The sequence below is a fragment of the Triturus cristatus genome, chromosome 3_1 (assembly GCF_964204655.1).
Source record: "Triturus cristatus chromosome 3_1, aTriCri1.1, whole genome shotgun sequence".
NCBI classification, from domain to species: Eukaryota; Metazoa; Chordata; class Amphibia; order Caudata; family Salamandridae; genus Triturus; species Triturus cristatus.
Genome location: NC_140583.1, coordinates 313,116,529 through 313,188,617, shown reverse-complemented (window position 1 = coordinate 313,188,617; position 72,089 = coordinate 313,116,529).

Genomic DNA, 72,089 nt, shown 5'->3' with positions numbered 1-72,089 from the left:
GCAATATACTGGCTAAAAACATAACAACAACCCCTCTCCCATCCCTCCACCCACTTCAACCCCCAAATCAGGTTGTGAAAAACCCTCCCTCCAGAACATAAGATGAAGAAATTGACAGTATGTCCTATCTTGGCTAGACAACTGTCCGGTATTCCCTGTAAAGTCGAAAAACAACTGTTGGGAGCTCTCCCAGGGGGGCGTTGTAACGCCTGCATACTCCCCTACCATAAACAGGGTGGCCAGGAAAACTGCAGAGAGCCATGCTTATCCATAATAATTATGAGTGACACCAATACACAGTGGCAACAAGTCTGGGATCAAAATCTTAGCTGCATAGCCCAAAGCATTAAGATTCTTGCAGGCCCCGGTCCAACACACTGTAGGTTGGGCAAAGCAATTGGCATAGCAATACAGTAAAATCCATTAATCATTATCGCTCAGTCTGTCCGCAGATGGGTCCGCAGAGTTAGGGCCTTGCTTAGTCTTCTTCACCCCAACGTGCTTTGCAAACTTTAATGCAGACTTGGCATCCAAGAAAAAGTGAGCTGTACCATCATGTGTTACCTTGAGCTTTGTGGGGTACAGCAGAGTAGGGAATCTGTGCTTGAAGCAAGATGTGTTTTGCAGGAAGGAATTCCCATCTCACTGCCTGCACAGCTGGTGAACAGTCAGAGTAAAAGGAGATGTTATTACCTTTATGGGTGATGGACCCTTTTTCACAGGCCAGACGTAGGATCAGGTTGCGGTCCTGGTAATTCAGGATTCTAGCTAGGATGGGCGTGGGTGTAGCTCTGACTGGTGATTTAGGCCCCAGGGCACGATGAGCTCTCTCCATCGCAAACACAGCTGATAAATAGGGATCAAAGAGTTCATGGAGCAGGTCGCCAATATAGGTCTCCATCTTAGACTTAGGTCATTTCGACGGAACTTGGCTTCCAAGTCCTCGTTCTTTGCACGACTAATGCCCAATACTCTATCCATATGTAACAACTGTTGCTTAGTTTCAACCTGAAATGCATGGAAATCGGAGGTGCGATTCTCAAGTACGTCCAACTGGGTCTCGTGTGAACCCATCTGCTTTTTGACGGCGTCAAGTTGGGTAGTGAGCGCATCTAGCTTAGTATCAATGTTCCGAAGGCTAGACCTCATCTCCAGCATCAAGGATCATAGATCTTCCCCTCGGTCCTCCGTCTGTGACTCGGACGGTCACTCGGGGCTTGCATCCGGATCCAACTCCGTGAGCCTCGTGGTCCGCCTGCCGTCGAAGTTCAACTTCAGTTGTTTTGCATCCTGTTTGCCCATGTCTCTCAGCCCAGGTGCTTCGATCTAGCCACGCAGAAGGTCCGTTCCAAACTCTGACACAATTGCACCATTCAGAGGGCCCCAATCTCCAGCCCGATGTCCAAGTGCCGAATCCCCCTGTATACAGTGAGCAGTCGGGGATCGTATATTTAACTTGGGCTTCACCAGGCCCTTGTTAGTGCAAGCGGCCCCACAACTGAATTATCCCTTATAAATCCTCGCCAGCCTTCTCAGTGTTGGGACCGCTATGTCAGCAAGTGGTGTCACCGCTCCACTATTGCATTGCCATGGGACCAAGCAACGCCACTAAATCTGCACTCCGGCCCCCGATCACCGGGACACGATTTGCATGCTCCAAAGATGGCGGTCCGATCTTCTTCCTCACGGGCCTTCCTGAGTCCCACTCACGACCTCCAGCATCCAGCTAGACTCTGCGGGGATGCCCACTCAAGTACAGAGCCGCATCACCCTGGCAGCACCGTGGGGGCTCCCGTCAGTACTACCCCACTGCAGCAAGGAGCGCCAAAGTGCGTTCAGGGTGGGTGGCACAATCCGCTGTTGCGGGACTCCATGGTTTGTATTTCAGCCTGGTATGGGCTACACCAGGCAGACAGACCTCTCGGGCACCAAGGCAGACGTGCATGGAAGGAACAGAGGAGCCCCGGTAGCCCCACGGCACCTCATCGACTTCAGGATCAGGAGCCCACCTTAGCGGCAAGCGGCGTCGCAGCTCCACGCCAGTCTCGCAGCACTGCAGACCACTACCCCCTGCTTGGCTGCTTACTTAAATGACATTGAAATATTATGCCCTCACTACCACATTTATCTACTGGGACTTTTAATAAGACAACAATTTACTTATAAAGCAACTCACTCACACCAATCACCCACGCCAATCAGAGACCATGTGCTCAAAGGAGAAAATGTCGACATTCAAGTGGAGATCCCTGAAGTGAAGAAATTCGGAACTGTCATCCAAGACATTTCTCGCCATTTCACAGACTTTCAGGATGCTCGTAGTGTCTTTTACAAAGGCGCTGGATATTTCTAGATGTCCCTCTTGAGTCAGACACAAGTCCTCGATGTTCTAGGTCCATTTGCCTTTTACTAAAGTTCCCAGTGGCGTTCATAACTACCCCTAAAATCGCAGGATACCAAAAAAGCATAAACAAACTCGACTGTCTTCTTGGCTAGCAGTGGGGATAGAGCAAGCTCAGAAATCGGAGCAACCATTCAGCTTACAAACACATTACAGTATACACATTTTTCAGGCTACACTTAAGTTAATTTTGCACACTTAGGTCTCACTGGCCTCACACAACAGTACTGATGATAATATCACAGAATGCTAGATCAATGTTGTGTCAAAAGTGCTAAATATAGTTTAGGAGTACAGTCATTTTGTGTCCAAACTTCAGCTTGACGTTAAAAACTGATAAATATTTATTTCAAAATTACGTTTTTTTAATTAATTTCAGCTAAATAAATGTAATTCCCCAAAGAAAAACGTGCAGATTTTTAAGAATACATTTGCACCAAAATAGCGTTATAATTTTTGTAAATCCACCATTTTCATTACCAAATATTAGTTTGGAGCTTGCATCAAGTACACTACTCACAGGACCACGAGGACACAATTTGCCTCAGAATGCCCATGTATGCTATCTTATGACAGCAGAAGCCACCGAATGTCTCACATGCCTACCTTTTGCTTGGATGACTAACAGAAGCTATGGGTGTCCGCTTTGCTAGTTATGTCCACCATGCTATGTGGAATGTCCACTGTAATGCCTAGGATGCTCACATTAGTCCAATGATAGCCCCCTTATGCTATGGCCCTCTTTACGCCAGCAACCATGAGGTTTATGATGTTCACAATGAGGGTCACTTTAAACCATGGCCAGCCTATTGCTAAAATAGCCCAAAATAGGCTATGCTGGTTGCATTATGCTTGTGCCAATATATGCCCTAAGTGCTCAGAATATGCCAAGGAGGGCTACATTGTGTTACGGCTCTCTTAATGTTTATAATTATCACTATATGTCATGGAGTGGCACTTCACTCTACGGACACCGTAATGCCTGGAAAGGCCAGCATACTGGCTCAAATGCCCACCACAATCTCTGCATGTATCCATGTCCCCGCAATCTCCACCTCTCTCTCATTCAAACCTCTCCATTCCCCCGTCTCGTTCCCCTGAATTTATCAAGTGTGTCTCTTGCCTGAGTCTCTACCTCTATTTCTTACTTAACACCATCTTATTGCCTCCAAACTACTATCCCTGCTTCACTACTAACCCCGCTTCTTCATATGTTTATTATTAGACTCCTACCCTAGTATTTCTCATTTTCCTTTTTTCCGTATTTTCCTTCTCACCACTCTCCTCGTCTGTCCCCTCCCTATCTCACTCCCAGCCTCCCTTCTAACTTGTCACAGCCCACCATTCTGACATAGTGTGTCTCTTTATGTCCACCTTGATTGATTTTTCTGTTCCATCCACTCTCTTTCATGATTGTGCAACGCCATCTTTCTCTCTTTTATTCTCATGTTCTTTCCCTTCTCCTTATTTCCTTCATTTTTTCTTTCTTTCTTTTTTCCCTGTTTACTCATTCATCCTTTCATCTTTTTCTTCCTTCCTTTATTTTCTTTAGAACGTCCTCTCTTCCTTATTTCTTTTAGCCATTCTCCCTGACTTTCACCTTTTTACCTTTACTCTGTCTTCCTTTTTCACCCTCTCCTTCATACTTGCTTTTTATCCTTTCCTTACTTCTCTTCTTTTCTCATTACTCTTTAAATAATTTCTTTCATTATTATCTCTTTCCATCTTTCCACCTTTTCTCTTTTTATTTTGAATCATTTCATTAAATGTTGTCACGTCTTTCATCCCTTCAGTTTATCCTTTTATCACTTCTTTTGTTCTCTTGGACTTTTATCTCTCTTCTTTGTTTTCTTGTTCATTAATCATCATCATTCTCTCTCTCACTCTCTCTCTCTCGATTTGGCTTCTTCGGTATACTGTGCCCCTACTCTTCAGGTCTTCAAGTCTATTCTTTTGCGATCATTTTTTGCAGACATGTATGTCCTACAAAAGGCTTTATGTGACACATATTTGCAATAGCCAGGCCAGCAGAATCAGTGGTAACCCATGGTGTAGCAACTGGATCAGAGACTTCCTGACTCTGTGATTTGACAGTCCTGTGTGCCGGAAGTAAAACTGGTTATTTCTGGTTAATGTATTCCTTCCACTGCTTGTACTGTCCCCACATATTCGTTAACATCCTATGTTCTAATTAAACATTTTCTAGACTGCACACATCTGAACCTCAACTACTCCGTTCCTCTGTATCTCACTGGTCCCCTACTCCATAGCTCTGTATTTCCTACCTACTCCTTTATGCCACCTCTGTGTCAAAGATTCTACAGCATAACTGCCCTTCAAATCTTTCTACTGGTGTCTGTGCGATCTCACTCCCTGTTCTTGAGTACTTGTTCAGTGGAATCACAGACACTTGTTGGACTTTTCTCTGCAAAACATACAAATGGTGATGTCAGTAGGCCTGGGCAGTGAACTCTGCTCTGTTTGCGGAGTTTGCGGAGTTTTCTGCACTCCACGCAGCACGCAGAGTTCTGAAAAACTCCACCCTGCGGAGTGTAGTTTTTTCCTCAGTCGCACTCATCAGCGTCAGGTTGGCGAGATCAAGCGAGGAAAATCCACCTCCCGCCAAGATTTCTCAACATGGGCGGTCATATTTCTCAACACAGCCGGACGTGGATGGTCGTGACCACTTAAGTTTAGAAACCTTCCATTCACGGTGAGAAAGCTGCCGCTTGGGTAGAAGATCTATTCAAGTGGCAAAAAAAGAAGCAGCACCCTCTTACGCTGCTCATGGTTCCGTTCGCACTGATTTTACAGCGCGAGACAAACACCCGATGCTGAAAATCAATGCAAACAGCATGAACAAACTGACTCTGCCGCTTGCGGAACACCGCATAGCGCGGCAGAGTTTTTTTGTCACTTCTCAGAGTTCCGCATAGCGGACCTATACGAACTCCACTCAGGCCTAGATGTCAGATGTCCCTCTGGCAATATGCCTTTTCCCCATGGCAAGGCAAAGCACCAGCCTTCTCATCCCCTTGTTTGTCGCTCATGTGTCCAACTCCCTTTGCTTGGTGGCATCCAAGCATTTCCTCTCTCCCGACTTATTTATATGAGACAATCAAAGTCAGCCTCTAGTTTTCTTTCCTTTCTTGTTCTTGAGTTACAGTTACAGCATTCTCGTCCCTTCTTTGTCGCTTATGTGTCCAACTCTCTTTGCTTGCTGTTTTCTGGCTGGGTGGCATCCTCTCTCCCGACTTATTTATATGAGACAATCAAAGTCAGCCTCCAGTTTTCTTTCTTTTCTTGTTCTTCAGTTACAGTCTTCTCATCCCCTTCTTTGTGGCTCATGTGTCCAACTCCCTTTGCTTGCTGTTTGGCTGGTTTTCTGGCTGGGAAGCATTCAAGCATTTCCTCTCTTCCAACTTATTTATATGAGACAATCATAGTAAGCCCCCAGTGTTCTTTCCATTCCTGTTCTGGAGTTACAGTGAAGCTCTTTAGACAGTCTCCTCCCCCTGACGTAGGAGGCAGCGATCTACCAGGATTCCCATTACTCTATATTCCCAGGAGTCTGGGTCCCAGACAGGCTGCTTATCCACTTGTTGTCACTACGAGGAGCTGTGAATAGTTCCTCGCCCCTCTTCATGGAACACTAGCTTTCCTCATCTCCTAGTTCTGCTTGTGGCAGTCATGTGCCTATTTTCAGGTGTGTGTCAGGTTTTGTAGGAGGATGGTGGTTGTGTGTCTTCACCCTTTTCATTACTGAAGTTTGCCTCCCTGCCTTCTTTTTCTGTGCCCCTGTAGGTCTTAGCCTGCCCTACACTCATTTGTCTCCTCTTTGTTCCCGTAGTGATTAGAGGACAGCAAGCACAATTATTCAAAGAAGATATAATGGTAATATGGGTGTCTGTCCACCCTGGCTTCGCTTTTCAGCTCTGCCTTTACAGTATAAGGGCCATTCGCAGAACCCTCAAAGGGTGACACAGTAGCAGAACAGAGCCCTCAATGTAAGTTTGTAATAACATGCCGCGTAACTGGATTAAACCACCTAAAAGAACAATATTTGTAAATTAAGTGTATGAGACAATGCTACATCACTTCCTCAACCCTAGCTCTTGTAAGGCGTTTCATACACACATCCTGAGCCCCTCACACCCCAAGGGCCCACTGATAGATTCCCCTCACCTTTGGACCTTGCACAGATCCTTGTTGTGTGGGGTTCGTGTGCCTCTGGAAAGTCCAAGTTTTCCCAGCATGCCCTTCTCACTGACCCCTATGTTTGGAGCCCCTGACTTTTTCTTTCCTTCTTTCTAGAAGAGTGATGCACTACCCTTATATATTTTTAGTAATAGCACTACCCTGGAGAGTTGCAACAAGCATTAAGGGTTATTAATTGGATATTGACATCAGTGAGGCAGCAGCTGGCTTCGGTTACCCCACCCGTCCTCAGGGCCGGACTGGCCGCTTTTGTTACAGGGCCGTTTTTACAGCATAGCTGCAAAATCGGCCCTGTAACAAAATCGGCCGCCAACCAGGCCTGGCAGAGAGCTCAGGGCCGGTTTTGGATCCCAGTCTGGACGTGCCCGTCCTCTCGTGAATGTTCCATTGGTCATTGAACACTCGTAGACAAAGAGTAGTTGTGCGCCACAATAAAGGGAGAAACATACCCACAGTATTGCTTGGAGCCAAGCACTGTGCCTGATTTGGAGTTTGGCAGAGGGGTTACTCCGTCTGAAACGTGACGGATATTCTGTCCGCATAGTACAAGTGCATTATATCCTATGGCAGTGGAACAGACGCAAACTGTGACTTGGCCTGTTTTTTAGGAGGGGAGATTTAGTGTTTGCCCAAAATCGCAAGATGTTGAGCTGATGCTGGCGCTCACACCTGGCTGCCCAGTTCCAAAACTGACGGCTCTGGCTGTTAGGCCACATCTCCTCCCCTATGGTTTTCTAGCACACCTGGGGGAGGAGGAAGTGAGGGTCTTTCTTTTCAGAGCCCTACACTCATATCGAAGCATGAACCACTAAAGCACAGAGACACCTCCTAAAGGCATGCCTAACATCCTTAATACCTCTTCCTGAGAGTGGGGTGATGTGTTTTTCCTCCCTGCGCTGATATACTGCTAGAATTAGTTTTGTTTTTACTGATTCTGGGGCACTATGACCAAACACGGGCTGCAGCTTGGGTGTATCAATTTTCAGTATAACAGTTTGTTGTGTATTTGCTTCCGATTATTCACTTGTAAACACCCCAGGTGGACCTTAAATTATGAAAGGCACATGCTGTACATTTTGAGTGCTCCTGTCTTTTGATCTCACTAAGTAGGGGAGCAACCTAGGAGAAGGAGGGGAGGGGGAGGGAGGTCAAGAGTTAACGCTGCTCTTTTGCTTGGACTCCGGGTCAGAGAAAGTGGCACAGCAGCGCGAGCGGGAACCCGGGATCGGATAGGGGATTGATATAACCTGGCAGATACGGTTACCTAAAATAATCGTCTAGAGAGGAGGCTAAAGTCAGAGAGATTCCTTTGTGTGAGGAGAGATTTAGTTACTAAGATAACGAGATCGAGAAGGTGGTGGAGGTGGGGTCGGGACAGCCAGAGCGCGCATCTATGATGGAGATTTGATTACAGCAGGAAAGGGAGAGGGGTCTGGGAAGAGGCACGCTGATGTTGTAATGCAGCTTAGCATCGCAATAAAGTAAATGGGAGCAGAAGGTTAGTGTCCAGCACCTCTGTGATACGGATTGAGTTACAAAACAACAGGACTAACGCCGGTAAGCCCATTACAATGTGCAACACCTGCCAGAGCCCAGGTGCCACGGCACGCAACGACGCGTCCTTCTCTTCTGCGTGCCATTTCAATACACGTAAACACGTACAGTGCGTTAGCTTGATACCTTCGTTTTAAGACACAACAATTACAGAGTATATTGCACCAGTCCAGAGAACGGATCTGTTCTGTCCTGCCCATAGCTAAATAAAGATCGAGGGTAAATATACTAAAATGCCCTTTAAAACGTGTCTCCTAATCCGGTGATCACTGAGAACCGTGTTGATATTTTGCTGCAGCTCTGGCTATCGCGTGGCTTCAACTAATGCCAGCTTTGCACCTAGTTACCCCCACAATAAACATCCTTTCTTCCGTGGGTGGGCTACAGCTCTCGGGGACACAGTCGTTATGCAGGATACATATATGCTCATCAGAGAGAGGAAAAAACCTGGGCCTTATTACAAATAGTGTCCTGAGAGTGCAATGGGTATGTGCCCCCGTTTTCTGAACTCCCGGGCACTCTAAAATTACAAAAGAGGGTGCAGAAGCTTGCGCACTCTCGTCTGTAATACTGATAGCGCTGGTGCACATAGCGTCAAGGGCATATCTTCGTGGGAGGTCCCCTCATGTGCATGGACACGTGGCCCAATGCTGTAGAGAGAAACACTTTGCCTTTGCACACCTGCCCTAATATGGATGCAGGCGCAGAGGCTGTCAGGAGGTTCACTGACTGTGCGTCACAAAAAGGTGGCGAAAAGTCAGTGTGTGGCCTGATAACAACACCTGCAATGTGGGAAAACGGGTTCCATGGACCCCCCCTTCCAGACATCATCCTGCAGGTGGGCGCAGCCACTACACCTCCCTGCAGGGCGATCTCCGCACAGAGAAAGACGAACCGGTTGCGACAGTCAAACAGTCTGTCTTCACTAATGAGCTGCACCCCCAGTGCACCAGTTTAAAGGTGCGCTGTGGCACAAAGAGGAACAGTGCGGCTGTTACATAATACAGACCCTAGTGACATCACAACCACTGCCTACTCAAGCAGGGGTGTAGCTATCCATTGTGCAGCTTGTGTTGTCATGCCGGGGCCCACAGCTGCAGGGGCCCAGCGCTCTCTGCATCAACTGCAGTTTAGTGAAAAGGCCGAATGGTGTTTTGTGAGTGTCTCTATGGGCCTGGTGTGTGGAGTCTTCCTCAGAGAATTATGGGTAGAGTCCTCGCCACAATGAGTAGAGGCACTGGCAAACTCAGCCTTGATAAGCTACACACAGGAGGCTCATAGTGCAGACGATGACAGTAAAAGGTGGAGACAGAAAAGAAAAGGAGGAACACGAGAGACAGTTGAGGAGGAGAAGTAAAGGGAGAAAGAAGACAAGAGGAAGAGAAGCAAAGACAAGATATCAAGAGAAACTGAGCAAGAGGTAGGAATGTATTGGACCATAAGGCAACCTGGCAGTGTCCAAATGGCCAGTCAGAAAGGTCAGTGTGTGGGTCAATTTTGTGGCTGTGTGAGGACGGGTTTAGGGTTTTGCACATTGCTAGACGGTCCGGTTTTAGGTTTAAACCTAAAATAACTGATAAAACCCCACTGAAAGAGAACTAACCCTCACCAGTGAAAACATATAAACACTGAAATAACACCGGCACAACTCCAAACTAAATGCTATTCAAAGAAAGGAAAAAGAGAGTGAAAGAGTCATTATTTTCTTCCTAAAGGGGCCAATACAAAGTAACTTTGTTATATAAGCTAGCAGTAGGAAAGACTGGGCTAACATTATTCAGCTTGGGTTTTGCTGTTTAGGGATGGCACTAAAATATTGTTTCTTCTTCCTTTTGCTTTTTTTAGTTTTAAGGTGTTTGTTCTAAAGATGCAGGGTTTAGAAGCATGTTTTAGGTCTTGTTTAATTATTTTATAAACTGTAGAGAATCAGGAAGTATCAAAATCATATCTGATATTTTGGCTGCGTTTGATTCTTTCACTGATAGGTAAAAAGGCTGGTTTCATAAGAATCTTTCCTAATATGTGGTATCACATTTACCCACATAGAGTGGGTAAAAACCCTTAATACATCAGCCCCCAGCTTCTAGAGAGTCAGTATTGATAGTGGGTGAATTGCCAACACCTCATGCTTTAAACATTCAATGCAAGCTATAGTGACAAGTATATGTCATCTCGGATAGAGTTGAAAACATAACACCAGACTTTTGGAAAATATGGAACGCAGTGTCACTTGGAATGCTCTGCAAAAAAGGTTCTTTCCAAGTTCAACAAAGATTAGAGTGATATTGTTCGTATTTGCAGTGATTCAGCTATGCATATGAACATTTTGTGTGATGACCTGTGACAATTGATACCTGAGCTGAAGTGCTTTCCTTTAAGAGATCATTGCCACTTGTTCGATGGTATGCTGAAAGTTTCTTTACAATCTTCAGAGTTAATGAGGAATGCTATTGACTTTTTCGTCCATTCTGGTGCACTGTTTTCTTATGCACAGGAACTAAAACTCAAATATTCATCATTTCATGCTTTGTGTGGCATCAATGAAAGAGTCATCCCAACTGTGTACCTTAGCTGAGGAGTCTCAGTCCAAGGGGCTATGAATGCTATATTATCCATGTGGCAAGCATTTACAGAAGTTTTGCTGAGTGATGATGCCAAAGGCAAGAAATGTGAGGATCTTTAGTCGCATATTGATAGTGATGTGAAAAAAGAACACTCTACTGCATTCTTAGATTTTTACAGGAAAACATAACTTCTGTGGTGGACATATTAAAAAAAAAATACGTCTGAAAACACCCTTGTCTGCCAAGTGTTCAGCATAATTGGTGTAGATGTGAAACATCTCCTGGAAACTAGGCTGGGCAACACCTTTTGTGATTTTGGCACTGCAACAATGTTCCATGTTAGAGTGCTTGCCACTTGGTAAGCAAAGCAATGTTGAAGAGCAATTCAGGAACTTTTATTTTACAATGTATGAACAATGGCTTGCAATGATGCAAAGAAATGTCCCTTCACCACCAATGGCTTTTGAAGTAAATGAAACCTCACTGTGGTACTCTGTATAAGCTCTAGATCCCTTCCGTAAAGAGGAATTTCCTCTATAGTTTCAAAAGTGCTGCTTCATTTTTGACCCCTTCAATAACTCTGAGGGCATAAACGCCCAGCTCAATGAAATTGTTGCAGAACCTGCCTTGAGAACAGCAATCTTCAAGTGCACCAGTACTGGCATGGACAGCCATGTTAGTGGTCAGAGTTAACAAATTGTGTACTGGCTGTTTTGGCGTTTCCCTTCTCAAGTGCCAATGTTGAGAGGGTCTTTTCACAGAAGTTTACATGAGAAGGAAAGAGCAAGAGCATATGACTAAAGACTCACTGAATAAGTATTGTATTGTGTACTACAAAAAGTTTAATTTGTAAAAATCTATTTGGACCTCCTATATACTGTATATACACTCTCTATATACCATGCGCTATCAGTGCAGAAAGCAAACAATAATAAAAGCAAAACGTTCCATAAACACCGGAAAAGCACTGTTTATGTGGTTGTTAATGGCGAAAAAATGTGTAACCACTGATAAACACTGTATTTTTAACGTTTTGAAATCACTTGAAAACACTGAAAAAACCCCACCAGAATTGACCAAAAATAGAAACTGAAAACAGGAAAGCCTACAAAATTGCCCACAGTAAGCACAAATGGCCGCAGTTCACCACCCCTCCGATACCAACTAGACAGCATGTCTTCAAAGGTCCAGAGCTGCTCGATTTACAAATGTGGGCTACTTTTTTTCCTACACAGTTCCTAAATGTGGGATACTTTCATTTTAGTGCCCAGGCCTATTTTCTGCCCCAGTAGATTTACTACTGGTTGGAACTAAGCAAAAGTGTTAGCCCTGGAGTTCTTCCACAGGATTAGTTTGGTAGGGCCTGCATGATATGGCAGGAGTGCAACAAAATGCGTAGACACAGCGCAAACACATAGATTTCCGTGTGCTGGCTATTGACATGTCATAGTGAAAATGGAATGTTACTGAAGCAGCATGTCTGTTAGGGGATGTGCACGTTAAAACAGGTAAGTTCCGATAAAGGTACATTTTTTCAAAATACTGTTCATTGACCTATTGCATAAACATTTTATATAAATGTTTGGAAACAATCGTTTAGAGAATTGTGTTATGCTTGGGGATTTGAAAACTAACTAAGACTCAGAGTGCAGTTAAAACTATACACTGCTACCATCCACCAATTACTGTCAGAATCTAGGATTTAAATAACCAAAGGGAGTGTTGGTTCTCTTCAGGGTCATGGGATTTCAGAAGGAGGGGTTTAAGCATACAAGGGAGCATCTGAAAACTGAAGCAATGACACTACAGAAGCTGAAGACTGGAGCAGGTGGGTAAGGACTGGAATTTAAATACTGGACGGAGGCTGTTTAATGACTGCAGAACATGAAACTAGAAAGACAACACATGACAGGAAAACCAACAAGGAAGTATAACACAGAATAACTTACTATTATAAATGATAGTTTGTATGCTCTTTGAAGAATGATCGGACCCGGCAGGTTTCAGCAGTAGTCAATAACTTCATGACTCTTCCGTCATGTTCTAGAGAACCCCCGTCCTCTTCCGAACGTTGTAATATGCTCGCTACTCATTTTATCAATGAAATTAATAAAATCCTGACTCTCCTTCTGTCATTTATCACACCCAACACTAATGGCTGTCCAAGGCAACCATCAGGTCCCACCCTATCTGCTTACCCTGTTCTGAGCAGTGAAACCCTGGAATCCACTCTTGAATCTATCAAATCAGGCTCTCCTCAGGACACAGCCCCTCCTGCTATCTTGGGCCAAGGTGGCGTTTCATTATTAGCCACCCTCACGAATATCCTCAACCACTCACTCGAAACAGGGCATAGTCCTAACACTTGGAACCATGCAATAGTGAAGCCACTCCCTAAGAAACCGACGACTAACCCCAGTCTAGCAGACAACTACAGACCCATCTCCCTGCACCCGGTAGTGAGTTAAATTCTGGCAAAGCATGTCAATAAACATTTGTCCAGCTTTCTGGAAGCGCATGAAGTTTTCCACCCCACCCACTGGCTATAGTACAGAGACTGCACTACTGGTAGCCACCGAGGAACTTCGTTCTATTTTAGATCAATGAGGCTCAGTGGCAATGATCATGTTGGGCCTTAGTGCAGTTTCCATACTGTGTCGCATCTCATCCTCATTTAGAGGATGCCAGACGTCAGCATCACAGGGGCCGCCATCAAATGGTTGGAAGCCTTCTTACCTGATAGCAGTTTCTGAGTATGTGAAGACTCATTCTCTTCTTCCATCCACCCTTTGTTGTGTGGGGTTCCACAGGTCTCCTCACTCAGCCCCACACTTTTTAATTTGTATGTACGCCCTCTAGCAGAAATTGTATGTTCACATTGGCTTTCCTTAGTGTTGTACGCAGATGACGTTCAGATCATTCTGGCCCTTACACCATGTGCCAGCCAAACTATCACCCAACTAAACTCATGCCTCAGGAAGGTTACAGATTGGATCCTGGTAGTAGGCTGAAGCTTAACTGCCACAAAACTGAGGCATTGGTGATAGGGAGCAATAGTTCTAGGCCGCAGGAATTGTCATGGCCAGAATATCTCGGCGAACGACCAAAGCCATTCCAAGCAGTAAAAAGCCTAGGCGTTTGGATGGACGACAAGCTCACGATATAGACTCAGGCCAAGAAACTGGCAGGCTCATGATTTGGCATTCTAAGATCCCTCAGGAAATTCGTGCAGATGTTACCATTCCCCACGAGAAGGGTAGTGGTACACAGTCTAATAAACTCCTGCCTTGACTACGGCAACTCCCTCGATCTAGGGAGTCAGAAATATGCGATCAATAGACTCCAAGTGGTACAAAACGCAGCCACAAGACTCCTTCAAAAACACCAGTCTGCCAGACCAGCTCTTTCAGCCATTCACTGATTCTGACTTAAAAAAAGAGTCTACTTTAAGGCACTCTGTATCGCACACCAAGCCACCCATGGAAAGGCCCACTTATCATTCAGACCGTACTCACCTCCTATGTTCCAGTAGTCAGGGACTCCTGGTGGTGCCTAGGATCAGAAGAACGAGGAGCGGTGGCCGCTCCTTTGTGGTACTTACTTCCAAGCTCTGGAACACTCTACCTGCCTTCCTAAGAATCGAAGAATCAGAAGCCTTTTTTAGAAAATTGCTAAAAACTCGACTTTTCTAAAGTGGCCGTGAGGTATCTGTCTTATCACTATATTCTGGTGGTGTTATTTGCAGACTAGCGCTGGGAGGCCTGTTGGGTAGCCATGCGCTATATAAAAACAACTGAATTGAATTGAATTATGGAAAATGAGTGGTAAGTGAATTGCTGTGCAGAGGCGTCAATCCTCAGAACTTACTGAGAAGCCCTGCTTTTGGACACTGAGAGGTGTTTATTGAATCCCACCAAACCTCACCCCTTGGATAAATGTGACATGCTTTTTAAAATCTTTCCCTGTATTTGGGAACAGCTGGAGATTAAAAGATTTCTATAAAATAAGAATATGTTATAGTTTAGCAGTATTCATCATTCGCCCGCTAATTGTGTGCACAGGGCGTATATAAAAAAAAATACTTTTTACTCATTTATCAATCTTAGGCCTGGGTAACTGAGAGCTGCCTTGGCTCCCCGTAAGCTGCATAGTCATTCTTTTTTATTCATTTTGTTTAATGCAATATAGTGTGCTGATCTGGGTCTAAGGAAGGTAGATTTGGCATCCAATCCATTATCATCATGACAATGAACATATAGAGAGTAGTGACAGTCATTCATTATTTTAAATAACGTTATTGCCATGGAATATTCTTTAAATTTGCAAAGGGTATACTTGGTGTCTTAGATACAAGATGATAGACCTTTGACAAATGGTTGCTGTTGAAGGCCAATATGTTCTGAGACTTGGGCGTTGACTGAACTGATACCTATGATGATCGGGTGTCCTGGTGATGGTATGAAACATGGCATTGTGGGATCTGCTATAATCAAATAGTCTGCTCCTTCTATCAGTAGGCCTCTCTCTTTCCATGACTTAGGCTTGTTCTCTAAAATATGCCAGTGTCCAGGCTCGTAAACAGTGGGAGAGAGAGTGACAAGAGCTCAAAAGATAATCCTCCAATCCCTCTCTCTAAGGAGATCAGAAATCTAGGCGTTAGTAACTCTCGCCGCAGTCAACATAGCCTACCCCATAGAAAAATAGGGCATTAGGAGAAGGAGAGGGAGAGAAAGACACTGGATGCTCTTCTTGGCTAAGGGAGTCGCAGGTTTCTTGTCAGCTGAATTCAACTGTCTCACCATGGCCTTTTATTCAGAAAATAATAGGTTGTCTGATATGTGAAGTAACAGGAATATTATAAAATTCGTATACTGAGTGTGTGAAATAATGATAGAATTTACTTCCTGTTCAGAACTTGTTTACATGATACTCTAGTGGTCAAGACTGTTAATAACCCTAGGATTTACTGAGCAATCATCCTATCGTACTTAGATTTAAAGAGAATCCTTTTATTGCATTGGAAGCCAGTGAAGTTTGGATAAGATGCGCTTGGCCGATACGTATCGAGAAGTTTGAATAAATGCCCACACAGCTTGATTTCTTATAATTTGTAATGTGCGCAATTGGTATTTCGCAATGCCAAGATAGGGGGTTTACAGTAGTAGAGCCAAAGTCTGGTGATGGCTTTAACTAATGTTTTTCTGGTATTAAGAAATAATAAGGGAAGAATGTTTTTTAACGAATGCAGAAGTAAAGAGCAGGATGATACTAGAGAGGAAACATCTATCCATGTTCAGTTCAGAGTCAAAATGATAGCTGAGACACTTAACATGACGCGGTGGAACAAGACAAGGTTCTAAAGCAGAGGGCCAAAGAACAGCCAGCTATGGAAGAGGGTCTTTACAGACTCATAGGATCTCAGTGTTATCTACATTAATTTTCAACCAGTTTGCTTCCATCCTGTATTTGATGTAGTTCATGCATTAGTAACGTTCTTGCTGAACAATCTGGTCCAGTTAACCAAAACATTAGTTGAGTATCATCAGTATAAGAATACAACGAGGATCCATAGTTCTTAACAATTCTGGGAAGAGGTCTGATGTATATGTTAAACAAATAGGATGACAGAATAGATCCCTGAGGTACTACTGACTACATTCTAGTGGATAAAGAGGTCAAAGTATTTAGTAACAATTTTTAGTGTGATTGTTTAGAAAAGATTTAAAATTGAATAAAGCTGAGACTTCACGGGAGTGTTTGTTTGTTTGCCATGAGTGTCGAAGGACTACAGGCTCCAGGAGGCTTGGGGGCAGAGTGACCACCAGCGGCCCCTCCCTCCCGCACCGGATTTTAAATAACCTCACGCCTCCCACTTCGCGGGACGCGCAGCGCCAGCAGAGACTTCACAGGAGTGTTTGTTTGTTTGCCACGAGTGTCGAAGGACTACAGGCTCCAGGAGGCTTGGGGGCAGAGTGACCACCAGCGGCCCCTCCCTCCCTCCCGCACCGGACTTAAAATAACCTTGCACCTCCTGCTTCGCGGGACGCGCAGCGCCAGCAGAGACTTCACGGGAGTGTTTGTTTGTTTGCCACGAGTGTCGAAGGACTACAGGCTCCAGGAGGCTTGGGGGCAGAATGACCACCAGCGGCCCCTCCCTCCCGCACCGGACTTAAAATAAACTCGCGATTCCCGCGTCGTGGGATCGCGCGCGGGACGCGCCGGGCGAAGCCCGGGCCAAGGGCGGGCCCGTCTAAGCCCGTCAAAGACAGGAGGAGACTGGACTGGGCTCTCCCCTCCTTCGTTTTATTTTCAGTAAGATTTCAAGATCATGTCCATATATGTAATATTGCCATTGTAAATTTGAAACCCTTTCGTCTGCGATTGTATAGTTACTTATTGAATTTTGGTACCTGAGATTGGTCTCCTAAATATGGTATCGAAAACCAACCCGCATTGTGTAGGTGTTGGAACCGGTCTAGTGGGCACTATAGATGCCTTCTTTACAAAGGCAGTCACTGCTTTGGAGAAAGAGATAGCATTAACGGAACGACGACTATCTCTTGACCCCGTGTTTATGAGAAAGTCATCTTTGGGGAAAATGGCTACCGTACCATCTCCTGAATCATTACTGACCCAGAATGCCCAAACACCATGTCTACAACAAGAACTCTCAACTGTATTGGATATAAGTGGCTTTGATGCAAGCTTAGATTCTTTTATGGCCTAACCAACTGTGGAACGAGGCCGGCGGCAAAGCCTCCTACCATGTAATAGTGAGCTACCACCTGATTGTATCCACTCTGATTTAGTAGAGGGTAATGTTTCTAACTTAAAACGTAAACGTGGTGGAAAGCAGCACAAAGGTGCGCGTAATAAGAAGAGTAAATGTACTCTATCTATGCGCCAGGATAAGGGGGTTACATATAGGGATAAAAATTCTACACAGGCAGATAATGCTGATCTTATCCATACAAGCTCTATTGTCGATAAAACAAAAAGACCGCCTGCAACTGGTAGAAATACCGTATGCTCACTGGATAACATTGAGCATTTAGTTAGGTCTTTAATTTTCCCACTGTTAGAACGCACTAGACGGTTAGGTACACAGATAGAAACATTGGAGAAAATTACGAGAGAGAATTCAGCCTTGCTGAAAAAATTAGGGGATATAAAAATTATAACAAATAATTCATCTGCACCACCTAAAAATATACAAAAATCATCATTGAGTGCTAAATCTGGACAAGATATTAACAACCCGCTATTTCAGGAAGGTGGAATGATGGCAATTCATAACTCCAAGCAGAATGACAATGCCAGTAAAGAAACTAACACAGATAGCCTTAAAACATGTATAAATAAGGTTTCAGATAATATTGCATCCAATTTGGATAAAACATTGGATACTAAAATCAAAGTACATAAAAAGAGAATTGATCTTCCACCGGACTCCTACCCTTATGTAATTGTACTTGCAGGGGTCCCGGAGTGGAGACACAATAGGAATGAAACCACGTCTGAACTAAAAAATAAGGTTATGCATTGGTTAGGGAAAAATAGACCTCTTAGACCTGACTTGCGGGGAGAAATTATTAACGTCCGCCGAGTAAATTGGCTGGGGCCCACAGTTAAAGTAATTAGCGGAGACTGCATTATTGTAAACTTTAGAGACCCAAGAGTTGTGCAATTTATTAGTGGTTTTCCAAATTACGAAAACCCAGGTGGAATTTTGTCTTTCGACTTAAGTTATTTCTATCCCCTGGCCCCCTTTGTTGCTGTTGCTAGACAGAGACCACACAAAATACGTTATGAAGAAAGGCCCCCATACACCGGAAATCAACAAAATGTTCATAGGGTGTCTACGATGTATGGTGGCTTTATGCCGCACAACCCCCATTATTATCAACAGACAGGGGATCTATTTAATGTCCCAATTTACAACAGATTTGATTCTCTATCAGGTCTGGATGGGGTGGACTGACCAGCACGGGAACAAGTATTTGATACCCGTGTGGTAAATTTCAACCCCGTTCTAATAAAGGATAGTCAGGGAAAGGGGGTTTTGCAAGATGAAGAAGCACACAACCCGGTTGGTATCGAATCCGTATCCACTGAAAGGGTAGACGTTGTACAAATGGGGGCCCAAGATAAGAAAAAGGGACATTTAGATAATAACATAGTCAATAATATTAACCCAAGACACGTCACACATGATAGGATTAAGGGAAATTGGACTATCATTTTTTGGAATATTGCCGGACTCAGGGCCAAGCTGGATAATCCGCTATGGCTTAAATTAACTGAAGGCCACGATGTTATATGCTTACAAGAAACGTGGGCGAAGGATGTGTTTCATTTGAATGGTTTTAGAACAATTTTTACTCCGGCAATAGGCTCACCATATGGCAGAGCTAAGGGTGGGCTCTGCACATATGTTTCTAATTGTTTTATTTGTAAAACTATTGAGGTTTTTTACAATACCACGTATTATCATATTGTTGGCCTACACATGAACAAAAATTCCTGTATTCTGGTTATTAATCTATACAATAATGTTCCCCCGGCAGACTTAGCATTAGTATTTAAAAAGCTTAGTTCTGAAATTATCTCTATTCTTTGCAACAAAGGAAAGGAGTTTGTCGCCATATGGGGGGGTGATTTTAATTGTGCAATCTGTAATAGAGCCGGAAAAGGAAACTGCGGTTTAACTTTGGACAAGGAGTCCACATTAACACATTTTGAACACAATGGAAAGGGCGATGCCCTGAATGAGATCCTTTTTGTGAACGATTTAGGGTTTGCAACCACTTTATGTTAACCTGAGGTTTCGTTCTCTGCTACCTTTTGTGGCAGGGGACTTTCCTCGGTAATTGACTGTTTTGATATCCTCGTGCTTTAGGGGAAGTGTCGGAAAATATGAAGTATTAGAAATATCACTCAGTGATCATTTCCCTATTAGGGTGGAAATCATTAACCCCCGTGCCATTCCCGATAGCGTCCCTAGGTTGCAATCTAGAGACATCACTATCTCTAGACAGAATGGATATGCCCTGAAGTGGTCTAAAATTGTACCCGCCGACTTTCTTTTGAATTTAATCAAGACTTGCAATTCATGTTTTAGTACTTGTTTGGACATTGCGTCCAGGGATCTTGAAGTATTTAATAACTTTAGAACTATTATAACATGTATCAAGGAAAATCTGTGGGTCAGTTTGAAAAAGCATAATAATAGTAAAAGCGAAAAGAAGGGATGGTTTGACCAAGAGTGTACTAAGGCACACTCCAAACTTAAATTGGCACTGAATGGGCATGTTAGAGATAAGAAGCAGATCAAGGAACTTCGGAAATCTTATAAATTGGCAATTAAGAATAGGAGGGCTAGAATAAAGATGGAAGCATGGGAGGATTTATTAGGTGCTTCTGAGCGGAGAGATATGACAGCCTTCTGGAGGGCAGTTAATGCACCATATTTTAAGGACGACACCAAGGCGCGGATTGAGATTGCCATTGATGAGGATGAATGGGTGAGTTATTTTGAGTCCCTTTATAGTCCTGCTGACCCTTCGAGTGAACTGAACAAGCAGGATATGCCCAAGACAACCACAAACTTTAAGAGCTTGAATCTCTCTTTTACTCTGTGTGAGGTACTGAAGGGTATTAGTTCGAGTCAGGGGGGTAAGGCACCGGGTCCAGACGGTTTACCGGTTGATGTTTTTAAAAATAACTTAACATTATGGGCTCCCCTACTAACTAGATTCTTGAATGCTGCCTGCAAGTTTGGCATTCCTAATAGCTGGTACGAATCAATAATAGTACCTATTTATAAAAAGGGTGATAGGGCAAGTTGTAAATGTTATCGCCCTATATTCCTACTCGATTCAACTGTTAAAATCGTGGGTAGGGTTATTTTAGATAGGTTGCAGTCATGAGCATAAGATTATTAGCGACCTGCAATATGGTTTTAGAGAAGGGGTAGGGACTGTAGATCAAGGACTCAACTTATCCATTTTATTGGAAAAGTATACCAAGGCTAAGGGTGGGAGATTGTTTTTAACCTTTGTGGACTTAACTTCCGCATTCGACTGTGTAAATCACAGTAAACTATGGTTAATTTTAACACGATTGGGAGTTGAGGACAATATTATTAGTTTTTTAAGGGAGTTGTATAATGGGGCTAGGGCTACAATCAGATATGGCTTAAAAGGTGAATGCACTAGAATGTTTAATATTGCGAGGGGAGTAAGACAAGGCTGTGTCCTTGCCCCGTTTTTATTTCTAATCTATATTAATGAGCTCGAGGATATCCTGTTGAGGGATTGCATAGATATGCCTACGGCATCACAACGCCATATTCCGACACTAATCTATGCCGATGATGCCGTTTTGATGGCAAGGACCCCTGTTGCTATGCAAACCATAATTACTTCCTTTTGCACCTTCATGACCAGTTTGGATCTGAAGGTGAATTGCTCTAAAACCTTTTCCATGAATTGCGGCACAAAAACAAAACAGAGAAAAAAAGTTATGTTCATAGATTACAAGCCATTAGATTATATTTCTACCTTCCCTTATTTAGGAATTCAGTTTGATTGCTCAGGTCAGTGGAATCCTGCAGTTAAGGGGAGGAATATGTTATTTACTAAGTCCATAATGGCCCTTAAACTTTTTAGCAAAAGGATGGGCAAGAAACCAGTCAATGAGCTACTGCGTATTTATAAATCTAGCTGTGTGGCTGTGGCAACTTATGGTGCGGGAATTTGGGGCCTCTCAAATGTAACTAGTTTACAGATGACAGAGAATAGTTTCCTGAAATCTCTCTTAACTACGCCAGAGAGCACTTCCACTTATAACATCCATGCTGAGCTTGGTATGTTATATATTGAGGACAATATTAGAATTCAGCCTGTCCTTTTGTGGTACAGGGTATGGACTATAAATGAGTGCCATTTGAATCGTCTTATATTGAGGGACGCTTTAAAATTGGAGGGTGTGTATCGAGTGAAATGGCTGAGGTACATTAAAAGTTTCTGTGGCCTTATTAATCATCCAGAATGTTATGATGACCCTGAGTCTATGGTGAAGATCACAAAAAAAGATTTGAAAAGGTTATGCATTATGTACCTTGTGAAATTAAGAGAATATACTGAACTGTCAAAAAACACAGTGATGTCCCATCAACTGACTTTAACCTCGCAGGCTATTCAACCATTTATTTGAGAAAGAGACTTGTGCTTTCTCAATCGGCGAGATCTCTGCGGTCTAATAATCTTCGCCTTTTGACGGTTCCTCGTTTCCGTCGCTCCAGAATGGGCGGTAGATCTTTTACCGTCATGACGGCTAAACTGTGGAACAACCTACCACTTGAGCTTAGGTTTCTCCCTTCAGAATCCCTCTTTCGCAGCAACTTGAAAACCTGGTTGTTCACCTTTCAGTAAGCTGTCTTTCTTCTAAGCATTTAGGTCTACAGCGCCGGGACACCCCCTTGGGGGTAGCTGCGCGCTTTATAAGCTTCTTAAATAAATAAATAAATAAATAAACCATATTTAACCCTGCGGTTGACGGAGCATGAAAAGTTTCTACTGATACGTTTTAGACTTGGGTTTCTTTTTAGGTCTTTGAGTTTTCCTGTTAATAATGATTGGTCAGCTGGAATAAGCAAATGCCCCTGCGACAACATATCCACCCAATCGGATATTCATATCTTACTTTTCTGCAAATATTACTCTATACCTAGGGAAAGGTGGATTAAGCCAATTTTAAAGTATTTGAAACTCAGACAATGCCGACCTGCCTTTCTGATTATTAGGAAACTTGAAGTTTTTTTACGGTGGCACCTGTCTCTGTATTTCTTAGAAACGTATTTCACTTAAGAAAATCGATTATGTTTTAATGCTTTTGAGCTTATGAGCTTTTAATAATTTATATTTATTTTATATACTTGAAATCGTCTGAAATGTGTTATAATATGTTCTATGTACTTTTATGGTTATCATTGTTTTATAACCGAATAAAGTCTTTTGAAGTTGAAGAATAAAGCTGTTCCTTTGATCTCACATTCAGACAATACAATATTATATTCCGCTGCATTACAGTCAACTGCACCAAAGGCTGCCAACAAGCTCTATAAAATAAGAACACTGGGGGAATTATTGACACAGCCACAAGATTCTGCTCTGCAGTCTATAAGGATAAAAAACAACGTGCGCATCGTCCAAAAGACAGTTATCTTTGATGTGTGAATCTCCTCCGAATCATTAGCGAAAGTAAACATGTCAAAAGCAAATGGTCAATGCTATCATTTTTACAACCCCTGCCCCATCCCACACAAACACATCGTACTCTTTCTTCTGATACTTTGGGGATATCTCCTATAACACATTGCCTGACCAGTCCCAAGTCTAAGCTTCAGTAGTTCACATCCGAATTGGTGATCATGTTCTCTGTATATGGATACAGTTTTGATGATTAGAAATGGCTGATAATTTAAAGCTGCTGCATTTTTGGCGCCCAGATATTGGGGATCATTTAGCCACTTCTGTGCTTACAAGGTGCCGTAGGGCGGAGCACTGATATATCCTAGCCAAAGCTGTCCCACATCTGTGCAGTCCATCCACCTGGCCAATGTATGTATGCTCTCACAGCAGTAGTTATCTGTATGTTTTACTCAGTTTGCATGCCCAACCTTCTCTCTTGTGTGTCACTTCTGATTATCTGTGCCCACGAGAACAGCTTACTCTATGTCTCCGGAGAGGGAGTGCCCGACTCTTCCCCAAAAAGCCCTTAGTATTGGACTTTGATGAAGGCCCAGTGCATGTCTTAAGCTTGCCCTTTCTAGTCGCTGAGATTCTATCTCTGGCTGGCCAGAAGGCACAATCAATCCCCTGTGTGCTTCCAACAGTGTCCGAAAAGAAACCCCCTCAATACATGTAAACATTATTATGCCTTGTACTGCATTCACGGATTTTAACACAGTTCTTGCTGTCATTGGATAAGGAGTGGACATTCTTCTTCACTTCCCACCTCGACAGACCATCGTCCACCTTTTATTATTAACTACAGAAAGAGCAACCTTAGCAGAAAAATACAATCTAAACAAAGCAACAAAAAACACAGGTGCACAAATTAACTTACAAAATCAAATCAAATGAAACAAAACATCCCTCAAGAAACACACCCAAAATTTGAGAATAAAAAATAAGACTTACCACAAACTCACGTACACCTAACAATGAAAGAAAAACGTAAATTAATATTAAACGTATTAATAGTTACTTTTAGCTAATGCTACCTAGTGATAAAAAAATATACCATATGGGTATTTTGGGGAGTGTTAATTCAATTGTTTTCAGTAATACTGATTGTGAAAGTGTCTTGCCTCTCATTATGCAGACTTTAGCAACCCAAAAAGAAACAGAAAGCTCTTTGTTTTCTTTATAGCCTCCAAAATGTTCTCCCACTTCCTAGACTTGCTTGACTCTTTCCAAAATGTTAAGCACCTGATTAGTTGGCAGAATCTCTATAAAATATTCAAGGTCACCAACCATGCTCAGACTCCTTCGGTCCAACCTGCAGAACCATTGATTCATTGAATCTGCAGGTTGTGCTCATCAGAAAAGAAAATTGTCTCTGGCCTAGTGTTAAACCACCCGATCTGCCCTGGGTACGTTTTCTTCATATGCACATCACTGGCACGAAAAGAAAATAGTGATTTGCTCAGCGTTGGCTTCCCCTCAATGGCAGAGGAGTGTCACCCCTCTGGCTCAGAGCCAGCAGCTGAAAAATAAAATATTTTTTAGCTTCAGGCTGAGCCAGTGTGAGTGGAGAAGGGGTGGACCGGGCCATGGCAGATGGGGCAGAGTGATGTGCACTGCTAACTGCGCATGTCTGTTTGGCCGGCTGTTTGAGGCCGGCCAAACAGACATGCACAATTAGGTTTCTACAACCCAGCTGTATTGCACAGATGGGTTAGAGAAACAAACCCGCTCAGGCCAATACCCGCGCTGCTCTCATACTACATGAGAGCAGCGCGGGGATTGCACAGTGAGTCTCGGATGCTGTCTCGGATGCTGGACTAGGAAGCAGAGGAGCACTGAGGGTGCAGCGGCAGAAGCAGCATCAGGTACGATTTATTCATTTCCCCCTGTGCTCTTCCCTGTGCTCTTCCCTGCGCTACCCCTGCGCTGCCCCGCACTCCCTCCACTCACCCCACCACTTTCTATATGTGTCAGCCCACACTGGATATGTTGACTGATCAGAAAAAAAGGAATGGACCCCTGCTGCCCACACTTAGACCGTAAACAACTGGTCACAAAAAGTGATCACCCACGTACCAAAATGCCGTGCCGCATCACAACATCCAGCCACGGGGTCTTCAAAACAACATACTTAACCGATAATATAGGCAGGCCGTTCCTTGCAACTCCGTGTGATTGGCTGCAAACATTAGGACGGTGATCTGTAAGCTAAAGTGTCTTTGCCTTCTCAAAAAGGATTTTTTTTATTTAAGCAACCCGTGTTCCTTAAAGTGAACCCGTGACACTTAAAAATAAAATACAAAATAAACATTTGGAATGACATTGTGGGGAGCAAGCAGTGGACCATTCACCATTTGGAAGAGGAACCTCTTTCACACCCCTTCTAATTTTAATTCAGAAGGGAACACAAAATCCATTTTGCAAGTCAGACTCGCAAACCGTGTTTAGTACATTACATATGACACTTTTGCATTCGCAAACCCAATCGCAGGGTTTGTGAAAGCTAAAGTGTTTAGTACATTACATATGACACTTTTGCATTCGCAAACCCAATCGCAGGGTGTGTGAAAAGTAAAGTGTTCAGTACATTGGGTCCTTCTTAAAAACGTCCTCTTTACCCTCTCACATCACACAGCATTACTTAGTCTGTTTTCCATGCCACACAAGGATGCATGCCATGTGCACGTGCGAGGGAACCTTCTTGCAATTCTGACCTCTAAAGCCCCACCTGTGCTCGTCCTCTGGTGGCTACCCGAAGAACCTGTCAGAGGATATCACATCAGAGGCTGGTGTAAACCCCTAGAGGATCCCTGTGCAGCAGAGCAGCTCTCACCGGATATTTTGTTGAACGTGAAGAGTATTTTTAATATGTCTTTGGAGTCTATGAGAAAGTAAGCTTCCATGGCCTTTGCAAGCTTTACTGGAAGGGCTGCAAGCTCCGCTGGAGGGGGCTAATGGGGTCCGGCGTGGCGTGACCATTTGTGAAGGGGAAATATCACTTTATAGCAAACAAGTGCCTTTTAGTAGTACTAAGCTGGATCTAAACGGTATGAGCGAGCCGCCTTTCCAGCAATGTTTCAGGATACACTGGGATCTGTTCAGTTTACGCCCCGACCTGCAAATGAGGGTTTACAGCAGCATTATGGCACCTTGTAAAGAAACCCAGTGGGCTGCCTTTGTTTACTGCATTGGCACTCTGGACTTTGCAAAACGGCACAAGAGATAATTACAGGGGTCCACACAGACAATGCTTGAAATGTATCTTCATCCAACTGTTATTCCCCCTCTTCACTTCCCTTCTTTGCTGCCCCTTTCTAGGGCCTCTCCTTTATTCCAGTCAAAAGGGAGAGATACTCAAAATATTACTTCATAAAGGTTTGTTGAACAGGGCATGGCATTGTGAAGCTAGTGTTCGCAGGGCTCAGGGTTTGTTTGTTGCAAGGTAGCCTGACGGGTGATTCCACAGTAAGTGCGATGCAGGCTCTACAGAGATTTTTGTTTGACTGTTTCTAAGCTTGTGGTAAGAGTCATAGCTACTCCTGGCTTGAGGCAGGCTGCAGGAGTCATATCTACTCCTGGCTTGAGGCAGGCTACAGGAGTCATATCTCCTCCTGGCTTAAGGCAGGCTGCAGGAGTCATATCTACTCCTGGCTTGAGGCAGGCTGCAGGAGTCATATCTCCTCCTGGCTTGAGGCAGGCTGCAGGAGTCATATCTACTCCTGGCTTGAGGCAGGCTACAGGAGTCATATCTCCTCCTGGCTTGAGGCAGGCTGCAGGAGTCATATCTCCTCCTGGCTTGAGGCAGGCTGCAGGAGTCATAGCTACTCCTGGCTTGAGGCAGGCTGCAGGAGTCATATCTCCTCCTGGCTTGAAGCAGGCACCAGGAGTCATATCTACTCCTGGGTTGAGGCAGGCTGCAGGAGTCATATCTACTCTTGGCTTGAGGCAGGCTGCAGGAGTCATAGCTACTCTTGGCTTGGGCTTGAGGCAGGCTGCAGGAGTCATAGCTACTCCTGGCTTGAGGCAGGCTGCAGGAGTCATATCTACTCCTGGCTTGAGGCAGGCTACAGGAGTCATATCTCCTCCTGGCTTGAGGCAGGCTGCAGGAGTCATATCTACTCCTGGCTTGAGGCAGGCTACAGGAGTCATATCTCCTCCTGGCTTGAGGCAGGCTGCAGGAGTCATATCTACTCCTGGCTTGAGGCAGGCTGCAGGAGTCATAGCTACTCCTGGCTTGAGGCAGGCTGCAGGAGTCATATCTCCTCCTGGCTTGAAGCAGGCACCAGGAGTCATATCTACTCCTGGGTTGAGGCAGGCTGCAGGAGTCATATCTACTCTTGGCTTGAGGCAGGCTGCAGGAGTCATAGCTACTCTTGGCTTGGGCTTGAGGCAGGCTGCAGGAGTCATAGCTACTCCTGGCTTGGGCAGGCTGCAGGAGTCATATCTACTCCTGGCTTGAGGCAGACTGCAGGAGTCATATCTACTCCTGGATTAAGGCAGGCTGCAGGAGTCATAGCTACTCCTGGCTTGAGGCAGGCTACATGAGTCATATCTACTCCTGGCTTGAGGCAGGCTACAGGAGTCATATCTCCTCCTGGCTTGAGGCAGGCTGCAGGAGTCATATCTACTCCTGGCTTGAGGCAGGCTACAGGAGTCATATCTCCTCCTGGCTTGAGGCAGGCTGCAGGAGTCATATCTCCTCCTGGCTTGAGGCAGGCTGCAGGAGTCATATCTCCTCCTGGCTTGAAGCAGGCACCAGGAGTCATATCTACTCCTGGGTTGAGGCAGGCTGCAGGAGTCATATCTACTCTTGGCTTGAGGCAGGCTGCAGGAGTCATAGCTACTCTTGGCTTGGGCTTGAGGCAGGCTGCAGGAGTCATAGCTACTCCTGGCTTGAGGCAGGCTGCAGGAGTCATATCTACTCCTGGCTTGAGGCAGGCTACAGGAGTCATATCTCCTCCTGGCTTGAGGCAGGCTGCAGGAGTCATATCTACTCCTGGCTTGAGGCAGGCTACAGGAGTCATATCTCCTCCTGGCTTGAGGCAGGCTGCAGGAGTCATATCTCCTCCTGGCTTGAGGCAGGCTGCAGGAGTCATAGCTACTCCTGGCTTGAGGCAGGCTGCAGGAGTCATATCTCCTCCTGGCTTGAAGCAGGCACCAGGAGTCATATCTACTCCTGGGCTGAGGCAGGCTGCAGGAGTCATATCTACTCTTGGCTTGAGGCAGGCTGCAGGAGTCATAGCTACTCTTGGCTTGGGCTTGAGGCAGGCTGCAGGAGTCATAGCTACTCCTGGCTTGGGCAGGCTGCAGGAGTCATATCTACTCCTGGCTTGAGGCAGGCTGCAGGAGTAATAGCTACTCCTGGCTTGAGGCAGGCTGCAGGAGTCATATCTACTCTTGGCTTGAGGCAGGCTACAGGTGTCATAGCTACTCCTGGCTTGGGCTTGAGGCAGGCTGCAGGAGTCATATCTCCTCCTGGCTTGAGGCAGGCTGCAGGAGTCATATCTACTCCTGGCTTGAGGCAGGCTACAGGAGTCATATCTCCTCCTGGCTTGAGGCAGGCTGCAGGAGTCATATCTACTCCTGGCTTGAGGCAGGCTGCAGGAGTCATATCTACTCCTGGCTTGAGGCAGGCTGCTTTGAGGAAGAACTGTGAGATTTCATGGCAGGTCAGTGCCTGGCAAGGGCAGGGGGGAGTCTGCAGCTGAGTAATTCATGCGTCGCTTGACTCACATTGGTTATCCTTTAAATGCACCGACTTGTCAAATAGTTTTCGTTTTTCCTATTTGCCAGTCGCCTTTTCTCTGTCCTTCACGCAATAAACAGGCAACACTGATGTCTTTAAGCGTAAAAGGCCATTTATTAGTACCAGGCTGCACAACATATACAACAACCAAATAACAATAACCAACAACCCCCCAACATAAACTCCAACTCCATCCACTCCAGACTCACCTTCCATTCCACTCTATGACCCACTCCGTCTTCATCCATTTCTTCAGATCTCTTTTAGCATCCTCCCCGATATCACCTGGCATTACACTCATGCCTCCAGTCCCCCCCATCACTCACTCTCCCCCCCGAGGGATGGGTGCGCCCGCTAGTAGCTCCCCCACCCCTCCCAAGTACCGCCAACCCCGCAGCCCGTCCTAAACTGGCACACTCTGCCAACCCTACCCCTGAACCCTAATAACTGTAGGGTGGGTGGGTGGCCTTTGGAAAATATCCCACCCGACGATGCCAGAATCCAGGAAGAGGAAGTCGCCTTCCTCAATCCAGGAAGAGGAAGTCGCCTTCCTCCCCTGCATTCATATACCCACCCACAAACCACACCCCCTGACCCCCAGCCTGGCAGGGCCGGACTGGGAACCAAAACGGGCCCTGGCAAAGTGCTCGGCCGCCCATCCCCCTTCCGTGGGGAGTTGGGGGTGCCGCCGAGCTCTTTGCCAGGGCCGATTTTCGGCCGGTTTTGTTACAGGGCCGATTTTGCAGCTATTCTGCAAAAACCGCCGTGTAACAAAAACGGCCCCCAGGGGCCCAAAACCGGCCCCAACCATGCGGCGCACCGGGGGATTGCCCGGTGCCCGCTACAGCCAGTCCGGCCCTGCAGCCTGGCCCTCCCAGCGTGAAAGACCCCGGGGAAGACTAGTCTGCGACTTTCACTTCCCCCGGGGCCCACCATTGCCTTTGTGGCTGAGATTCCTGAAAAAGTGGAATCCGAGCAGCGCATGTATTAATTGCGTTGTATGGGTCTTCACAGAAGAAACTTCACTGAATAGAGGCTCTTAGAATAACGTTACCTCGTCAGGTGATGGTTGTACGTACCTTTCCTACTCCGAGTTGGCAGATCGACATTTGCCAAATACCTCTCATTTAATCACTTAATAGCCAGGTTTTGAATACAAAGTGTTTCCCTTCTTGTTAGAATGTATTACGGTATAGGCCGAAAGGCAAAAACGTATTCTTTCAAATACAAGCATATACTGGTTTACTTTCGAGGGCTGGGGCCAGTGTCATTGCCTCCTAGGAGACCATGCCGCCCTAGCGTACGTTTCCCTTCTGCTCCCTCTTAGCGTTAAAATCCTCTCTGTGCTAGGTGTACGGCGAATGAGGTCAAAGGGCATTTGGAATATACAGTGAATGGAAAATTAAAAACAAATAAAGTGTATAATTACATTTCAGGCAGTGGGAGGAAGCGAAGGAGGGGTGGGGGGGGCTCCTCCACTTGCTACCGCAGGCCTATCTCTCCAGAGGAACGCGGGGGAACATTCCGGAGCCCGGCAGATAAAAAGAAGCCACCGCAGGGGGCTCTGCACTTCCATATAAGGAGAGGTCTGTCACGCGGGCTTATCTGGATTGTGTCAGCACTTGAAGCTGGTGGTCGGGTGACCTCGAGTCACTCAGCAGGGCCGAATGGGAGCATTCGTCCTGCACCCCTCCTTCCCACACGTACCCTCTCTCCTCCCCCTGTCTGTTTATGCCCGCCTGAGGTCACATGGCCCCCTCAAAAGTGGAAACCTTTCTTATGCGCCCAACCTGTCTTAGGCTACATGAGATGAGAGGCGTTCTGTGCAGTGTCACTTTCGAGGTACCAGGAAAATGCCCGTTCAGTGCCTGCTGCCCAATGTGTTTTCAGGGTTGAATGTGTTTCTGGGCAGTGGCAGGCATAACAAACCTCAGGTGCGCCCCCCCATGCAAGGTACAAAGACGGGGCCCCCTGTCGGACGGTTATCTCTTCTCTACTCTAACATCTAACAATACATTGTCTAAGGCCCCCATTATAAGAGGTCTCAGAATAATTATTGGTATGCAAACTGGAATTTCCACTCAAACTAGATTTACAGGTAATGCAGTCATTTTGCATACAGGTTTTTCTGGAGAAGACTTTGCTAAATCTGAAATGGAGCAATTACTCCAGAAAATGACCCAGACTTAGGGGATGGCATGATGTAATGGCAATGTTATTCATCTGTGATTTCGACCTGTAGGGCACACAGATCTCTGCATTAGGGACCGGATGCACTATTCCCACCTGCAAACCAAAGATGTGAAATTTGCTCACCAACTGTTTTACGAATAGAAATGCAATATGAGATGCCACCTATGTACTGAAAGGTCCGCATTGCATGCTGTACATTGGATGCCACCTATGTACTGAAAGGTCGCATTGCATACTGTACACTGGATGCCACCTATGTACTGAAAGCGCGCTTTGCATGCTGTACATTGGATGCCACCTATGTACTGAAAGGTCGCATTGCATACTGTACACTGGATGCCACCTATGTACTGAAAGCTCGCTTTGCATGCTGTACATTGGATGCCACCTATGTACTGATAGGTCGCATTGCATGCTGTACATTGGATGCCACCTATGTACTGAAAGGTCGGATTGCATACTGTACACTGGATGCCACCTATGTACTGAAAGCTCGCTTTGCATGCTGTACATTGGATGCCACCTATGTACTGAAAGGTCGCATTGCATGCTGTACATTGGTAGGAGGTAAAAAAACGACCTGCCTGAGGAGTATTCATTAGGCTGGTCACAGTTTGTGACCCCCTGTGATTGGCTGTAAATGCAGGAATGAGGACCTACAAGGGACTGCAGACCATCATTCTTGCATTTGCTTTTCCAAACGAGAAACATTTTCATTTTAAAAGCAGACCTTGCCCATTAAAGGGACTAGTGGTGCATTGAAAACAAAATGCCGTTTGGGAAGACATTTGGAAGAGAAGGTAGTGGACCTCTAGACCATTGCACGCTCCCCGAAGGCTTCAATCACAATTCCCAAAAGGGGAGATGTCCCACTGGCACAGCTATCCCTTTTAGATTCACATACCACCTTTTTTGAGGTGTCGGTATGTTATCAATGGTATAAGACCACCACTGCAGTCACAAACCATTAGTACATTTTTCTCTGAATCATAAATTGGAAAGAGACACCCTATTCACGCTCTCTCTTAGCTACAATTCGGACAGGGTCTCCCAACCCTTTAAAGAGTCGGAAAGAATTTTCTGACTCATAAAAGAGTTTTTGTAAATAATAAAAAATATTTTGTGGTTAAAACCCTGTAATTTGGGAATGCCGCAGATATGTAGACCACCTTAACTATTTTATCAGAAAGAGAATCTTGCTAGCATACCATAAATAAAGGCTTTGGTATGTTTTTTTAAGAAGGATGTGAGTGGCTGTGCCACAAAACAACAATGACAAACCAGGGCACGTTGTAAGTTAGAACAGAGGTTGGTTGCAAGAGATCATTGGCTGTGTCAGAGAGATACCAATACAGCAAGATCTGTACATGCCTCAATTTAGGCAACACACACATTATGTGAGAACTGTGTATGTTTCTATGCTAGTGCATGATGCAAGTCGGGACAGAGGTGTGTTATAGGACCTTTGATTGTCCGAAAAACACAGTGCTCCATGTGGAGAGTGTTGGACTTGGCCCTCCCTGCAGGGTCATCCCCAAACATTTTGCCTTCTCCCTCCTATTTTCTGAACCCATTTGTGTTGGTTTTTAGGACTTTGTGCACATTACCACTGCCAACCACTGCTAAAGTGCTTGTGCTCTCTCCCTTAAACATGGTACAATTGGCTTACACCCAATTGGCACATTGAAGTTACTTGTAAGCCTCTAGTAAAGTGGTTCTACATGTACCCAGGGCATGTAAATTAAATGCCACCAGTGGGCCTGCAGTACTTATTATGCCACCCACTTAAGTAGCCTATTAAACATGTCTCAGGCCTGCCATTGTAGCCTGTATGTGAAGTTTTAAACTGCCATTTTGACCTTGCATATTTTACATATAAGTCAAACCCAAGGTAGGCCCCACACAGCCCAAAAGGCAGGTTGCAGTGCATTTACAAAGTTGGACATGCACTTTTAACTTGCACATGTCCTGGTAGTGAAAAAACCTGAAATGCTTTTTCACGACCGCAAGGGCTGCTTCTCCCATAGGATAACTTTAGGTTACTTGTTTACATTTAATAAGTGCTAACTTTCAATTGGGAGCAAGTAGGAATATGGAGTTTGGTGTCAAAAGAATTGCAATTTAAAACCCTCTTTAAAGGTAAAGTTGGATTTTAAGTCACAATTCTGAAAATGGCACTTTTAGAAAGTTGCATTTTTTTGTCCTAACCTTTTGGTGTCTTTCAGCCAGCTTCCTGGGTCACATAACTAGGCATAGGTAGCAGTTGGTCTTTGTGCATTGAGGAGGATGGACCATCTATGACTTGATGTGGGGAAGGAGATGTCACCTACCACACTTGCACATCACAAAGCACTGCCTGAGCACACTTACAAAGGGTTTGACACACCTTCTTTTGTGACCTTAGACAAGCTGGGGCCAGGGCAGGAAAGCAGGAATTCCCTAGCACCTCTTGGGGTGGAAGCCTCTAGAAATTTCTCCTACTTCAAAGTGGGTACCAGGTATAGATAATGGACCCTCAGTCCTAACTCTTCTGTACATCTCTGGACCTGTGGATAACTCAGAAGGACTGCTGCGCTGCTCTGCAAAAAGGACTGATACTCTGTTGCCCTGCTGCCCTGTTGTTCTGCTGCTCTGCTGCCTGAGTGAGAGGGACTGGATTTGCATCTTGAACCCAGGAACAGCAGAGCATCTCCAAGGGCTAGTTGGTTGGCCTCTTGATCAAAGCCTCAGGGACAGAAAAGGCTCCAACCACCTCAAACCCAGCACCTTCACTCTGTCTGCTGTGAGTCCTACCCCTCAAGTGGTGCACAGCAGGCTCCTCTTCGATGGAATCCATGATCACAATGCAGGACTCCAGATCACAGCCCGCAGCTTCTTCGGAACAGCCACTGCATGGCGCTTCTCCGCAATCATAATCTCAGGTACTTTGTTCTGCGGGCCTAATTTGCTACCTGTATCCTGCCTACGCTTCATCATGGTTGGCCTGAACTTGTGGCTTTGTTGCTGTCTGGCACGGCCAGATAACCACAGTTGGTGCTTTGTGCTTTTAGGCACCAGTTTTACTTAAATATATCTCCAGATCTACTGATTTTTGGCTTACTCTATTTTTATAAATTGGTTAGGGATTTTACTTGTGTTGTGTTTTAACTTTATTACTGTTTGAAGTGGTGCATATATACTTTACACATTTCTTCTAAGTTAAGCATGACTGCTTTTGTTCCAAGCTACCAGAGTTAAGTACAGGTTAATTTTAGGTTTGCTTGTGACTTCACCCTGACAGGAATGGTTGTTGCTGCTTGAGAAGGGGTTCTCCCCTCTCAAACAGTAGCCAAATTTTGTTCAGAGTGGGACTTGAAATCTGTAAAGAAACCCATTGCAAGAGCTTTGTGGAGGACTCAATACAGAGACAAAAATGCATGCATGAGAGTGCTATAAGGCCATAATAATAACATAAATTGAGCTATACATATGGCAGTAACATTCTGAAAGTCATTCAAGCAGGGTCAGCTCTAGATCAGCCACACCGGGCGCTGACCTCAGGGGGGCACATTGTTTTGAAGTAGTGCAGGTTTAAAAAGCACTTGTTGCAGAGTTCCTTAGATGCCCAGCAGTTTTCAGGCAATAATAAAAATGTCAAGATAACTCAGGTGACTTATGTTCCTGTTGGAGAGGGATTGGAGTTTTGTCTAGTGGCAGTGTCCATTCATAATTAAGTAGCACGGAGGGCTAGTATGCCTGCTGCAAAGAGCATTTACCACACAAATCACCAAACTGTTTTTTACGTGGATTGCTCAGTAGGTTCCTGCTTTTGTCACGGAGAACCTTTTGTTACTTGTAGTTCATAAGTTGCAACCCTAAAATAGCATAGTCAGCTATGAACTGTCACCAAAGAGCTGCATGCAAACTGCATGATATAATTAGAACGTTATGTTTTCTCCCTAGTCTTTCATTATTGTAATGTTGCCAAAAAGGGTTAATTTGGGTAGAAATACATTTTATTAGTAAACACCAAGCACTGTAGTATGATTTAAATCCTGAGCCTGTGCTTTTGCAGACCAAACATTCTTAAAAGGTACTGCATGCTAGTATCTGTGATATGTGGCCGCTACACTTTGTTATCCTTATTGTCTTATGTAACATTTCCTAAAGACTGATTTACCCACAAAGGATTCACTAGCTCTGTATAATGTGCATTTGATGTAAAGTGCTTTGACACCCTACACTCATATGAGCAGTTATATAAAACAAATAAAATCCATGTAAGAGAGGGGCTATAGAGTGATGAGGGCCACTGGTGGAGTATGGTAGTGAGGGAATTCTGGGAGAAGGAGATTTTGGGGGGTGTTGGCACCAAGAAAGATTGTCACACTGGGCGCCACCAGGGCTAAAGCCGACCATGCATGTAAGAGTTGTTTTGTGAAAGATCATAGGTTTCTCCTACTGGTATGTAAAGTGAAGGATTCAGCATATAACGCAGGTCGGAACAGTCATGTATTATGAGAGACCTGTTACATGTCCAAATCATAGGGGCATTGTGAGAGCTGAGGGTGACTCAGCACTGGGATTAGTAGCACATGGTCCAAGTGAGGGCAGAGATATCCCGTGGGAGTGTGGTGGATTTCCTAGTACTTGGATAGCACTGCAGGCTGTAGATAAAGATAGAAGTGCAATGTGAGAGCTATGTAGATGTCTCAGCACAGGGACTGGACTGCAGTGCAGGGAATAATTCAGAATAGAGGTGCACTGTGAGAGCTCTGCGAATGTCTCATTTCAATAGTAATGCATGTGCAACTTAGAATAGAGATACATTGTGACACTGGGATAGCTCTACAAGGAGTAGACCAAGATAAACATGCACTGTGAGAGCTCAAGCAGTCTCAGCTTCCTCTGACCTACTTTTTCCTTCACCTTTCTTTGTGGTTTGACTAGGGGAATGCTAAAGGTCCTCTATCTGAGTGTGTGTGGGGAAGGGCAGGGCAGACACACTGTGTGGGGAGGGATGAGGTGTGACTCAGGCACCTAATAAATGTATGCTTCTGAGTGAATACTGTTGTAAACTATCAGGAAAGATATTAACAGCTCGCATGCCACACGTCTGATTCCTGATTCTCAGGTAGGACAAGAGTGAACAATTAGACTTTTCATAAGTTCTCCCAGAACTATTATGCACAAAGAGCTTTGAAAAGAAGACGCTGTAGTTGACACCTGTGAGTGGCTTGCGGTTGAGACTTCAAATATGGTTAAGGCTAAGGAAGTCTTTCTGAGGATGATGACATTTGGTCAAACTACATTTGTTGATATTAAATTCAGTATCATCTTAAGGATTTGGGGGGCCTTGGGCAAAACATATTTTAGGGGCCCCTGTATGAAACAAATTCTGAAACGTATCACCCATTTCCTGCTAACTCAAGCCTGCATGATGCCAAACAATGCTAAATTATATTAAAGCTTTAACAGGGTCACACACTAACAGTTGAAATATGTCTTAATCGGGACCTAAAAAATCTTTATGATGACTCTGCGTAGACAGCGACAGAGTCAGAGGTATTAGTAGGCAGGGAAGGAGAGAGGTTTATGAGAGAAATAGAATAAACAAAGGTGAAAAAGAGAAAGTTAACTTTTCCAAGGGGGCCTTTGGAAGATGGGGGCCCTGGGCAAAGTGCCCACTTTTCCATGCCATAAAATGTCTCGACGGCGCAAGGATTTATTATGACTGTGGACCTCAGTGACAACCAGTGCTCAAAAGCTATGGTGTTGAACGACGAAGATGCAGAGTAAACTTCTTCACTCAACTTTCTTTCACAGGTTGTGCATGCATCCAGGACAGACTGGAGAACCGGAAGCAGCCTTGGCAAATTTACTCCAACCAGTCCCGCTCCCTTTTTAGGTCTCGCTGAGCCCAGCGCATGCGCTGGCTCGAGAGACATTTTGTATGTGAGTTTTTTAAGTGCTGCTGGCTGGCCTAGCGCTTGTGTGCACGTGAGCGTGCACGCGCGCCGCCGCCATGCGCTAGGCCAGCCAGCAGCACTCATGAACGCCTTTCTGCGTCATCGCGATCACTTTCGCTTTCATAGCGATCGTGATCGCGATGACTTTAGTGGAAGTGTGTGTGTGTTTTTGTGCCATTGCAGGCCGAGTATGTTCAACTCGTCACCGAACTTCGCATGACGCGAGCCATTTACCCGCAGATAGACGGCTTCCTCCAGGGCTTCCATTTGTTCATCCCTCATACAGCTCTTTGATGAATATGAATTGGTAAGAATCCGTTTCTGCATGCGCAACAGTATTAATGTATAAACATGCCTCTCATTCTGAGCCTGTGTTGCTGTGGGAGCATGCATGTGCACGGTAATGCGGTGCTCGTGTCAGCAAATTATCAAAGAACAGGACGGATGGCCGATGCACGAGCACGCTGAAGCAGTAGATCCTCATTTGGCTCCCTTGTCTGCGTACGGCTCGCTGACCGTGCGGGGGTTTAATTGGACGGAGCGTGGGTAGGTGAGAGGGCGGCTGCTCTCCGACGGAGCCGTGGCCCGGGTCACGCGGCCGCTCAGGGATCGAGGGGCAAATCAAAGTCTCTATCGCAGGTTTTCAGATTGGGCGTGAGCTCGAGCGTGCGCCATTAATTACAGAGACTGTCGCGCCCGCGCAGGCCTTCTGGGAACATGCATGGGCCTAATTCACAGAGCATTTTCTGTGAGACGTTGACTCTTACTCCTGTTTTCGGTATGCCTTTCACCTGGCTACCAAGGTCTGTTTCACAAATAATTTTCTATGAGTAGTTACGCCTGTCTACGGTATGCCTTTCACCTGGCCGTTAAGGTCTGATTCATGAAGCATTTTCTCTGAGTAGCTGAGTCTTACTCCTGTCTTTAGTATGCCTCACAATTTGCTATCAAGGTCTGATGCACAAAGTGTCTTCAATGAGTAGTTGATTTACTCCTGTTTTTGGGAATGCCTCTCAACTGGGTACTAAGGTCTGATTTACCAAGAGTTTTCTGTGATTAGTTGAAACTTACTCCGGTATTCCTTTCCACCGGGTTATCAAGGTATGATACACAAAGTGTTTTCTATGAGTAGTTGCATGTTATTCCTGTCTTATGTGTGCCTTTCACCTAGCTATCAAGGTCTGCTTCTCGAAGCGTTTTCTAGAAGTAGTTGAATCTTACTCCTGCCTTATGTATGTCTTTCACCTGGCTGTCAATTGGTGTTTTAAATATCTTGTTTTTTTCATTTTGTGTTGTACTGCTAATAGTGTATTTCATATAATTTCATTGAATTACCAAAACTGCAAGAGAATAATGCTCAAATAAAACCAGATGCAGTGTGACAACATCTAAAGAAGAGTTAAACGTCTTCTTTGCCCCTTGCCAATGCCCTCCAGCCACTCACGTTTCTCTTACTCTCAACTGCCTCAAACTCTTGTTGCTGACAACTGTTCAAGGTTTGACTATACAGTCCCCAGTGTCCTCAAATCCCACCTCTTCCTTACACCCAATTGTACTGAATAATGCATTTCAAACCATTCGAAACCCTCATTGCCATTCCTTAGGCACCCTGGTTACTTGATGCTTACACTGTCACCCTTCCCAACAACCTGCATCTTCTGTCCCACTCTCCTGTTATAATACTGTTAAAGATCTTTTTTTGACATCTGACCTAGCTTTCAAGTTCATCTCCAGGTCTGGTAATCGAACATCACTTGTCATCTCCTTTCTCCACCAATCAATTGACATGGAGCCACCACTCTTCTTCATCTCATTAGCTCAGAAGGCACCCTGCTTATGGAGAGGAAGGGGTGGTATGATGCCTTCTCCTCCATGTCATCGTTCAGAATGCATACAAAAGTATCTTGCTTGCAACTACCTATTGCACTTATATCACCACCACATTGAGGTCTACTTATCTATAGAAATGAATAGCACGCTGTATAAGATGCCAAAGACTTATAAATTGATCATACTTCATATATCACATAATACCATTTGGATTAGTACTCGTCAACAATTGAAAACATCCGTTTCCTTAGTAATGCATGAAGTTGGTCTAAAATACATGTATCCTCTATATTCCAGTCCTCGGAAGATGTTAAGGTTTACAAAGTGCATTTCTTGACAATCATATGATTTATAATGGTGATACAACTAACACAGTTCACTATCCCCATGTCTTTAAGGAAGTCAGTCTTTGTCTCTAATCTGCATTCCACTCGTTCCCATCTAAGTTTCTCTCCCTTTCCTTATTGTCTCTGTTTCCAGATGATCCATTCCTGTTGGTCTCCTCACATCAGTCAGATCCCAACATTGCATGTTTGCTTCACTGTACAGCATACAGCCAATGTTTTAAAAGTTGTTTGGGAATAGTATTTTATATTGGAAGGGGATAAGTATAAGAACATGCACACACCTCTGCTACACGGTGCATGCTAGTCAGCCTGTTTCCGCTCCATTACAGGTGAAGAAAGTAGCAGAAGGCCATGTTTTGTAAATATGGCTCTGTGTTACACTATATTTCAGAAATCTTCTCAATTCTGTTGGCAGACTTCTGTGCTGTATTCAGAGATGGGCACTTTGTTATAACAATTCTGTTCAGTGTTCAGTGCGGTCTATGGTTCGTGTAGAGTAACTAAGCTACAGACGGACAATATGGTCAGACACAGCGACATTTCAGACTGGGCCTGTGTAGCCTCTTAGTTCACTGCTGCTTTACGAAGGTTCAGCCTCCAAGATCGCTGTAACTTCTTTGCGTCCAGTCATGTACTCACTCTTTCATTTAGTCTCCCATCCATCTTTGCTCTCATTACTCAAACATTCATGCATGCAGTTACATAGCCATGTTACTGACTCATTCATCCATCCACTCACTCACGTCCCAACCACTGACTTATTCTCATATTCACCCAATCACGCAAACACACAATAGACACACAAACTCACCAATCAATGGACAAGCCAGTCACAAAGTCTTTATTACGATTATTCATCTTAAAAGACATATATACAATAAAACAATAAAGGATACAGTGGCCCTAATAGGAATCACGAGATACATAATTTATACACAACAATGATTCATTTAAAAATATAAATAACCGTAAAACCAAAAAACTCAGTCTAAAAGAATAAAATTGACACATTTACTGTATCCCACCATTTCTTTCACGGATAGCCCAAGACCAGCTTAAGAATTTAGCAGCCCCTATTATAATGGTTTCATTGTCTCCAATTTTCAAGAGACGTTTAGCAATCATAGCAGAGGTTGTACAGAAAGATCTGCACAGGGGTTTGAGCCACATGCCCCTAGCTGAATGGTAGGCTGGACAAACATAGAGAAAATGGTTTATGTCTTCAATACAGTCAGGGCAGAATGGACACCTGTCTCCCATACCAGTTTTCCATTTGCTGGTGAATTTCCTAAGTGGGAGCGTATCTACCCTAAACTGATGGTACAGCCTACGATCTCGAGGTTTAGTGATCAAATCCCAATATATTTCAAGGGTTGGTTCATCCTTAAAATCCCAAAAGGCTCTAGTCAGTGGGGAGCCCACCAGAGTAGAATATCTCCTACTTTTTACCAGACTCCAATAGGCTGCTCTTAAATCGGTCTTAGATGGGGGGTAACGATGTCCGGGGATACCCAGAACTCCCTCATTCCCATATCTATAAGGAGGTTTTTGAAATTTTTTAGCCATGGAATCTTATTTAAGTGGTCCAACCCCCTTACTTCAAGTAATGCCTTAGCGAAGTGATGTAGTTCTGGGGTAGACCACAACCTTCTCCAAAAGAGGACCATTCTAAGCTGTACAATATCCTCGATGGGATTACACCCTAGATCAAACAATAGAGGGATTCGTGGAGTCGACTGTGGGAGGCCTACGATTGATCTTAAAAATTTATTTTGAGGTAGAACTAGATCGGACAGATTGCAACACCACCAGATCTCAGCGCCGTATAAGATGGCAGGAACAATTTTCAAAGAATACAGCTTCATAAAGGGGGCCACTGGCTTGGATAATGAGAGCCTATGCTCCCTTAAGAGGGCTCCTGCGAGCTGAGAGTGTTTCAGAGCTAGGAACTTCATCTGTGGGGTCCAACTCAACTTTTCACCCAGGGTAATACCTAGGTAAGTAAAAACTTTGGTCTGTTCTAGATGCTTCCCACCCATTGAGACTTTAGCCGAGACATCTCCTGCCCCATGGAGAACCATAAATTTTGTTTTCTCTACGTTTACCTCAAGCTCATGTTCGCTACAAAAGGCCTCAAAGCGGGCTAAAGCCCGCTGCAGACCCTGCCGTGTTTTAGATAAAATCAGGGCGTCATCAGCGAACATGAGCAAGGGCACCCTTTGGCCATCCAGCTTTGGAGCATCAGTGGGGTAGTCTTCAAAAAACTGGACGACCCCATTTATAAATAATGAGAACAATGTTGGGGCAAGAACACACCCCTGGCGTACTCCTTTCTCTACCTTGAATTGTTCTGTGACCTCTCCCGGGTTCCCCCAACGAACCTGGGCATAATAAGAGCTATGAAGCTTGATCACGAAATCAAGTAGTTCCTTAGGCATCCCTAACCTTAACAGCACGTCCCAAAGTTTTGATCTTGGGACAAGATCAAATGCAGATTTTAAGTCCACGAATGCTGCAAAGATGAGCCCCTTGCCCAAGAAGACCTCCTTCCAGTACAGTAAGACGAACTTAAAAACCTGGTCCAATGTTCCCATGCGGGCCCGAAACCCTACTTGGAGATTAGATAGTATGTCTCCTTCAACCATCCAGGTATGGATTCTCCCAAGAAGGACACGAGCAATGTTTTTTTGCAACGCATCGATGAGACTGATTGGCCTATAGTTGCCCGGTGCAGAACGATCTCCCTTTTTAAAAATTGGGATTATTTCTGCACCGGACCAAGAATTGGGGAATGGGGTTCCCCCTGCCAATGAGTTCATCAGATTTGTTATGTATGGGGCCCAAAGATCGTGATCCTGCCTAAACAGGTCTGCTGGGATGCAGTCGGGCCGGGAGCTTAGCCACTCGGGATGTTCTTCAGGACCGCCTCCACTTCCTTAATACCAAACCTTACAGGAACGTCTATGGCTATAACAGGAGCGAATGGCACCCGCTCAGAGCCCTGCTGGTATTGGGCTTCGAAGTGGGCAACCCAATGATGTGGGTCCACATTGTTGTTAGGGACTAGCGACCTCTGTCCATTCCCCCACTTTATTAAATCCCAAAAGTGGGACATATTCCTACCTTTACAGGCTTCAAGCAGATCCTTCCAACGACTCTCGTCCCACTCTCTTTTAGCCTGCTTTAGTGTGGATTTATACAAGAGCCGAGCCTGTTTAATTGTAGGATAAATTCTAGATTTAATAGCAGACAAGAGGGCTTTATGTGCGGACCTGCATAGCTCATTATACCAAGATGTTGGTTCAAATTTTTGATTGGCCCTCATAGGCTTGGTATTAATAAAGTAGGTCTTCAGCTTACTAGTGAGCTCCTTGTGAATCAATGGCACTTTGATATTAAGGATATCCTGTGAGCTGCATTCGCTGATTTCTCCAAGAGCTTTTGGAACCAGGGCCCTAATCTCTAACACTTTTATCTCATCAAGGGCCACCTTAGCCCATTTGACTCGCCTAAAATCGTTACCCAATGTTAATGGGACTCCGCAGCTAGCTGTGTTCCCAGCAGCTGGGGGGTTAAAACCTTGAATATCTAGAGTGAGGACCAATGGATTGTGGTCGCTTTCGATGCAAGTTTGAACAACCATGTCTAGCACAGTGCGCCAGATTACCAAATTGATCAATATGTGGTCAATCCTGCTTTTTGTACGACCGTTGTCAAACGTCGCAGCACCCAGGGCATCAGATTTGGTCCTACCATTAACTGCTCTGTAGCCCCTTTCCAAACACAACCCTTTAACTTGAAGCGCTGCCTCCGTCCATTTCTTTACGGGTGGTAAATTCAGCTGCGGGACGCCCCAGAAGGTGTCTTCCTCCTCACTCAGCATACCATCCTCACTGCCCAGGGGTTCAAAACAAGTGTTGAAATCCCCCATAATGATGGTGTTATCACTAGTGAGGCCTTCCGCTAGAAAGGTCTCAAGTGCAGAGATAACCTGGGAGCTCCTGCCACCCACTTGGCCCCTAGCATATATATTGAAAAGAAATAAACTTGGGCCAAACTGGAATTTGACTTTAAATCCCAGAATGTCCGGGTTATCGAGGGGAATCATTTCAATACTCACCCCCCTAGTTTGCCTAACCCAAAATGTTAAACCCCCCGCCGGACTCCCTCTGTACCCCCTAATTGCAGGTTTCGAGAAATTTAAATAACCTGCATGGAAGATGTTTTCCACTGCCCACGTTTCTTGAAATGCCCAGATGTCAACTTCATCGATTGATAATGACCAATCTGCTAGGCCAGTCTTGGATTCCAACCCTGCAATATTCCAGGAAGCAATGGTCATGGATTCCTTGGGTCCAGGATTCATCGAGCGCCCAACAGGCGTTAATGGCTCTACATATGGGCTGCCTGGCTGCGTTGTGGATGAAGTGGGGATCCCCGTTGGAACATCACACTCCACCGAGTCGACTTGTAGAGGTGCGACAAAGTCAACAACAGTAGCAGTACCACCATCCACAGGATACCCAAACCACCCCACCTCTGTCAATCAATGTCTTCTAAGGAAGATAGGACCTCAAACCGATTCCTAAGCCTAATTCGGGAATCTGGTCTATGAGAAGCTCCCTTGTGTAATTGGACACCTCTATATCGCATAGCCACCTCCTGTTTGTAGAAATAGCCTAGCGGTAGGATGTTAATGGGCAGCCAGTCATAGGGGGCATTGGCAGCAATCTCGAGTATATGTTTAACCAGTCCTGGTGACCTAAAGCTTAGGACCACACAGTCCCCGGCTAGGTTTTTATCCGAGTAACCAACCCAGTCGATCCGTCTAGCCATTTTGAAATCCATATACAGCCTGTCCCCAATGCCGGTCTTTTTATTCAAATAGTGTAGAGCCTTATTCCTGAGAGATGACCAATGTTCATGGGAATCCGTTGATAAGGGAGGGACATTTGCCAAGACAATGGTATAGGGAGTCGCTTGGGGGGGCAAATGTAATAAGGGATGCCTCGTGTGGTCACCTGAGTTGTAACTAGATATTTGACCACAACTACTCCTAGAGGCCAGAGATGATTTATTGGGAAGTACCTCTACATTGGATCTATCTGTTGGTGCGAGAGTTCTTACATCTACCGCATTCCTTGCCACGTCCACCAAGTTGTTAGAACGTGTCGTGGCACCCATCTGAATACTACAATTGTCGTCAACCGGTGATGGAATAACCCCTACTGAAGTTTGCAGAGGAGGCTGTGGTATGGATACTGGGGGCATACGAACCAGGGCCTCCTCCATCTTAGCCAACCTGCGATCGACCAAATCCAGGCGTTTGTAGAATGGCTCCAGAATGGCAGAAAGGTTTTCTTTTAAAAGAATGTTAAATTCCTTGTTAGACAAAGAGGAGATAATAACAGAGGGGTCACTAGAGTGGATATCTATACGAGGGGGATTAAGACCATCGTGAACAGGAGCCTCGATCGGGGCTTTAACGGGCGTTGTCCTTTAAAATAACCAGTCTGATTGGTTTTACCAATTCTGATTATATATTCCTGTTCACCTGAGTTATACTTACCCAGAGAGGAGTGCACCTATGTGGACACGGAGGGCATAAGTGTAAGTCAGGAATCATCAGCCTAGCACCTAACCATTGTGCCTTGTAGCTAATACAGGAATAATCCACGAAGAGGAGCAGGTAAAAGCAATTCCAAATCTGTCGCACAGGCCTCAAAAACATGCCACAGTACATGTCCGCCTAAACCCATTCTGTATGTAACAGAGTGCCCAGGGACAGCATCAAGCAGAATGGGAGAAAACATCACCCAACGCCACAAACAGCAAATAACAAACTCAACACCTTTGAAGATCCTTTTTAATAAATTGCCGAACCTTAAAACCAGGCAGGTAAAAAATAAACAAGCCTTGGCATAGCTAATAGTCTTGCCTTTGTGACCTTATAAGTGTTTAGCCAGAGCTATTGGCTTTGGCAATGTTTTTAAGCTATCATGCTTAGTGATACTGAGGTGGTGGTGTGGTATTTGTGCTTAGGTGTGGTGGAGTGAGCAGCGATGCTGAGTTGTTGTTTTGCTGAAGTGATACTGATGTGGTGCTGCACTGATGCTGAATCGCAGTGCCTCTGTTGGTACGTTAAGACACAGTAGCACTCCTTTGTAGATGTATGTTTATTAAGGTGTGATGGAAAAAGGCACATAGAAATAAAATGTAAGACTAATTAAAACAAGCATTGGCATAGCCAATAGGTCTCGCCTTTGGGACCTTATAAGTGTTTAGCCAGGCAACAGTTGATGTTGTTGCACCAAGGATTCTGTGCTGCATAACTAAATACTTATAAGGTCCCAAAGGCGAGACCTATTGGCTATGCCAATGCTTGTTTCCTATCTTGCTTTGGTCTCTTTCCTTCCACCCTTTCTCCCACTCTCTTTAACTCCTGTCTCTTCTCCTTTTCTGATTACTTTTTCTCTAGCTTCCCCGTCTCTTCTGCTTTTTGTCTGTTTCTTGAAGCATCTATGACCTGCTGTAATTTACCTCCTCACCTCGGAGTGGTCAATAATCCAGCCACTAGAGCTCCATACAATTAGATAAATGCCCAGTGGAATTAGAAGCATGTCCGGCCCGGACCCACATCCACATGTCTGCATCCAGCTACACACAACTTGTCTCTGGACAGGTAAGTCAGGTTAGGTGCACAGGGGCAGGAATAGACTGCATATCTCATAAGAATATCTGCACACAAAATCCCAGTCCAAATGTGCATACGGTGGAATTTATTACGTGTCACTGACACATGCATACAGTACGAAATGCACTGCACCTTTCTGAAGTGCACATGCACACAGGGTGAACTATGCTGCTTTCCTCTGAAGTACCTGAGCACCTGGGTGATATACACTGCATCTTATAGGAAAGCACATGCTAAGAGAGTGAAATGTAATGCACCTTATTGAATTACATGTACACAGGATGACATATATTGCACGTCTACGCGCATTAACTCTCTGCAGTCCTCATCTACACATAATGGAATTGAGTGCACTGCTCTGAAAAATGCACGAAGCCAGTACGGGTTTCACTGCAATATGCAGGAAAGTAGTAATCATTTATGCTGGGTTTGCATCACAAAAGTGACACAAACTGGGCTCAAAGCGTTGTGTTGAGATTTGCTTTACAAATCATTAGAGACTTGCCTAAAGAAACACAAAGTAGAGCCATGTGTTACTTTGGGAAAAGGGCCCTCCCATGGGCGGTACATGGGCGTTCCCATGCAACACCCAATAGGTTTTTAATGCAATGCAAATCCCTATTAACTAACATTTCTAGACTGGGATTCCTGCCAAAAATGTATGCTTTCTCGAGACCGACATTATAGTGGAGCAAGTTTTAAAACTCTCTACACTTTTTCAGCTTTTCACATGTGGTGAGCTGCACAGCATACATACAAAGCGGGAAATATATTAAACTATGTAAAAGCATAGTTTGTGTACTGCAGCTGTTCACTTCCAGTACAAAACCCATGTAAGGGGTGTGCATTGGCTCCTGACAAAATTAAGCGCACCAGCGCTAGAGGAAGAAAACAGTGTCATCTCTTTTGTTTTATAAAGTATTTTATTGATTTTCAAAACCTTAGAACATACAAAAAACTAACATTTTCTCTCTTTTCCCCACTTCCACCTCCCTTCCCAGTCACTGGCAGCAAATTATTTATTCGTCGTGAGCCTATTCTTTTTTAAACTTTTTTGAATTTCTTTGGACAGCCTCGTCCCGCATTTTCTACTTTTTTTTTGTATACAGCACAAATCCACTTCCTTTTCCCGCTCTCTAATCACAGGGGTCCTGAGGAGCCCCATCCATGTGCGCTTTCCCGTATGGCAAGAAGGAACCCCAACAGCGCCATATCTTAGTAGATATGGCGCTGTTTTTCTCTCTGCCTTTGATACAACTCAGCAACTTTGGTCCCAGCTCTGCGTTGCTCCCATAGTTAGTGAAGTTTGCCCTATATTTCTTGGGATTATGCATACACACAGCTAACCCCTATGAAATAAATTGATAGGAAGGCATACACTACACATTTATGAAGAATATACTGCACTTGTGTGAGATGAACGTATGTATTGGAGCAAAATATACTACAGCTTCCGGAAGTATATATGTGTGTAATATAACAGACGTGTCTCAAGTGTGCATATACATGGTGAAATAGGCTACTCTTCTTGGTTGTGGAGATATCTGTAAGAGAGTAGGATCTGCTTCTTATAGTTACCCCCACTTTTTGGTGATGTTTCACTGTTTTCAACTTAGATTGACTGGGATCCTGCAATCCAGGACCCCAGTCTAGCTGCTTTCTCCTCTAAATTGATTGCATGTACTTTAGGTACACTCCAGATTGGATTCTGGGGTACCCCTATCAGTCCCTAGTATATGGTATACTATGTACCCAGGTCATAGGTACCCCAGAGGCCTCTCAGGGGCTGCAGCATGTATTATGCCACCCCTGGGAGACCATTCAAAATGACACCACAGATCTGCTACAGCAGGCTGTGTAAGTTGGTGCATGCACCCCTTACTTAGATATAGGTTCACTGTTTCCTGTCACAGGGAGGTGTGACCACCTCCCAGACAGGCTTTAGTGTATTGGGGCTGGGTGGGTGCACTCTGGGAGTGCTTTGATGTTTGCACTGGGGGCACATTTGGTGTCCCTGTGCATAGTCCAGCTCAAACCGGTTGCAGGAGCCATTTGCTCCTGCTCTCGCGCAAAACTGGACAATGGACATGGGTGTAGCCACCCCTCTGTCCTGACCCTCCCATTGGTGGATCCCCAGAGTTTATCCCATCCCGTCCTTGGGTATAAAGTAGGAACCCCTGACTACAGGACTTTAGATTTTACCTGGACTAAACTCTGCTACAGAAACCAAGTACTTTGATGATCTGCACAACGCTGAATGACTGAAGAATCTCCCTTAGAGTAAAGGAGTTACTCCCCTGCAAGGCAGGCACCTAAAACGCATCTGACCAGTTTGCATCTCCTGAGTTCCGGAGGACTCCGAAGATTTCTGCAACACAGGAGGTGGGTTCCCAAGGTCTCTGAGATTGATCTGTACTCTCAGCAATTCTGAGGCCCGTATCCCTCGTGGGGACCGTACAACCCGAACCCCTGTGCACCGCGTACATTTGCAGCAGCATATGCTTTTTGGCAACCCCTGAGGCTGTGCTTTGGGCTACTTGTAGTCCTGACCCAGAGCACTAATTCCACTGAAGATTTCTGGCCTAGACTCCACGAGTGTCCCGCGGGCTGGTATTTTGTGATTCAGCTCGAGGTCCATTCGCGATCCCTGGTCCATCGACCTGTGGGTCCCTGTGAAGGTAACTTTGACTTTCCGTGGGCTTTCCTGCTTGTTCCAGACGTGCCCTGACTCTCCATAGCTTGGAGACTCCCCAGGACCTTGCTGGTCCTCACCAAAGCATCTTTCTTCTGCCCGCATGGGTTGCAGTTGCCAAGGCTTGTTGGTGTTCAATCTGGACACTGACCCCCCAGCACTGACATCCTTCGTGGGACAGCTCAGCTCCAGACTTTGGTTTTTATTAACGTCTCCTGGTCCCTGTGGCTGCAGAGTCAAGCTTCACCTCTTCTCACCTGAAACACCCGACATCGGTGGGCATTCGTCTATCGTGCCCCTGGTCACTGTGAAGTGACCCAGACTCTGTCCCCTCTGCTTTCAGGTTCTACTCATCTCCAATCCAGGCTTGGATCACACCGGACACTTTTCATTTCCACGACAGCAGCACTTTTCTGCATCACGCCATTGGAAACTACGAAGGTTTCCGACATCATTTGACCCCTATGCACCCGGTTCCTCTGGGATAGGTAACACGGATATCTCGGTACTCTCAAGGGTGCTGGCCTTAGAACCTTATATGTTTAACTGGGTTTGCTTAAAGTCCTCTCCGAAGTGTCCTTAATCTTTAAAATTCTAACCGCGACTTTCCTATAGAGTTGTACGGAGCTCACGTCTGTGTTCTCACACTGCACCCATCCTCTTTGGGTCCCCTGTGTCACTATTTTGGGTGGTTCCTTGGGGTCCCAGCGATTCTACGTGCTCTGGGCTCTGTGTCTAGTCAAAGCGTGGTTGTTTTACCACTTTCTTAGTATATGTTTTGATCTCCCCCTGGAGCCCACTGTGTATTGTGCTATTTACTGTAGTTCTAGTGATTTAATATTGTGTGCTTTGTTCTCTAATCTCATAAAGATGTTAGTAGAGAGTGTTTAGTAATAAATACATATATTTTATATATTCCTTGTGTGGTTCTCCTTTCATTTGGTCATTCAGGAGGTTATATATTGGTAAAACAAGCTGCGTTACATTCCTTCGAGACTTAGCCTGAAGGCTGCTCTCCATAGCAACCACTAGGATAGCTTTCAATAAAGGTTGTCTTTAACCTAATCATCAATAAGGGTTGTATGGACTGGTACATGGTGCCCACTTTAATTAGCGGTCAGCATATACCAGGCCAACTTCTCACATTGGTGTGCAGCGGTTGGGATTCAAGCTTGCTATTGTTTTACCAGATAATCTCATTAAGTGACTAACTGAAAACACCTTAAGGTATTAGGTACATATAAATCAAGACTAGAATAAGTAAGTTCTACTGAACTTAGAGTTGGGTAAGTCAAGGGTCTAGCACACCCTTTCTCCAACTCAAGAGAGTTTAGTAGCTCCCACCAGGTTAGGTAGGTGCCTACACCACACAACTCTAGTATGTCTTCTAGGCCAGATGCCAGTGGGCCTCTGCCGACTAAGTATGACCATCTCTGATTCCAAGAATTGAGAACTATGTGTACATCTAGGAAACTGAAGACAGGGAGACACCAAGGCACTCAACACCTCATAGAGGCTTTGCTTTTAGATGACCTCAGAAAGACCCCAGGGTCTGATGAGGCAGGCAAGTTGGGTGGGGCAGCAGAGGAGGAAAGGCCAGGAAGTGAAAACTTCTATGACATGGACTCCAATGCTGACCAGGAGGATCAAGATGATTCTAACCTGGACAATCCAATTCTTCCTAAAGGTGAGGGAGAATGCCTCTGTCGCCCTCTCTTTACCCCACCTGGAAGAGTTAACAGTTTACCAGAGAGAGCAAGATCTCCTTCTCAGGAATCTAATCATTCTGGTATTTCTGTAGGGACCTCTGCTTCTCATAAAAGGGAGTCCTCTTATGAGAAGAATTGCCAACTGCTTGAGTTTGAGAGAGCTAAGCTCATAATCAAGAGAGAGCAATTGGCCTTAGATAGGAAGTCCCTGGAGCTTCAGCGAGCTTCAAAAGGTTGGGGCTAGAGCCCCATGGTGGCAGCAACAGTGTCCCTAGAGGTAGAGACCATACTCATGACCATAGAAACCTGAACAAGATTGTCCCTCCCTACCAGAGTGGGGATGACATCCACAAATGGATAACTACACTGGAGAGGGCCCGTAAAGTACAGAGGGTCCCTCAGGAGCAGTGGGCAGGAATCTTGTGGCTCTCCTTTGCAGACAAAGGCAGAGACAATCTCCTCACTGTTAGAGAAGAGGATGCTGATAATTACAAAGTCTTGAAGAGTGCTCTGATTGGTGGGTTTGGTTTAACTACTGAACAATTCAGGAGTAAGTTTAGAGATACCCAAAAGGCACAGACTCAAGAGTGGGTTGACTTTGTGTATTGTGCTACTAAGGCTCTGGAAGCCTGGTTACTTGGCAGTAACATGTGTGATTTTAAAGGATTGTACAATTTAATTATGAGGGAGCAGATCCTTAATAATTGTCAAAATCAGCTAGGTGGACTCTGATCTGATCTCTCCCCAAGAATTGGGCCAGAAGGCAGACAAATGGGTCATAACCAGGGTCAGGCAGAAAGTTCATAACCAAGTTGGCGACTCCAAGAAGCAAGATTCTAAAAACTCTGATAAGGGTCGGGAGAAGGGTAAAGACCAGAAGTCTTCTTAAGGGCCCCAAAAATATGCATCTGGTGGGGAGTCACAATCAAACAAAGGAAAAGGCAAGAAGAAGCCATGGTGTCAAATCTGTAAACAGAAGACCCATTGGACAAGTGATTGTAACAAGTCCAAGGACCCATCTCCAACCACCCCTGCCCCTAAGGCAACTGTTCCCCCTTGTTCAGCTCCACGTGGTGGTACTCAGAATAAGGGTGTAGTAGGATCAACCCTGGGATCTGAGGAGGACTCTGGCCTAGTCAGAGTTCCCACTCAGGCTGTGTTGATCTGTGATGGAGGCATGGATATGGCCTCCTTATTTGTCAGTCCCAGTAATCTGGGCAAGTACAGACAGCAGCCTTTGGTGCATGGAAAAGAGGCCTTTGCATTCAGGGACACAGAAGCAAGTGTCACAATGGTGACAAAAGATCTTGTGGCTCCTGAGCAAATCATACTTGGTGAGATGTACCAAGTGGCCAATGCTAGCAATGTCAGGACAGACCATTCCTTGGCAGTTGTTAATGTCACCTGGGGAGGGGTAACTGGCCCTAAGAAGGTTGTGGTAAGTGCAGACCTCCCTGCTGAATGCTTGTTGGGCAATGATATAGAAACTTCAGTTTGGGCTGAAGTCGAACTCAGGACTCATGCAGAAATGTTGGGAATCCCTGCAGATGTGTTTGCTATGACTAGGTCACAGGCAAAAATGACTTCCACTGAACAGGCCCTGGATCCTGGAAAAATTGACCAGGCGCCTTCCAAGAGAAGGAGCTGTAGGGGTAAGGCAGTGTCTTCCCCCTGCCTCAGAATACAGATCAGTCTCTTGAGGGAGATGATCTTAGTCCTGAAGAAGGAACTGTCTTAGAGGAACTTGAGCCTGATCATGTTGAGTTATTGGGGACAGGGGGCCCTTCCAGGGCAGATCTGAGCCAGCAGGATCTGAGCGGCCCCTCTCTTGAACCCCTCAGACAGCAAGCTGCTGCTGAGGCTGCAGGGAGTGCCAGTGGGTCCCATAGGATCTACTGTGTTGATGGACTCCTTTACTCAGAGAGTAGAGAGCCCAAGCCTAGTGCCACCAGGAGGTTGGTTATACCTCTGAAGTTTAGGGGCTTCCTATTGACATTGGTACATGACATCCCATTAGCAGGTCACCTAGGCCAAAACAAGACTTGGTAAAGAGTTGTACCTCACTTCCATTGGCCTCACATGTCTGAAGACACCAAGGAGTTTTGTCGCTTCTGTGTCACCTGTCAAGCCAGTGGTAAGGCAGGTGGTACTACAAAGCCCCCCTGATATCACTACCTGTGGTGGGGGTTCCCTTTGAGAGGGTTGGGATTGATGGAGTTGGTCCCATGGATCCTCAAACTGTATCTGGGCACAGATTTATACTGGTGGTAGTGGACCATGCCACTAGGTATCCAGAAGCAATTCCCCTTAGAACTACCACAGCTCCTGTGGTGGCAAGGGCCCTCCTGGGAATCTTTTCCAGGGTGGGCTTTCCTAAGGAGGTAGTATCATACAAAGGTACAAACTTCATGTCTAGTTACTTGATTGCTATGTGGAAGGAGTGTGGAGTAAATTACAAATGTACCACCCCTTATCACCCACAATGCAATGGGTTAGTTTACAGGTTCAACAAAACTCTCGATGGCATGATTAAAGGTCTCCCAGAAAAGCTTAGGCGCAGATGGGACATACTTTTGCCCTGCCTTCTCATTGCCTACAGAGAGGTTCCTCAGAAGGGGGTTGGTTACAGCCCATTTGAACTTCTGTTTGGACATACAGTTAGGGGTCCTTTATGTCTAGTGAAGGAGGGATGGGAGTTACCTCTCAAACCCCCTAAACAGGATATTGTGGACAATATACTTGGTCTCCGCTCCAGGATGGCTGAGTACATGAAGAAGGCAACTAAAAGCCTTGAGGCTAGCCAGGAATTGCAAAAGGCCTGGCATGACCAAAAGGCTGTGCTGACTGTTTATCAGCCAGGGCAGAAAGTATGGGTGCTGGAGCCTGTGACCCCAGCAGCCCTCCAAGACAAGTGGAGTGGCCCTCATACCATTATTGAACAAAAGGGAGAGGTCCCTACCTGGTGGACCTTAGAACTCCCACGAGCCCCCATAGGGTGCTCCATGTGAACAGGCTCAAGCCACATGTTGACAGGGCAGACATGGGCTTGCTCATGGCTACTGATGAAGGACAGGGGGAAGAGAGTGATCCACTCCCTGACCTGCTCTCACAGAACCCTGATGATGGTTCAGTTGGTGGTGTAGCCTTGGCAGGAAGCCTCACTGTTCAGCAACAAACTGATTGCAGAAAAGTTCTTAATCAGTTTAGACATATGTTTTCACTGACTCCAAGTTAGACTACCTGGTGCACTCATGAAGTGGACACAGGTGACAGTCTGCCTGTTAAAAATAGGATTTACAAGCAACCTGACCATGTCAGGCACTGCATCAGGACTCAAGTCCAGAAGATGTTGGATTTGGGAATTATTGAACCCTCAGATAGCCCTTGGGCTAGTCCAGTAGTCTTGGTACCCAAACCTCACACCCAGAATGGTAAGAGAGATATGAGGTTTTGTGTTGACTACAGGGGTCTCAATGCAGTCGCTAGGACTGATGCCCATCCAATCCCTTAGGCAGAAGAACTTATATATACTTTGGCCTTAGCCAAGTTTCTGAACACATTTGACCTAACAGCTGGCTACTGGCAAATCAGATTAGCTGAGGATGCAAAGCCAAAAACAGCATATTCTAGCCCTAGTGGGCACTGCCAATTTGTGGTGATGCCCTTTGGTTTAAAGAATGCACCTGCCACTTTTCAAAGTTTGGTGAATAAAGTCCTTACAGGCCTGGAATCCTATAGTGCAGCTTATCTAGATGATATTGCTCTCTTTAGCTCCACCTGGGAGGATCTCCTGGTCCACCTCAGGAATGTTTTGGAGGCCCTGCAGAAAGCAGTCCTCACTATCAAGGCCGCCAAGTGCCAGATAGGGCAGAGTCAAGTTGTATACCTGGGCCACCTTGTGGGTGGAGGCCAGGTTCAACTATTGCAGAGCAAAATCCAGACCATTATGGACTGGGTTGCTCCAACCACCCAGACTCAGATCAGAGCTTTCTTGGGCAGGACTGTGTACTATAGGAGGTTTGTCAAAGGTTTTGGATCCATAGTGACCCCTTCGAATAACTTAACTTCCAAAAGATGGCCAAAGAATGTTCAGTGGACAGTTAGCTGTCAAAATGCATTTGATGACCTGAAGCAGGCCATGTGCACTGCTCCCATTCTGCAAAGTCCTGACTATTCCAAAGAATTCATTGTCCAAATAGATGCATCTGAGTTGGGGGTAGGGGCTGTGTTACCACAATTGAAGAATGAGAGCCAGGATTAGCCAGTAGTTTTTATTAGCAGAAGGCTGACCCCCAGAGAGAAACATTGGTCAGCTATTGAGAGGGAAGCCTTTGCTGTGGTTTGGCTCTGAAGAAGCCGAGGCCATACTTGTTTGTCATTCACTTCATTGTTCAGACAGACCATAAGCCCCACTTATGGCTAAACCAGATGAAGGGTCAACACCCCAAACCTTTGAGGTGGTCCATTTCCCTACAACGGATGGACTATACAGTGGAACATAGACCTGGGAGTAACCATGCAAATGCAGATGGTCTCTCCAGATATTTCCTCTTAGAACATGAAGACTCAACTGGTCAAGGTTAGTTTAATTTCCTTACATGTGGGGGGTGGGGGGTTATGTAGGAGCATAGAATCTGCTTCTTATAGTTACCCCCACTGTTTGCTGATGTTTCACTGTTTTCGACTTAGATTGACTGGGATCCTGCTATCCAGGACCCCAGTCTAGCTGCCTTCTCCTCTAAATTGATTGCATGTACTGTAGGTACACTCCAGATTGGATGTCGGGATACCCTTATCAGTCCCTAGTATATGGTATACTATGTACCCAGGGCATAGGTACCCAAGAGGCCTCTCAGGGGCAGCAGCATGTATTATATAGATTCACTATATCTACTCCATATCACTGCACATATAAACCTATCCGTCACCCCTATGGCACGCCCTATCAATCCTGAAGGCAGGGTGCTGGGTTTTATGTGAGAGAGTGCACCTGCATGAGCAGAGCCCCTCTTCAGCCTTTGGAACGTATTTTCCAGAGTTGTTTGTGATGCAGCCAACCATATATACTTAAGTGCATTATAACCTCGCGGTAAATGCTAACTTTAAAACGGCTGCATGGAAACATGTCGTGTTTGGTATCAAACACCTTGGAATCATACCTCCCCGCCAGTTACTGGCGGGAAGGTATGATTCCACCCTCCTAGAGGGAGAAATATGACAACACCGGTAAACCCGGTACCAGCTTTCTCGACCCTGGCATCACAAAATGGATGCTGCCAGCCACAGACACGAGACTGCCCTCCTGCTACTGAGCCAAGCTCGAGCAGGAAAAGGTTTCCTGTCACAGGGAGGTGTGACCACCTCCCAGACAGGCTTTAGTGTATTGGGGCTGGGTGGGTGCACTCTGAGAGTGCTTTGATGTCTACACTGGGGGCACATTTGGTGTGTATAGTCCAGCTCAAACCCTGGCCCGAAACTGCACAAAGGACATGGGTGTCGCCACCCCTCTGTCCTGCCCCCCCATAGGTGGGTCCCCAGAGATTGTCCCACCCCTTCCTTGGGAATAAAGTAGGAAGCCCTGACTACAGGACTTTAGATTTTACTTGGACTAAACTCTGCTACAGAAACCAAGTACTTCGACGATCTGCACAACGCTGGATGACTGAAGAATCTCCCTTGAAGTAAAGGAGTTACTCCCCTGCAAGGCAGGCACCTAAAACGCATCTGACCGGTTTGCATCTCCCGAGCACCTGAGGACTCCGAAGATTTCTGCAACACAGGAGGTGTATTCCCGAGGTCTCTGAGGTTGATCTGTGCTCTCAGCAATTCTGAGGCCCGTATCCCTCGTGGTAACCGTGCAACCCGAACCCCTGTGCACCGCATACATTTGCAGCAGAGTACGCTTTTTGGCAACTCCTGAGGCTTTGCTTTGGGCTACTTGTAGTCCTGACCCGAGCAGTAAATTCACTGAAGATTTCCGGCCTACACTCCAGGAGTGTCCCGTGTGCTGTTTTGTGAGTCAGCTTGAGGTCCCTTTGCGATCCTGGTCCGTCGACATGTGGGTCACTGTGAAGGTAACTTTGACTTTCTGAGGGCTTTCCTGGTTGCTCCAGACGTGCCCTGACTCTCCATAGCTTGGAGAGTCCCCGGGACCTTGCTGGTCCTCACCGAAGCATCTTTCTTCTGCCTGCGGGGTTTGCAGTTGCCAGGGCTTGTTGGTGTTCAATCCGGACACTGACCCCCAGCACTCGACATCCTTCATGGGACAGCTCACTTCTGGACTTTGGTCATCGTCGACATCTCCTGGTCCCCGTGGCTGCAGAGTCAAGCTTCACCTCTTCTCACCTGAAACACCCGACATCGGTGGGCATTCGTCTATCGTGCCCCTGGTCACTGTGAAGTGACCCGGACTCTGTCCCCTCTGCTTTCAGGTTCTTCTCATCTCCAATCCAGGCTTGGATCACACCGGACACTTTTCATTTCCACAGCAGCAGCACCTTTCCGCATCACGCCATTGAAAACTATGAAGGATTCCATTATCTCTTGGCCCCTATGCAACCGGCTCCTCTGGGATAGGCAACACGGGTATTTCGGTACTCTCAAGGGTGCTGGCCTTAGAACCGTCTATGTTTAGCTGGGTTTGCTTATAACCCTCTCCGAAGTGTCCTTAATCTTTAAAATTCCAACCGCGACTTTCCCATAGAGTTGTACGGAGCTCGCGTCTGTGTTCTCACACTACACCCGTCCTCCGTGGGTCCCCTGTGTCACTACTTTGGGTGGTTCCGTGGGGTCCCAGCGATTCTACGTGCTCTAGGCACTGTGTCTTGTCAAATTGTGGTTGTTATACCACTTTCTTAGTGTATGGTTTGGTCTCCCCCTGGAGCCAACTATGTATTGTGCTATTTACTGTCGTTCTAGTTATTTAATATTGTTTGCATTGTTCTCAAATCACATAAAGAAGTTAGTAGAGAGTGTTTAGTAATAAATACATATATTTTATATATTCCTTGTGTAGTTCTCCTTTCATTTGGTCATTCAGGAGATTATATACTGGTAAAACAAGCTGCTTTACATTCCTTCCAGACTTAGCATGAAGGCTGCTCTCCATATCTACTACTAGGATAGCTTTCAATAAAGGTTGTGTTTAACCTAATCATCAATAAGGGTTGTTTGGACTGGTACAAGGTGCGCACTTTAATTAGTGGTCAGCATATACCAGGCCAACTTCTCACAATATCCTCGGGGTCAGAATGAAATATTCAGCTCTCTCTGAAGAGAATTTACACATAACATGGAATATATTGTTATCCCAGAGGTACAAGTGTACACTAGTCCTAGCTGAGTTGCACAGGTGATTGCAGGCCATCCTACTGTAAATAATGTGGGCACACTACTTTTGCATTTAATGCATCAAAGTGAATGAAGAGAGTACTGGGGCACGGTGGGGGAGCCACATAACCGGATGGGTATATAAATCCAACCCAGCCTTTACGACCCTCCACCCCCAAAGACCAGTTTATGTCCTCTTGAGCTATCTAAGAGCAGTATGGAGGAGCTTGAAGTTGAAGACAGTAAGAAACCATTACCGACTAGCAGCCTTTGGGTCACTTACTGGACACATGCAAACATGGGGGAAGCAAAGCAAATGTAACATAAGGCCAGGAGTAACTCAGGAGCCACAGATGGAGACAGCAACTGGGTGGGACGTGGCTGAAGCATGTAAATGTGTGCCATGGACAGGCCAGTTGTTTAGTTTAATGCCGCCTCTACGATGTACACTTATCGCAGTCTGTTGCAGCAGGGTAGGTTATTTACCCAGGCCTTCATATTCTCCACCTTCATGCAAGGAGATTAAGCATGAAAGCTGATGTCAGGCATCCCTCGACAAAAACTTTACGTGCCTGTAATAGGGACAAATTTGTGGCTTGGTGTGGTACTCAGCAGACAGACCCTCTTCAGGCCAAGTTATCTGATGTGTTATTGTTTTTTTTGTCCTTATCCTGACAAGGCCTTGCTCTTGGCACGGTTAAAAGGTACCGTTTGGCTCTTTCAGCTTCTTTGTGGTTGCCAGATGAGACCTCTTTGTTTAGGTCTCCAGTTGTTATGAGATTTTTTTTAAATTTGTTTTTATTATTTTTATTAGTTTTAATAATAAAATTGCATACAATGTTCCATATAATCTTCCAAATACTGGTCTAATACATCATCCCAGCTACATTGGAGAGAATAATCACAATCACAATATTTCAGTATCTCTCTCTCTATCATGACGCATTTCCAGTTCCACCGATGGAGAAATACATAGATTACCACGGTACGTATTCCATTTACCCCATTTCCTATCCCATTTTTTGGGACACCCTCGTGACTTGAAGACTTCCGTCTCTGCAATCATGCACTTATCAAATTCTTTCATCCACATTCGGGGAGAAGGTTCTTCCGTCGCCCCCCAACCTCTTGCAATTTCTCGCTTAACTAGGGTGTAACCCAGAGTGGTCATTTGTCATTCCACCTCTGTAAGGTCAGTCGGGGCCCAGATATTAAGGAGACCTAATTGCGGTGTGAGAAGTATTTCTTTTCCCAGGGCACTCTGGATGTGCGTCGTGGCCCCCTCCCAGATTCGCCTTAACTCGGGGCACTCCCAAATCATATGATAGAAGGTGGCTGGTTGTTGGCAGCCCTTAAGGCAAAGTGTTTCTAGTCTGCCTCCTATCTTTACCAAGGTGACTCCTGTCATGTAACATCTATGTAAAATTCGGAGTTGTATCAATCTGAAGCGGGGGTGATTGCTGCTACTTTGGGGGACATTAATGCCGTTTGCCAGTCTTCTTCGTCAATGGGCCCCATTTCTCCCTGCCATTGCTCTCTATATTTGTGGAATGTGTCAGGTAAATTAATGCAGAGCTTTTTGTAGGTTAGTGATATGGCTTTTGAATGTAACAGCCCATCAAGCAGTCGATCTTCCAGCGGTGATGACTCTGGTATGTCTGTGAGATCTGGTAAGGCCGTTGTGAGGGCGTGCCTAACTTGTAGATATCTGAATATTTCCCCTTGGACCATGTCATATTTTTTCTTCAATTCTTCGAACCTGAGGATTGATCCTTTTTTTTAATTAAATCCCCGACCATGGAAAACCCTATTATATCCCACTTATCGAAGCCAGGTTGGTGAAACAGGAGTCCCAATCTCTGGGTATACCACAGGGGTGTGACGTTTGTAATTATATTCGACCATCCCAATCGGGAGTTTGCCTGATGCCAAATTGTGACAGTGTGTGAGGTGGGCCCAAAATATCATTTTCCACTAACTTTTGAGTCTAGTGTGCCCAAGTATCCCGGTCTTCCAGTCTGATATCTGTCCAATAAATAAGCAGGGTCCATAGGGAGCGATACATCCAGTGGTTTATTACTACTAATTGCGACGCCCAATAATAGAGCCGAAGGTCCGTGAGGGCAATTCCCCCATCATACCACCCCTTCGTCAACTTTTTCATTGTTATACATGGAGCTCCCCCGTCCCATAGCAGCGTCCGGACTTCACTCTCTGCTCCCGAGAAGTAGGCATTGGGACCCGGTGTGTGCAATTTTTTCAGGATGTAAAGAAAGCGTGGGAGAGCCAACATTTTGAAAAGAGCCGCTCGGCACACTAACAAAAGAGGTAGAGATCTCCAGTGTTTTATGTCTGTTTGCAACCCGGCCAACGGTGGTGCCAGGTTATGGTCATAAAAAAGGGTGGGATTTGAGGTGATATATATTCTCAGATACCGGAAGCCGTCTGTGGTTACTTCCACATTGCACCCCTTAGGAAGTCGCAGGACCGGACCCCGGAGCACAAACAACACCGACTTACTCCAATTAATGGCGCATCCGGAATATTTCCCAAACTTTGTAAAGATATTCAACACCCCATGTATAGATCTAGACAGAGAGGCAAGGTAGAGCAGGATATCATCTGCATAGAGAGATATACGGTCGTCATGATCCTCTGCCCATTTCAAGCCTCTTACCATTACATCTCTCCCCACCCAAGCGGCCAACATTTCCAACATAAGGGAAAAGATCAGCGGGGACAGATGGCACCCTTGTCGAGTGTCCCTTTTTAGCGTAAATATACTTGATGTACAGTTGTTGACTCGCACTTGACCCTTTATATCTGTATAGAGCAATTGCACCCATCTCAAAAATTTCGGGCCAAAGCCCATCTTTTTCAAGACGTCGAATAAATATGGCCACACTTTAGAGTCAAGAGCCATAGAGGCATCTAAGGACAGCACTACTGCATCTTCTTCCATGTATTCATGCCTTGCAAGTACGTTGTGAAGGCGTTGAATGTTATGTGCCTTGTTCCTTCCTGGCATTAAGCCAGGAAGGTGGACCAAGGAGCAGATGACCATGACCAATCGTGAGGCAAATACTTTCGCTAGGATCTTAGCTTCAATATTGATTAATGATATCGGCCAGTAAGAAGTGCAGTTCTCAGCCGTCTTCCCCGGCTTCCGAAGTACAACTATGGACGGCAGGCGTTGGTCCTCTGGCAGAATCCCTTGCTCATAGCTTTTGTTATACATAGCTCGTAGGTGTGGTGTCACCTGGGGGGCTACCAGTTTTAAAAATTCAATGGGAGTCCCGTCGGGTCCCATGGCATTCCCCGATTGGATATTACCAATCGCCTTTTGGATCTCCTCAGTCAGTCAAGTCCTCATTAAGGGTGTCTTTGTCGGTCACAGAGAGTGTTGGTATGTCACTATCAGATAGGAACTGGCGGGAGTCCTCCGCCGTATATGTAGTGGAGGAGGAATATATTTGTTCTAGATGGTTCGCGAAGGCTTCTGCTATGTCCCTAGGATGTGTGACGGGTGTGCCATCATACAAGGTAATTAGAGGTACCCATCTTTCACTTTGGTCACGTTTCTCTAACCAGGCCAAGGTTTTCCCAGCCCTGTCCCCCAGTTCATACACTCTGTGTTGGGTGTGAAGGAGTTTGGCTATCGTCTGTTCCCTAATTATAATTTTGTATTCCTCCCGTTTAAGTGTGAGACGGTGGAGAACGTCATCAGTTGGCGTGGTGAATCTATTAATTTCCAATAGCCGGAGTTCACTTTCTAACTGTGCTAATTGTTGGTGTTTATCCTTAATATAGCCGGCCTGGAGTGACCGGGCCTGCCCTTTCAGGACCACCTTGTATGCTTCCCATTTGGTCACAGGCGAATCTACAGAGCCTACATTTTCTTTAAAGTAGTTAATGGTCTGTGTGTACATTTCCTTTTTAATATCAGGGATTTTTAAAAGCCAGGGATTTATGGTGATCATGGTCCGTGGCTGTTGTTCCCAGTGTGTAAATTCAACACTAACTGGGGAGTGATCAGAGATGCCCCTCGGGAGGGCATGGGGATTGCGGAAATTGCCAATATTAGCTGTATAAATTAGAAAGCAGTCAATTCGGGATGAACTCTTGTGTGCATTGGAGAAGTAGGTACATTGGGCCCCATCTGGCTGCAGTGTACGCCACACATCTGTTAGACCCATGGCTTTGGTAAATTCGTCCATTAACACATTTGGTCTCACCCCTATCCGTCGCGAGTGTCTGTCCGTCAGGTCCTTCATAGTTATATTATAATCTCCTCCCAGAATTAACGGACCTAACGGAAGGTCTGTTAGTATCTTGCCCAGGTCCGCCAGTGCCTCCTTGCCCAGTGCTGGTGGTATGTATACTGAAATAACATTTAGTGCCCGCCCCTCCCATTGTGCCTCCAGGACTGCAAATCTACCCCTCGGATCTGCCCACTTACGCTTCACTATAAGTGCTAAGTTCTTTTTCGCTAGGATACACATCCCCCTAGATCCCGCGATGTCTAGTCTGCGTGTACTAGGAGTTTGTATCCCCACCTTGTAAGGGCCTTGCTCTTATTCCCCACCATGTGTGTCTCCTGTAATAACACTACATCCGGTGCTTGACGCTTTAGATATTGTTGGACTATACCTCGTTTAAGTTTGTCACCCATCGCATTCACGTTCCAGGTAAGCACTGAGAGTGACTTTTCCATTCTACCCCCCATCATCGGAAATGAGGACCAGCAAGCAACAAGATGTTAAAATTACCCTGGGCTCAGCAGCTGCAGCCTGTAGAACTGGTGTACCGTGATCCCGTAATACTATGCAGGCATTTACTCTCATCTCATTCCAAGTTACATTTGACTCCTCCTTGCAACTCCTATCAGCTGCGGAACATGCATGTGACAATATGCGATCAATGATTCGTACATTCAACAAATTTTGAAATAACCAACTCCCAACCCTCCCCCAGCCTATCTCCCTCCCTGCCTCCCTGCCCGTGGATTTAAATCTACCTACTCCCCAACTAGGCAGAGTGCCTCTTTCCCCCCCAGAAATACCAAAATGTGCTGGCTGGCAGTCCTCCCATCCTCACTCATATCTATTTCATTACATTTCAAATGTGTAGGCTTCTGGCCCAGTCCATAAGAGGTCAATATATCTCGACCCATTACAAAGCTGTAATCTCAGTCCTGACTTGAGCCTGCATTCGGCTCACATTTAAGTAACTCTTTTAGGAACCATCTTACACCAGTGTTCAGTCCTCTTGTCTGTGTATCATTCGGGGCAGTTCAACCACAGATAGACTCTCCTCAGTGACGTGTCGTCTCTCCCTCCGCTGTTGGTGCGGATTCGCTTCCCAGCCGTGTCCCATTATTAGCTCTGTGCGATCCCTGTCCTCCGTTTCGATCCCTGCGTTGGCCTCCCACTCGGCGCCACCCCTCGAGCCATTCCCATGTGTCCTCTGGTGAGGTAAAAAAAACACGTTTTGCCCTCTGATTCCACTCTGAGTTTCACCGGAAACAACATTGCGTACTTCACCTCGTGACCTCGTAGCTCCTTTTTAACAGCCTGAAAGCTACGCTGTTGGGCTTGGACCTTGGCCGTAAAATCCAGAAAAAACTTGATCACGTTGTTGTCCCATTTGAGTGGGGGATTGAATCGTGCCGCTTGAAGGATGGTGTCCCTGTCTCTGTAGTTAAAAACACGGGCGATAAGTAGCCGCGGAGAGCCCCTGGCTTTGGGTGACCCCCTGGCACTCGATGGGCTCTTTCAATGGAAAAACAGCTTGATAATCTCTTGGGTTGCAGGTGGTTTAAGATCAAGTCTTCCACGTACAGGTCAGCTGCCTGCCCCTTTGCCCGCTCAGGTATGCCCAGGATACGTATATTGTTCCTTCGGGCTCTCCCTTCATCCCCATCCAGCTGTTTCGCCATCTGGGCTTGTTGGTTTTGAAATTCGGCCACTTGTGTCTGGAGTTGGGACGTATCTGCTTGTAGTCTAGTTATGACTTCTTTAAGGTCTGTTTCTTTTTCGACCATTTTGCGGAAGTCGGCTCGTATGAGGTATACCGCAATAGTGACTGAGTTCAGGGACGTACGCACTCCACCAATGACTTCCATGATGCCGTGGAGTGTAGGATCGCTTTGTGGCTTTGGAACATTTCGTGTGTCTGGTGCCTCTATCTGCGATGAATCGCGCTCTTCCACGGCTTTATTCCATGCAAATTTAGCCAGTCTGTTGTGTGCATTGCCTTTGATTCCTTTGCCTGTTGCCATGTCTATGTGCTAGCACGTGGAAATCAACGGCTTGTCCCACAACCAGACTCGGTACTCGCCGCCGCCTGCCTGGCGAGGATGACAGTCTCACCAGCGGCCTGTCGGTTTTTCCTGGGTCTGGTCTCTGGTGGCCCACACTTTTCAGGCGTCGCCGCCCCTCACCCACTACATAGGTATGTAGTCTTCTTGCAGTCCTAGTTACTTCTGCCAATGCGTGGGGAGTGGTGTCTGTGCAGTGGGGGTCTCGATCGCCCTCAGAATCTCCCCCAATGTTCCTATTCTCGGAGTGGTTTGCACTAATGCGGCCACAGTCGGGAACGCCGCATTCCCAGGGCCTTAGGCACAGGCCTCTATTGCATTCACCCCTAGGCACCACAGTCTTCCACCACCCGTAGCTTGTATTATGGCCTTTAGGCGGGTTGTGGAAATGTGGATTTTCCTAATCAGTTATGTCCCCTATCTTGGACCCCAACGGTTCTATATGCATGTTACAAGTACATGTATGTTCCCTCCAGTTCCAGTTTCTAAGACGCAAACATACGTGTGTCTACCGTCGACATGTTCTCTGTCAGATTCGCCATCGATGGGCTGGATATTCGATTCCTAAGTATGAAAGGCCACCGACTTTATATGGCTAAATTACTACATTTTTACAGTTCAGGCAAGTAGGCCCGATTCTGTCCTCAAAGCCTTTCCCTGCTCTCTATCTCTGACAGCTTCAGCTTGAGCTCGCATCTGTATCCATGAACTTTGTCCTACTCCCTGTGCAGCTAACGGTGCCTGCCTCGGCCAGTCTTCGCCTGCCTGCCAAGAAGCTGTATTTCACCTTCAAATTATCTATTTTGCTCTCCAGCCGATGCATTCCTGTCTAGTGATTTAGGTAAACATTTCCTTTAGCTCACAAGCAAAGGACTCAGCCTTTCCGTCCTCCTGCAAGTGATTCATAGCCCTGTTGCCATGGAAAGTTTTCTGCCCCTCGCATCTCATATAGACACTTAGACGCTTGTACACGCGCACACAGTTAGTATAGAATAGATTCTGTCCGAGAGTCCTTCCTTGTGGATAACATAGTTCTCTAAACATAGGATGTTAGATATGATTTGGGATTAGGTTGACTTGACCCCCCAGACTTCTCGTCTCCACATGTAGAGCTAAAATGTCAAGTCCCCTTCACCCCCTAGTTACACGTCAATCACACGTCATACTGCTGCGCACGCATCTATGTTAAGTATTATCGTATAGATCCACCTATGTAAGATAACCAGAGCCAATCATGTTTCTTTTTGCTCCTTATTACGCCTAGTTTCAATTACGTATCACTATGTTAATTTATCTTATCAATCGTTACGCCTTTTTTGCATTTGTTTCATTGTAAGGGTATGACCTATAAAAGTTACTTCTTGTCAATAAAGTATTGTACTTCACTTCCTGAACCCTCGTGGTGACGGAACCTGAAGGCCGCGACTCGAGTCGGCCATTTTTGATGGAATAAAGCCCATTTAGAAAACCTCTTATACCACGGATTCTGCCTCTTGTTATTCTGAGCTATTTTTATTTTATTTTAAAGATTCCGTATGAAATTCAGTATTAGGTAAAAAAGAATATTTACCACATAATGGCGCCCGAACAGGGACACTTTCTCATCTCACGCGCCGGCGGTGCGTTGCAGGCCCGGTCTCCTGCCACAACTGGACGGACCATAAACGCGTACCAGCAGGATTTCCTGTAAGCTCCCTCCGGTCAAGCGGGGGCGACTGAGGCTGCGATCAACCCAGACGAGGCGGTGAGAAGTGCGAAGTATCCCGACCAGAGCCTAGCTGAGAGAGCAAGATCCGAGGTATACAGAGGCCCACCAGGTTTCTCGAAATCCCGATGTCCAGAGGGTCCGCTGTCCGCAGTCATCGAGTCCTGTCCTTTCTCTGAGGCCTTCCGTTTCAAGGAGCTACTCGGTGAGTACCATCGCCGGGGAGGCGTGTTGACGCGCACATAGGTTGTGCCGGTCAAGACGGATTTGGGTACACAAATCCGGTCTGCACTGTTTAGCAGTGTATATGTACTGTTTAGCAGTATATCAAGTATTCCGAAGTATTCAGTTACTGTCAAGAATTCAGCGTGGTGATTAGTTAGGCAGACTGTCATCATTGTCGGTCGTTGTTAAAATGTTTAATGTTTAATGTTTAAAGTGTTCAAATATTGTGGTATGAATGATTGTTCATTGTTCACTGTTCATTATTGTGTTTTTTTTCGTATTAAGTGAATTCAAGAGTAAGTATCAGATCAGTTGTCAATATGCCGCTTTTCTCGAAGTTAAGACAGATTACCACCAGAAAAGGGGTGCTTGAAGAAGCAGTTCCTATTCCTCCTAGGGACACTCCAGGGCATTTTATGTACCATAAGCATGGCTTAGATGCCATATTGTTTCTTGATCTATGGGTAGATTATACCAAGGGATTGCCGGAAAGTCAAAGGTGGCCCGCAGCGGGAACCTGGGATGCAGAGTGCATCATGAAAGTGGAGGAAGAGTTATGGAAAAGAAAGGTCAGACAGTCACAGAAAGACGCTGTTGAGTTATGGCGTAAAGAATCTCATAGACGTACAGAAAAAGCACGTAGACAAGAAGAGAGGAGTAAAGAAAGTTCAAATAAAGTTCAAGAAAATCTATTAATTGAGGAAGGTATCCGAGTGAAATCAGAACAAGTAAATAGACAAAGGAATGCTCTTATGAATGGTATGTATCCCCTTCTAGCCGAAGGACTGCCTAAGGCTGTTACAGAGATGCCAAAAGACTTGCCACCCCCATTATTTCCAATTAAGGTACATCAAAAAGGGCATCCCAGAACCGCAGAAGACGTTTTTCTTTCCTCATATCTAGATGATGCAGCTCCCGAGTATGCTAGCGCCACACCACATAGACCGTCTGGCGGAGGGGTTCAACGTCAGGATCAGGTATCTGTACCCGTGCAACAGCAAGTCCCGACGCAAGCTTCGGCAAGCACATCTGTTTCCGCATCTGTCTCCGCAGTCGATTCTACAGGGGCGTCGACGCCCATAGTTGCTGTGTCACGTTCGACGAACCCATTCACACCCGACGCCCCAGATGGGGCCTCGGGAGGTGCTAGCAGTACCTTTACACCACCCAGAATAAATAAACTTGTTTTTCAAGAGTCAGCGCATTCACGTACACCTAAATTCGTAAGTGAACGTACGCTTAAAGAACTCCTTGTAAATTGTAGATATGACCCGGTGGTTGGTAAAGAGGATGAAATGGTCCTGGCATCATTACGTATCAGGCGAGCCGCAGAGTATTTAGCGAGGTTACCAGGGATGATTACGCATCTAGATAACATATATCATTTTGTTCAAACAGGACGAGATCCAGGATGTATTAACAGAGCTATGGAATTCCAGAAAGTAGAGATACAGGGGGAACTGTTACGTTTCCTCATAAACTGTGTGATCAGAAATCAAGACCGTTCGGGGGTAGACCCGAATGCAATGCTTATTCTTACAAGATGGAGTCAGAATATATCAGAAGGGAGACACGATAAGCAAAATTGTATAATAGCCATGTGCCGAAAAATCCGTAAAGAAATAGAGCGTATTCATGAAGAAAGATTGGGAACAGACGAGTTCGAGCAAGATGAAGTGTCCGAATCAGGGAATTCCGCAAGACAGTCAGAGACCATAGCCTATGTAGGCAGAGGAAGATCCTGTGAAAATACTAGATGTTTTTCTGATCCCATACACTCTGTATGTCCAAATAATAGCAGAACGTATCCGACGCCTGTAATAAATCTGAAGTCTCCTGAACATTCGTTTCAAGCCGCAGATAAAATACTACGAGAACGAAGGGGTTACCACCTCCTCGATTCCATGGATGAGCAAGAATTAGCCAGATCAGCTGTTCACTGGATTGACAGTCCTGAAAAATACGGTGATGAGACCGTAGCACACACGTTTTTTAATCTCAGTACAGATGAACAACGTTTAGCTGGAATCTATATGATTCAGCAACTCCTCATATTATATAAGAGCCAACATGCTGACCCTGGTCCTTTACCTGATATATTAACGGAACTACTCACAAACAGATGGAGAGGTTCTAGTAACAAGCTAATTAAAGAGATATTAGTGTCACGTAAGCAGTATGTCCTTTTTGTAAGTCCGGATTCTCTCTCGCTGCCCCGCAGAGAAAGAGCGCCGTACTATATGGATAGACAAAATCCCTTACGAGAAGTGCACCCAATAAAAGGCGAAGACAATGAGTTTCACCGTGTATTTGTTTACACACCCATATCAAAAATGGAATTATTAGAAATGAAGAAAGTAGTACCTAGTCATGATAAAGACCCAGCGGGTTTCCACCGAGAAATTAAAGACATGTTACTAATGGGAGAGTACACCTTTCCTGATATTATGACGATATTAAAGGTGCTTTTGCCTGCTGGCATTTATGAAAAACTGAAAGAAAAAGAGTGGGAAGTGGGAGACCAAAAGATAGACTGGACAGCATTAGCAGAGGAAGAAAGGGCCCGAACTGCAGGTTCAGGGCTCGGGGATAAAGTTAAACTGTTACCAGGTTTACTAGTACAGGTACTGCCACGTTTATTAACTACAAAAAAGGAAGATTGGGGTGCAATCACAGCCTGCAAACAAAAGCAAGATGAAGACACAAGCGATTATTATGCTCGATTTGAAAAATGTTTTGGTATAAATAGTGGTATAAAAGCAAGTAGTGACTCATATCCACATCTATTTGTGACAAAATTAGTGGAAAATGCATTGCCCCCAGTGAAGAATAGAATATTGAAATTCGAGAGTACCTGGCAAAGTAACACTCCGTCGCAAATGCTACAAATGTTACAGTATCATCACAATAGAATTAGGGATGAACAAGAACACGAGCATAGACGCATGAAGGATACAAAAATGAAAATGCTAGTTTCTCAGACAGTACCAGCAGATGGTCACAAAAAGGGTGTGACACATTCTGGTGATTCTGCAGTTCCTGTAAAAGGAACCTGCAATTACTGTAAACAACTAGGCCATTATGTACACGATTGTCCAGTCCTGAAACGTAATATAGCTACAGGCATTGCAAAGGAGAGACCACGATTAGTTAGACAAGATCAGAATGAACAAGGAGCTACGCAGCATGGACAGTCCATGCCAGTTCAGCAACAGTCCATGCCAGCTTCACAGCAACCCATACAGTTTGTGCCAGCTGCACCACCGTTGCCTGCTACTGCCACACAAACCACAACACGACAAATGTATCAGACTGCACAGTATGAATATCCTGAGTATCAGCGTTACGCATGAACAAGCCTAGAGAGGGAAGTTGACTTACCGCTTATCGAGATTCCTGTGGATCAAGAAGGACCTTATGTACATAGTGAATTATTAGGTCAAGATAGAAAATTCTTACTCGATACAGGGGCAAGTCGAACAACTATAAAACGTAGTGAAGTTCCAGGGGCACCCCTCTCAGGCTCTCAAAATGTTTCCCTTGGTTTTTCAGGAAAACCTATTGTTAATGAAGTATCACAGCCTCTACCACTTACGATAGGACCTTTGACACGAACTACAGATTTACTGCTTACTAAATCATGCCCAGAAAATCTGTTAGGAATTAAGACTCTGAAAGCACTAGGAGCCATAATATGTTGTTCTCCGGAAGGAGTAAGGTTGTTTTTACGTGATTTTAAAGGTCACTATGTGTCTAGGGACATGGATCCCCGACTACAGACCTTACCAGTACATCTATGGGCACAAGGCCCTACGGATGTTGGCTGCATGAACATTACACCCTATCGAGTCACACTGAAAGCAGGAGTGGTACTACCACGAATGCGACAATACAAGTTACCGCATGATGCTGTAGTGGCTTTGCTGAAAATCATTGATGAGCTGATTGCCCAGGGAGTAGTTGTAGAAACAGACTCCAATGTATGTAATTCACCGATAATTCCGATTCTTAAACGAACTGATCCTACTGCCCCACCAGTATACCGATTGGTTATTGATTTGCGTGAACTAAACAAGTGTATTGTACCACAATTCCCTGTGGTCCCTGATATATCATCATTGTTGACAGCAATTGATTCCGAAGCAACATTCTTTACTGTAATTGATCTCAAGAATGCCTTCTTCAGCGTCCCAATAGATCCGGAAAGCCAATATTTGTTCGGATTCAGTTTAAATGGGCGCAGTTTTAAATTCTCACGCGCTCCCCAAGGATTCACAGAAAGCCCCAGCATTTACAGCCAAGCACTGAAACGAGAACTTGACAGTATCCACATGCCAGTCAATACTGCACTGCTTCAATATGTCGATGATCTGCTGATCACCGCGAGAAGCGGACCTGAATGTGAAAAGGCTTCTCTGACAGTTTTACATTTTCTAGCCGACAAGGGGCACAAGGTGTCTCCTTCTAAGCTGCAATTCTGTGTCAAGCGAGTTATTTATCTTGGTCACTCGCTGTCCAAGGAGGGAAGGCAGCTTACACCAGATCGCATCCAGTTAATTGCTAACATGTCAATACCCCAGACACAAAAAGAGGTGCGGGCTTTCATAGGCCTCACTTCATATTGTAGGCAGTGGATCCCTCAGTACGCATTTCTAGCAAAACCACTCATTCAGTTAACCACACAGGAGGCAGCCACATCGACTGTTCTCCCTTGGACTCAGGAACATACACAAGCTTTTGAAAGCCTAAAGGAAGCTTTATGTCAAGCACCTGTTTTAGCAACACCATGTTATAGCAAACATTTTACACTCTTTGTCACAGAACGCGAAGGTACTGCCTTGTCAGTACTCACTCAGGATCAAGCAGGATCACGCAAGCCATGTGCTTATTTTTCCAGTACATTAGATCCCGTAGCTCAGGCTTTGCCTGCATGCCTGAAATCAGTGGCAGCGACAGCTTTAGCAATCAGACAAAGCGATGCCATAGTGTTAGGACATCCATTGACAGTACAAGTACCACATGCAGTAGAGGTTCTTGTGAACCGAACACAAACACAACACTTGACCATAGCAAGACTTACCGGTTATGAACTGACATTGTTTCAACCACACATAGAGATCCGACGGTGTAATACATTGAATCCTGCTACACTATTACCTGTAATTGGAACAGACCCACTAGCTCATGATTGTGTTGAAATCATTGAAATAAAGACGAAACCTAGACAAGACTTGACAGACGTTCCATTGTTAGATCCAGACCTGACGTTGTATGTAGACGGATCGTGCATGAGAACAAGTACAGGAGATTTAGTGGCCGCGTATGCAGTCACAACAGACACTGAAGTTATTGAGACAAATTGTATAGATACTTTGTCAGCCCAAGCAGCAGAACTTATTGCTCTAACGCAAGCCTGTATTCAAGCCACAAATAAGAAAGTTAATGTATACACTGACTCACGTTATGCATTCGGAGTTGTACACGACTTCGGCGTGCTGTGGCGAGAGAGAGGTTATTTAACCTCCCATGGTGCCCACATTCAGCACGGACCCCTCATTCATGCCTTGTTAGACGCAATACATCTACCCACTGCTATATCGATTATGAAATGTAAAGCACACACGAAGGTTACTGATATCATTTCTCAAGGCAATGATTTAGCTGACAGAACAGCTAAACAGACTGCTCAGAATCGCACATTAGACATGACAAAGCCAATAGTTCAGGCACCAACACAATGTATGACAATTAAGGATCCCGCACTTGACGTAATTGACATACAGACACATGCCACAGCAGAAGAAATAAAGAAGTGGACTGAACTAGGAGGGATCCAGACAGATCAAGGATGGATGACGAAGGAGAAATCTGTATGGTTTCTCCCTGATTCCATGGTTCAAGCCATTATAGCTACAGTTCACAGTCCAGCACATTTAGGAGAGAAGGCTATGCTAGACAGCATTCAGCACATTTGGTTCAACAAACATTTACGAGCAGCAGCTAAACAAAAAGTTCGTACCTGTATGATATGTTGTCAGTTCAATCCAGGAAAGGGTGTTCCCGTAGAGCAGGGTGGATTTCAGCCTCCTGACCATCCTTTTGAAGTCCTCCAGATGGATTATATTCAGATGGAACGTTGTCGAGGATTCAAATATGTTCTCGTAGTTGTCTGCGCTCTCTCCCGTTGGACAGAGGCGTACCCCGTATCAGATTACACGGCCCCGACTACTGCCAAACAGTTAGTTCGAGAATTCTTCCCACGGTACGGGCTACCACGTGTTGTATATTCAGATAACGGCCAGCCTTTCTCATCCGAATTAATGAAACATGTCTCACTTTTGTTGGGATATCAGTGGAAATT